This window comes from Triticum aestivum, chromosome 2A (genome assembly GCF_018294505.1).
Source record: "Triticum aestivum cultivar Chinese Spring chromosome 2A, IWGSC CS RefSeq v2.1, whole genome shotgun sequence".
Classification (NCBI taxonomy): Eukaryota; Viridiplantae; Streptophyta; class Magnoliopsida; order Poales; family Poaceae; genus Triticum; species Triticum aestivum.
Window position 1 is genome coordinate 45,884,472 of NC_057797.1, and position 72,089 is coordinate 45,956,560.

The following is a 72,089-nucleotide window of genomic DNA, read 5'->3' on the forward strand; positions in this document are numbered from 1 at the left end:
ATCGTCCCTCTCCTTTGATCGACTACATCGGAGGGTGAGCAACAATTCCATGACCTTGCCCACTTTTTTTCCATGTCACTAGATTAAATTTTCACATCAAGTCGCGTAACCTAGGTCTCCCATCCGAAAGGGTTGCATCAATAAATATGCATTCAATTGCATATTTATCACCGCAGCTCTTTCGGATTGTCCAGCGCTTTCCACGGACAGCCCGAGGATGTCACTAGTAGAAAAAGGGTCAAACGTGAAGCACATTAGTGCCGGTTTGTATTTGAGCCGGCACTAATGTATACATTAGTGCCGGTTCCAACAGCTAGTCGGGCCGCTTTCATTAGTACCGATTCGTGGCAAACCTTTAGCACCGGTTCGTGCCACGAACCGGTACTAATGAGAGTGGTGGCAGGATGTTGTCAGACTAGGGCCGCTCCAGCCCCTTTAGTATCGGTTCTTGGCATGAACCGGTACTAAAGGTCGTCCTACATAAACCCTTCGTCCACCCGAGCTCGCTCTGTTCTTCCCCTTTCCCCTCTCCTCTCTGTTCTTCCCCTCTTCCTCTCGAGCTCATCACACATTTTGCCCAAAATTTGTCAAGATTTGAAGGCCCCCATCCATTCAAATGATCACAAAGGTTAGCAACTTTGTCCTTTCATCTCTCATTGCTAGATTAGCTCTTGCAATGCTTTATATAGTGATTAATTTGTGAGTTTAGTAATTTGGGAGGATATATATATGTGCTAGTATTTGATTTATATGCAATTTGAGGTTAAAAATAACACTTAGTTTGCATATGTAGGTGTGGTTTACTTAGTGCCTTCTAAATCTCCGTCGTAACCACCGTCGATCGCCCGCAACGTCCCGTCGCCGGCACCACCTTGTGGTGAGCCTCTTGTTCATGAAATTTTATATAAAAATTGATGTTTGTGTGATTTGGATATATAGTTACTCGTATAATTATCTTACCCGTACGTTGTTTGTTATACATATAGTGCCATGGTTTTGATATCCGTCCCCGTCGGCCCTCGTCCTTGTTATGATTCGGATGTGGTATATATATTCTCTTTTAAAACTAGTTGCATTTCGTGTTTATGACAAATTATGCCCATCAAGTTGACATAGAAATTTTTTCTAGGAGGTATGTGAACCGGAAATTCCAACCGACCCTATTGTCGAGAGGTTAAATTTAGTTGAAAGAGAAAACGAGTACTTGAAAGAAAAATTGAAAAGAATTGAGGGGGAGAAGATGGAATTGGAGTTGCATGTTGTCGATGTCGTCGATGGTCACAAGATCAAGATGGAGAAAATGCGCTTGAAGATTAGAAAGATTAGAAAATATGCTATCGATAGTGAGGCTTGTTATCATTATGTTGTTGGATCCATTGTTACCTTAGTTGCGATCTTGATCGTATTTGTTGTTGCATTTAAATGCTTTAGCTAGAGAGTTATTTGTTTGTTCCATTTAAGTGTTGTATGAACTTTATGTATGAACTTGTATTAATTTGGTCTATTCGGTGTTGTGTAACGAAGATGAGCCGGCAATGGATGTACGATGACCGATGCTCTCCCCAGTTCGTTGAGGGCGTGCATACTTTTCTGCTTGCGGCTGAGGCAAACAAGCGGGCAGATGGTTTTATGCCTTGTCCATGTGCTCACTGTAAGAATGGTCACAATTACTCTACGTCAAGAACCATTCATGTCCACCTGTTTAAGTCCGGTTTCATGCCCCACTATAATGTTTGGACCAAGCATGGAGAAAGAGGGGTTATGATGGAAGACAATGAAGAAGAAGAGGACAACGACAACGGCCATGGGTTCCCTGAATACGATGATACAACAATGGGGGAAGAAGCTGAGCCGGTAATGCGGGAAGAAGCTGAGCCGGCAATGCGGGAAGAAGCTAAAGAAGAGGCATCAGATGAGCCCGTTGATGATCTAGGTCGGGCCATTGCCGATGCAAAGAGAAACTGCGCAAGTGATTTGGAGAAGAAGAAGTTACAGCGCATGTTAGAGGATCACAAAAAATTGTTGTACCTGAATTGCGTAGGTGACAAGAAAAAGCTGGGCACCACACTGGAATTGCTGCAATGGAAGGCAGAGAATGGTGTATCTGACAAGGGATTTGGAAAGTTGCTGGTAATGATAAAGGATATGCTTCCAAAGGACAACGAATTGCCCGAGAGTACGTACGAAGCAAAGAAGGTTGTCTGCCCTCTAGGGTTAGAGGTGCAGAAGATACATGCATGCCCTAATGATTGCATCCTCTACCGCGTTGAGTACGAGGATTTGAACGCTTGCCCGGTATGTGGTGCATTGCACTATAAGATCAGCCGCGATGACCCTGGTGATGTCGAGGGCGAGCGCCCCAGGAAGAAGATTCCTGCCAAGGTGATGTGGTATGCTCCTATAATACCACGGTTGAAACGTTTGTTCCAAAACAAAGAGCATGCCAAGGCGATGCGATGGCACAGAGAAGACTGTAAGAAAGACGGAAAGTTGAGAGTACCCGCTGACGGGTCGCAGTGGAGAAAAATCGAAAGAAAGTATGGGAAGGAGTTTGCAGATGACGCAAGGAGCGTATGGTTTGGTCTAAGCGCAGATGGCATTAATCCTTTTGGGGAGCAGAGCAGCAACCATAGCACCTGGCCTGTGACTCTATGTTTGTATAACCTTCCTCCTTGGTTGTGCATGAAGCGGAAGTTCATTATGATGCCAGTGCTCATCCAAGGCCCTAAGCAACCCGGCAACGACATTGATGTGTACCTAAGGCCATTAGTTGAAGAACTCTTACAACTGTGGAATGGAACAGGTGTACGTGCGTGGGATGAGCACATGGGGGAAGAATTTGACCTAAAGGCGTTGCTGTTCGTGACCATCCAATGATTGGCCTGCTCTCAGTAACCTTTCAGGACAGACAAACAAGGGATACCGCGCATGCACGCACTGTTTGGACGATACCGACAGTATATATTTGGCTAATTGTAAGAAGAATGTGTACCTGGGACACCGTCAATTTCTTCCGAGCAGGCATCTCGTAAGAAAGAAAGGCAAGCATTTCAAAGGTGAGGCGGATCACCTGACGAAGCCTCGCCACTGTACTGGTGCTGATGTACATGATATGGTCAAGGATTTGAAGGTGGTCTTTGGAAAGGGTCCTGGTGGACAACCTGTTCTGAATGACGCTGACGGACGCGCACCCATGTGGAAGAAGAAATCTATATTTTGGGACCTGCCCTATTGGAAAGACCTAGAGGTCCGCTCCGCAATTGACGTGATGCACGTGACGAAGAATCTTTGTGTGACCCTGCTTGGCTTCTTGGGTGTGTATGGGAAGACAAAAGATACACCTGAGGCATGAGAGGACCAGCAACGTATGCACGGAAAAGATGGCATACATCAGGGTCATTCAAGCTACGCTCTTACCAAAGAAGAGAAGGAAATCTTCTTTGAATGCCTGCTCAGTATTAAGGTACCGTCTGGCTTCTCGTCGAATATAAAGGGAATAATAAACATGGCAGAGAAAAAATTCCAGAACCTAAAGTCTCATGACTGCCACGTGATTATGACGCAACTGCTTCCGGTTGCATTGAGGGGGCTTCTACCGGAAAACGTTCGATTAGTCATTGTGAAGCTATGTGCATTTCTCAATGCAATCTCTCAGAAGGTAATCGATCCAAAAATCATACCAAGGTTAGAGAATGATTTGTTGCAATGTCTTGTCAGTTTCGAGTTGGTGTTCCCACCATCCTTCTTCAACATCATGACGCACGTCCTAGTTCACCTATGCGAAGAGATTAACGTTTTGGGTCCTGTATTTCTACACAATATGTTCCCCTTTGAGAGGTTCATGGGAGTCTTAAAGAAATATGTTCATAACCGTGCTAGGCCAGAAGGAAGCATCTCCAAGGGCCGTCAAAATGAGGAGGTCATTGAGTTTTGTATTGGCTTTATTCCTGACCTTAAGCCGATTGGTGTTCCTGAATCGCGGCATAAGGGTAGACTGGATGGAAAAGGCACGCTAGGAGGGGAACAAATAATATGTATGGACGGACATTCTCTCACTGAAGCACACTACACAGTTCTACAGAATTCTGCCTTGGTGGCTCCGTATATGGATGAACACAAGAATTTGCTACGCTCCAAACACCCAGAGCGGTCTGATGACTGGATTACACGTGAACAAACCAGGAGTTTCGCCAGCTGGTTGCAGACACGTACCATGCATGACACCTCTATTGAAGATGACCTATACTTGCTGTCCCAGTTACCATCTTCGAATATAATGACTTTCAAAGGGTACGAGATAAATGGTAATACATTTTACACAATCGCCCAAGATAAGAAGAGCACCAACCAAAATAGTGGTGTCCGCTTTGATGCAGAAACCAAGACGGAAAAGGAAACATATTATGGTTATATACATGACATATGGGAACTTGACTATCGACGTGGTTTGAAGGTCCCTTTGTTTCGGTGCAAATGGGTCAATATGACACGAGGTGGGGTAACGGAAGACCCGCAGTACAGAATGACAACAGTGGATCTCAACAATCTTGTGTATGCAGACGAACCATTCGTCCTAGCCAATGATGTGGCACAGGTTTTCTATATGAAGGACATGTCTACCAAGCCAAGAAAAAGAAAAGATAAGGAAGCGAATGCATCGTACGATGAGCCAAAGCGGCACATAGTTCTTTCTGGGAAGAGAAACATCGTGGGAGTGGATGACAAGACAGACAAGTCAGAAGATTATGAAAAGTTTGATGAAACTGCGAAGATTTTCCATGGTTAAATGATGAAGATTTTCCATGGTTACGGTGCAAAGGGACACACGCGAAGAAAAAGTTTCACACTCAAAGATCTGGGATGTGATCGGCTTCACTATCATCACTTTCTTCTGTGTTTCACACCCAGAAGGGAATCTCTGTAATAGTTAGGGTAGTTAACTATGTGTTTTGGCATTTGAAACGCGAAGAAATTTTATGTGCAAACAAATTATTTCATGCCTTTACTGATTTTTAAAGTTAAGTTATTCACAAACTAGTGATTCACACTAATTTCAAATAATTCAAAATTTAAACTATTCAAATTTGAAAACTACGGGCACTAACAGAAAGTTTGTAATTTTTTGTACCTAAAGCAAAAATATTCACAAAGAAACTCTAAATACACAAAAAACAACTCAAAAATAAATAAAGCAAAAAAATAAAAAAAAGCCCGCCTACTAGGCCAGAGCGGCCTGCATACGACTAGAAACCCAACCTGTTGTTGGGCCAGGATGCAGGCCCGCAAAGGCCCAGTAGGCCAACAGGGCAGCACAGAACATGTAGGCCCAGTAGGCCTGCTTTGGAGAGGAGCTCGAGAGAGCTACCGTACGGGGGTTTATAAACCAGTGCGGTCGCCCCTCGGCTAGCGAGGTGGGACTAAACTTGCGCACCGCACCTGCGCCAGCGCACCCCCTTTAGTACCGGTTCGTGGCACCAACCGGTACTAAAGGGGGGCCTTTAGTACCGGTTGGAGCCACCAACCGGTACTATAGGGGGTGCGGTTCCCGCCGCTTGGCCTGGCCAAAACAGGCCTTTAGTGGTTGGTGGCTCCAACCGGTACTAAAGGTGCCTTCTATATATACAACACTTACAAAAATTTCATTCTCCCTCTGTTTCTTCCTCTGTTTCCCCATTGAAGCACCGCCCGCGCGCCCCGATCGATCGACGCCGTCGTCGTCGCCGCCCCCGTCCCCGTCGCCGCCCTCGTCTCCGTCGCCGCCCCGGGCCCGTCCCCGCGTCACGCCCCGACCCGTCGCCCCACCCGGCCTTCGCCTCGCCGTCGCCGTCGCCCTGCTGTGAGCTCTCCCCCTCTAACCCCTCTCCCTCGCCCCCGGCGGCCACCATGGGCGCCGCCCCTCCCCGAGCCCATACACACACACAAGCATGATGAACACACACACACACACATACATATGTATGAATTAATGCATGTATATATTAGTATATACATATTTTGTATGTTTAATTAGTTTAGATTTTTTAGATTATTATTTTTTCACTAGTATATATGTATGAATGCATGTTAGATGGATATAATTAGTGTTTAATTATTATGGAAATTTTTTCACTAGTATATATGTATGAATGCATGTATGATTGCGGACAAGTTCGTTCGTCAGTGCGGAGTTCTTGTGAAGGACCAACTCCCGATCTCCCTTCAAGAATGGAGAGAGCCAGCAAAGCCACGTCCAGATCTTACTTTTGTCGACGACAGACAAAAAAGTCTGCTTTGGGATACTCTCATGGAACATTTCACCCTACCAGATCATTTCACAGAAGCAGATGTGCAGAAAGTCAAGGACGCTGCTCTTAGGAAGATGGCGGTTGCATTCAAGAACCACAAGAATCGTGAATGGGACAAGTACGTCAAGGGATGAAGGAAGACTCCAGTATTCGAGGGAACACTAGAGAATCAAAGTGCTCATTGGGACGATTTCATGAATTTCAAGGATTCAGAATTATCTAAGGAACGGTCAAGAATAAACAAGGCCAATGCCGCAAAAAAGGATAAGTTCCATAAGTTGGGGCCAGGTGGCTATGCGGTGGGAATGCCTAAGTGGGATAAGTCTGAGAAAGAGATGCTGGATGCAAGTGTCACTCCAGAAACATTGAGCTGGCCCCCCAGGTGCAGGACTTGGTTCTATGCGCATGGGAGGAGTTGGACCCGAAGACAGGCAAAGTTTCCAAGAAGGCATGTCTGGACGGAGCCGAAGATAAGCTACTTGTTGCAATAGAAGAGGCTCGATCCGGGTTGTTCGAGCCCAACAGAGAGAACGACGAGCTTACGCGTGCCCTGGGAAATCCTGAACACCTGGGAAGAACACGAGGCATGGGTGCTATTCCGTGGTATGAGGGGTTTTCGGACTGGAACGCCGACTACAGAACCCGTGCGAGAAAGAAGATTGCGGAGGAGAAGAAGAGGAAGATGGAGGAGGAGCAGAGGAAGCTCGACTATGAACGCCTTCAAGGCCTAGAATCAGCGCACGCAGACTTGGCAATCAAATTCCAGCGGCAGCAGGAGCAGATCGACTCACTTAGCCAGCAAAGGGGGTCTCAGCAGTTGCAGCAGCTAGCGGATGATCCAGCATTGGATACCACCGCCCCATCCATGCCGAGAAGCAGCGTGGGTTCCGCCCCGTTTGACGCAATGCTGGATAGATACCCCGTGGATGACATCACGGAGAACACTAATTGCGAGCTACACTTCAAAATTAAGAACATATCCTTGAAGGTGGCGGACGGCGTTGCTTATACAAATTCCCCCGATGCAACCTTCCATTGCAACCCGATTCCAGCAGGCTATGCTTGTGTCGTGGTTGATGAGGTGGTGGACCAATATTCAGGGCTAGAGCTTGACATTCCTGGAGGTGACGAGGAGCACACACTTGGAGATGCCAAACATCGTATCATCCTATGGAGAAAGGATTGCATCATCTTTCGAAGGCCACCGACACCGCGTCACCCGACTCCTCGTCGAAGTCCGCCATCGAGTCAGCAGACTCCCACTCCTCCAAGTCCACCAACGCGTGAGGCCACTCCTCCTCCTCCAAGTCCGGCAAAGTGTCAGGCCACTCCTCCTCCAAGTCCGACACAGCGTCAGACGTCCACTCCTCCTCCAAGTCCGGCACAACCTCAGGCCACTGCAGGTCCGGCACAGCTTCAGGCCACTCCTCCTCGTCCAACTCAGCCCCGTCAGCCATCTCCGCCGCCTCAGCAATCGCAGAAGAGACACCCCGCAGCTATGGTGCGTAGCGGTACGAGTCGAGGTCATAGTACAGGAAGTACAGGCGGAGGCAAGCGATATAAATATGGTCCAAACCTCACTACTCCTCTTCCTGAGAGGGCTTACGACAGGACCGAGGAGCAAACCAATGCCATAGTGCGGGCAGAAGTCGACGCCCATTTTGGACCGAAACCGCCACCGCCGCCAAGGGAGAAAGTGCCTATGGAAGTAGTTGACCACTTCATTCGTATGGTTCAACCACCAGCTCCTAAGCCTGTTGACACAGACTATGATCGCCACATCTGGAAGTTACATCGACAACGTCTACAGAAGGAGGTGAGCTCGAGCTCGAGCAAACAACAAGCAGCTGTCAAAAAATGTGGGAAAGCCGTTGCCCAGCTGGGAGAACAGGCGGCGCAATTGATCCCCCCGCTTGTTGTGCCGCGAACAACACGTGACAGTACGCGTGCCCAATATTATTGTGGGCAAACAGTTTACGTTCCCGAGGTGGGCGATGTGGTAATAACCTAGGAGCATATAATGCAGGCTGAGATCGAGGACATGCCTGTGCTTATAGAGGAGGAAATAAAATGGAAATATGCTCGGGGCCAACCTTTGGTCAAGCCAAAAGAGGTCAAGAAGCTCCCAACGAGAATGTATGAATTGCATCAATGGTACATGGACATTACCAAGAGATCCGATCGAGAGTCCCTCATGGTGCAAGTCAAGAAGGATCATTACTACCATGAGAAACCTGTGACCGTTGAGTATTCTGAACTGTTTCAGTTATACAATCAAGACTCACTCGACAAATCTATCGTCGGTTGCTATTATCTGTAAGTGATTTCTTTCTGTAATTTAAGTCTCAAGCTAGTTGTAGTGATCCTTTTGATCAATCATTACCTGTAATTATCCTCACTGTATTCTTTTCTGTGGTATTATGCATGATGAAGATGTATGAAATGAGAAAAGGTGGACGCTATGGCATTGGGTTCATTGACCCAAACACCGTTATTGAATACACATGGAAAATAAACAAGCATCATGAAAAGCAGGTAGAGGACAGCATGCTAGAGTTCTTGAAGTGCCTCAAATACAATGAAGATATACTACTTCCTTACAACTTCCAGTGAGTCACACTTTCTTGTACTACAAATTCTCTGTTTTTGCCTACTAGCTAGCTACATGTTTTTGCTTACATATGCCCGCTTAATTAAGACATGCAAACATGTGTGCATGCAGATTTTACTGGATTTTGTGTATCATTAAAGTTGACGCCGGAACAGTTCAAATACTGGACTCACTACTCAAAGCAAATAGTGACTATAACATCTTGTTTGGGATAGTCAACAGGTAATTTCAATCATTATTAACTATATATCTCAGCCTATTTAGTTCGTCATTTCATGATATGAACTATTTAATAACCCCTTTATTCATTTTCTTTCTCGGCGGGCAGGGCTTGGGCAAGGTTCATCAGCGTCACGGAAGGCGAATGGAAATGACAGCTGAAATGGTTTCGATCCAAGGTAAGTAATTAAGTAGTACTAGCTAGCTAGCTAGCTGCCATCTCTTTAATTATCATGCTTGATTAATTATTATCTGATCAAATAAAATTTCATTCTCGTAATAAAGGCCCTGGAGCAGGCGCAGGGGACTGATCTGTATGCATTCTGCATTTGCGAGAACATTTGCATGATGGCGTACGAAAGGAGCAGATCTCAGAGACAGGAATGGGTACGCTTGTCAGAACACTATTCACAATTTTTACACCATTATCGATATCTAGTCACACAAGTAATACACATGCATATTGATCTCCTTCTTAACAGTTCAAAGAGGTGAGGGACAAGCTCCTAGAAACGGAGCACGTAGAAGCACTTCAAGAGGAAATAGCAGGATTTTTGCTCGACCAGGTCATAAATCCGAAGGGAGAATACTATTACCTGCTACCGCCCCCATCAACCAGGTCATGAACCACTTCCAATTGTCATCGTGCTCCGAAGTCACCAATTAGGCTAATGCCACTGGCTCCGAAGGCAACATGCATATGTAGGAGAAATTGTATATAGCTATACATGTGTGTATGTGTGAATTAATATGGTGGTTTGTGAGACATTGATGATATATATATATATATATATATATATATATATATATATATATATATGATTGGTTCTACTAGAAATTCTATTTATATATATATGCATAACATGTACAATGTGTAGTATCGTAAAATACCAGCAAACGAAAAAGAATTAAAATGGAAAACACAAAATTAAATGAAAAAGAAATCATAAAACCAAAAAAAACCCAAACATTTTAGTACCGGTTGGTGTTACAAACCGGTACTAAAGGGCTCCCGGCCCCCGGAGCTGGCTCGTGCCACGTGGTTGCCCTTTAGCACCGGTTCGTGCTGAACTGGTACTAAAGGGGGGGGGGCCTTTAGTGACCACACTTTAGTGCCGGTTATGGAACTGGCACTAAAGGGCCTTACGAACCGGTGCTATTGCCCGGTTCTGCACTAGTGTGTGTAGATTGGGTACGTTGTTCATGCTCTACCCCGTTCCGAGACAGGATTTCAGCGGCGCCTCCCTGTTGTTCTCCGGATGCACATTCTCTCGGCATTTTGCTGAGACGTGTATTTGGAGAACAGCGGGGAGGTGCTGCCGAAATTTTGTCTCGGAATGGGGTAGAGCATGGACAACGTACTCAATCTACACATTCTCGGGTGGGATTAGGACCCATCTTTACCTATTAGAGATGTAGGTGGATTAAATGTCGTTTCTTGTCAAGCTTGTAAAAAATAAAATATTGATGTGAGTAATTTAAATGAATCCTTAATTTTGTTGTGTGGCTTCCAATAAAGCAGATATGGCAGATAATCAGTGGATGTATAGTGGGTTTTTTCGTCGGAATCAAGTAACAACAGAGTGGGTCGAGAAATCTGATGTGTTTTTGAAAGAGATATTCCGCAGTCCAATGAGGGTGGTGCCAGAATGCCCATGTGCCAAATGTAAGAGACGTATCCACAGAGATAAGAGTGAGATGACTAAGCACCTTCGCACACATGGATTTATGCCCAACTTTAATATGCCGATAAACTTTGCCCAGCGGGACCATGGTAGAGAGGATGTGATACGAGAACGCGTCGCTGGTTATGAGGACGATGGGGTTAGAGACATGCTAGATGATGTCTTTGCTGCACAGCCGACACCTCCGTCACATTCAGCCAATGAACCGGAGGAGCCGGAGGAAACCGCAAAGGCCTTCCTGGAAATCTTGGCCTCGTCAAAGAAACCTCTCTATGAGGGTGCCAAGCTGTCTGTGCTGGATGCCATCTCGCAACTGATGGCAGTCAAGGCTAAGTACGGCTATAGCCGAGGTTGCTTCGAAGCATTTCTGGGAGTATGGGCTAACAGCCTGCCTGAGGGCCATGAACTGCCGAAAACCGTGTACGCTACGAAGAAAATCATGAAGGCGCTCTCCATGGACTATGAGAAAATACATGTTTTTCCAAAGAATTGCCTTTTGTTTAGGCATGAGTATGCGGATGACAAGTACCGTAGGAAGTGCGGTTCCTCTCGGTATATTGAGGTGGTCGATAAGCATGGTCAGAAGCAGCAGCTAAAAATCCCTGTGAAGTTTCTTCGGTATCTTGATTTTATAAAAAGACTGCAGCGCCTTTTCGTCACCGAGGAGTTTGCCAAAATGATGAAGTGGCACAAGGAAGGGAAAAGGTACAATCCAAAAAAAATTGTACATCCATCAGAAGGTGAAGCATGAAAGTCATTCGATATAGAGTAACCGGAGGAAGCAGCCGAGGCTGGGAATGTCAGAATTGCTAAAACAGGTGATGGATTCAATCGATATGGTATGTCGTCTAATCCATACAGCTGCTGGCCCGTATTTGTTATTCCACTCAATCTCCCTCCCGGCGCCATAATGCAACGCAAGACCATGTTCCTGTCGCTTATAATTCCGGGGCCTGAATATCCGTGGAAGAATTTGAGTGTGTTTATGCAGCCGTTGGTGGATGATTTGCACCATTCTTGGTACTTCCCGAGGTTGACATACGACCGGCATCTGCAGAAAAATTTCTTGATGAAAGTTTGGCTACAATATTGCATGCATGACTTTCCCGGCTATGCCCTGTTCTGCGGATGGTGTACAAATGGAAAGATGTCTTGCCCAGTGTGCATGCAGACCTTGATTTTCATTTGGCTGAAGAAGGGTGGCAAGTATGTTGCCTTTGACCTGCATCAACAGTTCCTCCCTCCAGACCATCTTGATAGGGAAGACAAGAAGAACTTCACAAAAGGCAAAGTTGTCCATGAAGTAAACGAGATTCCAACTTTTGTGGTGCGGATGTGCTTGCTTAGCTGAAAGCTCTTAAGCCTGCCGGTGAAGGGAAAGGCAAAGGCAAAGCCACATGCGAAGATGAGGGCGAGGGCAAAGGAAAAGGTAAAAGGAAAAAATGTTTTGAAGGATATGGTGAGACACACAACTGGACTCACATTACCCCCTTCACGCAGCTTCCCTATTTTAAGGACCTCAAACTTCCATACAACATCGATGTGATGCACACCGAAAAGAATGTCGCAGAGTCCCTTTTTCACATGATCCTCAACATTCCTGATAAGACAAAGGATAATGTTAATGCTAGAGTCGATCAACAGAATATTTGTGATAGACCACGTCTACACATGCAGCCTCCCACAGGCAGTCGAAAATCTTGGTTCAAGCCAGATGCTGACTTCGTACTTAAAAAGGATCATAAGATGGAGGCATTCAAGTGGCTGAAATACGTCGTGAAGTTCACTGATGGTTATGCGTCGAATATAAGTAAGGGGGTCAATCTTTCAACGGGCAGAGTGACCGGGCTCAAGAGTCATGACTATCATGTATGGATTGAGCGGATTATGCCGGTGATGGTTCGGGGCTATGTTCCCGAGCGTGTCTGGCGTGTGCTTGCGGAGTTAAGCCATTTCTTCCGCATGCTTTGTGCTAAAGAAGTATGTCCTAAGAAGATAAAAGAAATGCATAAGAATGCGCCAGAGTTGATATGCAAACTAGAGAAGATCTTCCCGCCAGGCTTCTTTACTCCGATGACACATCTCATTTTGCACCTCGTGAACGAGGTATTGTTGGGGGGCCCTGTGCAGAATCGTTGGCAGTACGGCCCTGAGAGACAGAACAAGCATCTGAGATAGAAATGTGGAAACAATGCTAAGATTGAAGCTTCCATAGCTGAGGCGATTATCCTAGAGGAGGTGGCAGACCTCAGGACAACCTACTATCTGGATCATGTTCCCACGTTGCACAATAAGGTGTCTCGATACAATACAGAAGAACCCAAGTATAAACCCAAGTTGCCTCTATTCATTGAGCAAGGTGGCAGGGCTGGATGCTCGACACCTTATCTCATGCCACGAGATGAGTGGGAGGATGTCATGTTCTATATCTTGCACAACATCAAGGAAGTTGAGGATGAGTGGATGAGGTAATACCTTTGCACCATTCTTTTAGTGAATTTGTTATGTTCACTTTGCCTAGTTCTTATACCGCTTTTCTTATTGTAGTCGATTCATTGAAGAAGAGTGGACGGGAATGCTGCCTCCGACTGAAGCGGAGGCACTTGCTCTTCTCCGAAAGGGTGCTGATGGAAGGAAAAAATTCATTGTGTGGTTCATGGAGAAAGTAATTTTTCACACTTCACTATTACCTATTTAAATTAAACTCATGCACCCTATAATTTCAATTAAACTCATGCACCCTATAATTTCAATTAAACTTGTAGGGAAATGATCCGACCGAATCAATGGATGAAGAATTGAGATGGGTTTCCATGGGTTTTGACCCTGCCGTCATGACATGCCAAAAGTATGATGTGAATGGGTATCGCTTCCATACAGAGGAGCACCAGAACAGTCGGCCTGATCCCAAAACCATAAATACCGGAGTCTTCACTGAAGGAGATAATAAAGTAGATTACTACGGAAGGGTAGGAAAAACATACGAGCTTACATTCAAACGTGGCCGCGAACACCTAAGTCTCACTGTGTTCAAATGCCGATGGTTCGACCCCAAAAAGGGTCCGAGACATACGCCTTCTATTGGTTTAGTTGAAGTTAAACCATCAACCATCTATGCCGGAGCTGATATCTTTATCGCCGCTACCCAGGCCACACAAGTATATTATCTGCCTTACCCATGTCAGAAAGAGTACCTAAAGGGTTGGGAAGTTGTGTTCAAGGTGTCGCCACATGGTAAGCTACCGGACCCGAACGATGATGATTACTACAACATAAACCCCATGACATACGAGGGAGTGTTCTATCAAGAGGAACATGATGACGTGGTCGGAAACAATGAGGATGATGACTTGGGTTATGTTGACCTGGACCCAAACGACGACGACACACGGATTGATCGTGAGGCAGTTGTGAATCAAAGAGACATAATTATGCTTGAAAAGTTAAATGAAGACACTGACGATGAGGAAGAGCCTCCACCTCCGCCAGACAATGAAGAAGATATGCGTGATAGTGATGATGAGACCGGTTCACAAATAGATTACAATAGTGATGATTCATATGGGTTCTAGAAAATGTAAGTTCTTTTAATGATCATTACAATAGTATGCTTATTGTGCTCTTCTGTTATTAATGTTTTTCCTGTATGCTTGTTTATTTGATATCCTTACTAATTCTTTATTCTCTTCTCAATGCAGGTTTGCTAATCATGGGCAAGTCCAGCGGCGCCAGTTTCCTCAATAAATTCAAAGGACTTACTCGGAGTGGACGAGCCCACAAGGTTCCCTCTCGACTATGCGAGGATGACACCTCACAGGGAGGTGGAGGGGTCGGGGGAGGAGACCCTAGAGGAGGAGGAGGTGGGGGGAGATCCCCTAGAGGAGGAGGTAGTGGGGGGATAGGCAACCGGAGCAAAAAACTCCGGGCTGTGTCCGAAATAGGAGGGTCTTCTTCGATGCCCTCCTATACAGAGGCACCTTCTGAGTCTGAGGAGGAGGAGTATGTTCCTGATGGTGAGGAGGAGGAGGGCGAGGAGGAGGAGGTCGAGGAGGAGGGTGAGGAGGAGGGCGAGGAGGGTGGTGGAGGGGAGGTTGATCCCGAGTTGTGGGGTGACTTGCCACCTGGTGCTCCGCAGGGGTGGCTGCGTGGTAATGCCGGACTACCTACACCACATTCTATCGAGGCGCACAATTGGCTCATTGAACCTGCGGGGATAGAGTAAGTGCCTCTCAATCATATTTTCAACACATGACAACATTTTCTTATTGTACACATGGCAATCCTTTGATTCTTTTGCAGAAACTGGATCCTTCGCGGAAAGGGCCGTAAACCGAACGGCCTTATCACTATCCTGTTGAAGGAGTTTTGGCCTGGCCTATTCTGCCCGCGGCCAGACAGGGACCCACAGCTGCGGGTTTTGGCCACGAGCTGGGCCCACTACGAGGCTTGCAGCAACGCGGAGTACGGGACGGCCGCTAAGGCCGTGGTCACCAAATTTTGGGTAAGTTCTCTTCTGAATCACTTGTCTTCAGTTTCGTTCATAGTTTATCATTGAATCACTCAACTCATGCCTTGTTTGCTTCTGGTTTATGCATGATTGCAGCAACTCTATAGAGTTCTTGACGAGCACAAGGCCAGAGCCGACGTAGTCTTGCTTGCGGCTGCAAAGAAGAAAGCTCGTCAGTTGCAGTACGAGGTGCGCTGGGTTGCCGTCTCGCAGTACTACCACATCTACCTGCAACAAAATATGACCAAAACTCAAGCGCAGAGGCAACGACTTACCTTGAACAGGGAGCAGTTCATGATGGTAACTATTACTAACTTATCATTGTTTCAAGCAGTCAACTATATGTTTCGTGCTCACATGTCATGCTTCCAAAATTTGCATAGGTTGTTCCTTGTTGGTGCTATGGAAGGCATGACGGATGGGCGAGTTTGGTGGATAGGTGGCTCGGCGACGATGCAGAGTTTGCTGCCAAGAGCATCAAGGCCCGGGCTAACCGTGGAAAAGATGGGACACACGGCCAAGGAAACAGGAACCACTGGGGCTTCAAGGCCATGAAGGTATATCTATATGCATGATGCATTTTTGTTCTTCTTTACCGTCATGTTCTTATGTATGGCTAACTTCTGTTTGACGTTGCAGGAGGACAAGTTGAAGAGGCCGCTCTCAGACATTGAGTCGTGGAAGCTGGCCCGCAAGCGGAGTCATCCCAAGGAGGGCGAGAGCCAGTACTACGGCAAGACCGAGGAGCACCTAGAGTCTTACACTCAGTACTATCAGAAGTTGCATCCGGATGTTCCTGTTCCTAAGGTCACCCAGTCTCAGATCGACAACACGGCGGTGGTGGCCATCCAGGGAAAGTCACATGGTCGGTATCCGTGTTTCCATGGCTTGATAACCCCTTCGATCCCGTACACATGGCTTCGGTCTACCAACCCGAGCCAGTTAGAGAGTATGGGGCGTTCACAGACTCCCTTAGCACGCCGGCATGCTGTAAGTACTTCCCTTTATCTTTTTCTCTCTAGCATTCTCAGTTCATTTTCAGAATTGCTCACTTAGAAACAACCTAAATTATGTAGGCATATAAGGCCTTTGTCGAGCATAGGAATCTCGAGGTGCGAGAGTACTTGCAACGAGTGAAGGCAAATGATGATTACAACCGTCAGATGATGGCGGTTAGTTTTGCCCTCTTAAAACCAAGCTAAATTTTTGCACTTTCATTCCTTCTGACCTTCTAGTTTGCTTGTTTAACTAACATCCAGGCTATGTTGGCATCTTGGAGTAACCGCACGGATCCACCACAAATGGGACCCCCACCACCACCTGCGGGAGAACCCCCACACGTGCCCACGTTCGATGAATGGGTGGCACTAGGAAGTGATAGTACGGTTAGTACATTTTCCTAACTACTGACAAACTAGTTCTCGTCCATTCAACACTATCATATCATATTTAGCGTTAGAATCTTCTCTCAAACATGTAGGGGACCGGTGGCTCGACTCCTGCTCCGTCGACCCCAGTCACTCCGATCTTCCAGAGTGATGGTGGTCGCGGTGGCGGTTTTGGCGGAGGTGGTCTTGGTGGTGGTGCTTTTGGCGGAGGTGGTCTTGGTGGTGGTGGTTTTGGCGGAGGTGGTCTTGTTTGATGTCATGATGATTCCGTGCATGTGGCCGTCGTGCCATGCCTTTCATGTTGCTACTTTTATTATGTTCCATGTCTTGCACTAGTTTTATGTTCATGAACTTTCGCCGGTGATGATCTTTAGATGATGATGATGAATTTGAGTATGTTTAGATGATGATAATGAACTTGAGTATGTTTAGATGATAAACTTTCATATTTCTGCATAATTCTATATTATTCTGCTTTGAAATGCTGTCAAATGAATTGAAAAAGAGAAAACAGAGAAAATAAAAAAATAAAAAAACTATGCCGTCGGCATATATAAGCCCAGGAGATACCAGGACGCACCAAGTGGCAGAGATATGCCGACGACAAAGCTGTCGGCATAGTTTTCGGTCTATGCCGACGGCTTTGCCGTAGGCATATCTCTGCCGCCAGGAGAAACCAGGGGCCGACACGTGGCAGAACTATGCCTACGGCAAAGCCGTCGGCATAGACGGAGTCTATGCCGACGGCTTTGCCGTAGGCATAGACCTGCCACCAGGAGGCACCAACGGGTGCCACGTGCCATTCCACGATTCGCCCGCGCTTTTGACGGCGTCGTCCGTTGCCGTCAGACGGAAAACAGTGCCGACGGCTGACGCCGGGCCGTCGGCATAGGCGCCTATGCCAACGGCTATACTACGCCGACGGTCTAACAAGACTACGCTGACGTGATCTACGCCGACGGGTCTATGCCGACGGCAGCCGTAGGCATAGATCTATGCCGACGGCATAGGACCTATGCCGACGGCCCTGGGCCGTAGGCATAGTCCGCGAGTCAGGTAGTGAAACTCGGACATGAATAGTAAATTAAAAAATTGAAAATTTTTAGGCATCCAAGATGCTCGTGTGCGCAAGGTTCGTGCAAATATTCGTGGTGTTTGGACATCTAAGAAGCTCATGCTAAAAAAAATTTAGGCGTGTGAGAAACTTTGAAAAAAAATTGAAGCCGATGTTCCCTTCGCGCAACCACGGCGTCCAAATCAGATGCCACGTGAAGGAGGAGCCGGCATCGCCGTCATGCCATGTCTGGCGCGGCAAGGCAGTGAAGGACTAAGTGCCCTCGGCGATCGTGAAGTCATGCGGGCCCCTCCTCTACTCGGTGGTATCAGCGATGGCGGCCCCTTGTCGCGGAGCATCATCTCGGTGTTGAAGAAGGCAGTCAGGAAGGTGGCGCGTAGGAAGCAGCGCAATGCGGCGCACCGAGCAGCATTGACGAAGTCTGACGTCGTGACGGCCTCAGTCCTCACGGAGGCCTAGGGCCGCGATCAATCGTTGACCACCGCGGAGACATCTAAGTGGCGACAGTGCCACCTCAACGGAAATCTTTTCGGAATCGGGAGGAGTGGTCACTCAACGATACCCCTGCTGCCACCGGCGGGGGCAAGGGCATGGCTCTCCCCGGCCAGGGTCAGTGTTGGCCGAGGCAGCCCTCCGCACGGCGCAAGACGTAGCAAAACGGCTCCTCTGCAAGCATTTGGCGGCGGCCGGGTAGGCTGCCATGCCCATGCGACATTCCGCCGCTGGAAGGACCACTCCGACGACGATGATGACACGGCCTACGATGGAGGTGCCATCAGCCATGGGCCATCATGGTCAGACGTACAAGGTCACCGTCCGCTACAAGTTAATTTAGACTCTTTTATTAGGTTTTATAATTGAAAGCACAAAATATCGGCTGATTTATGTGAAATATATCAAACTTTTGTCTCCTTTGCATGAATTATGTTTGAATATATTTTTATTGTGGGTGGAGGTTTACTGTAAGTATTGAATAGCCGGATGTGTCAGCAGATAAATATATATCAAACTTTTGCCGGCTTTGCATGAATTAAGTTCGACCTACTCGAATTCTACCTAGGTAGAGGCAGAGTCATACGTATATTATACAAGCCGGTTCCGATTCTACGTAGAGGCAGGGTCATACCCCAGAAGTTTCAGTGCATGCATATATAAATCTTCCAAACCCAGGTAGAGTCTCGTCGCATCCATCATAAGATACGTTGGCCGCCGTCGAGTGCGTCTCCATCATCAATCTAGCCGGAGAGATGTCGTCGTGTCCGCCCTACTACGCGCCCGTGTCCTCTGATGAACCTGAGGAGTCCTCCGTGTCCACCGTCGTCGCCACGGCGGTCGGCGCCGGGCACCACATGCTCAAGGTCCAGGGCTACTCGCGACTCAAGACCATGCACGGCGGCAACGGCACCTACGTGGAGTCCAGCGCGTTCAAGGCAGCAGGCCACACCTGGAGGATCTGTTGCTACCTCGATGGGAAGCGCCCGGAGGACGCCGGCTTCGTCTCGCTGTTCCTCAAGCTTGCCTCCACCGACAACGCCCCCGTCGCCGATGCCACCACCGGCAACGTCCCCGCCCCCGATGCCTCCACCGACAACGCCCCCGCCCCCGCCGCCGCTGCTGAGAGCGTCGTCCACGCCGAGTATGAGTTCGCCCTGGTGCACCACCGAGGCACGCTGATAAAGTGGCCGTCGCGCAGCGTGCGCGGGAGCGCCTCCGCCTTTTGCTCGAGCAAGATGTGGGGCTTCCGGCGGTTCATCAGCAAGGAGGACCTGGAGGGCTCCAGGTTCCTCAAGCACGACTGCTTCGCCGTCCGGTGCAAGGTCACCGTCCTCCAGGAGTTGGCCATCAAGGAAGAGGACGCGAGGCCCCTTGGCCCTGGGAAGGCGTTTGCTAGGTTTCTATGTAGTTCCATCCGTGGATAGATGCGCTTCTCGCAATATTTTTGGCTCTTGCGTGTTCGGAGAAACTTGTTATACGTTTACTATTTCTTCTTCTCGTTTCATGTGTACCCGTATCTTTTTTTTTAGGAAGTATGCTTGTATTCAAGTCATAAATTAATACAAAGTTCTTGATCCATACAAGCACACAACCCATGCATAAATAACCAAATAACAAAGAGCACCCTAAAACAACGAGTAAAACACGAAGATCTCCGAAGCTTTGTGTCATCATCCCTAAACGTCGCGACAAGACTCCTGCAACACAAGCATCTGCAATCAGACCTAAGCAGGTAATAAACTTCAACCACGGTATAATTGTCGCCACTGTTGGGATTCGCCTTCCAGGATCGATCACATCAAATCACGATGACAACAATCCTAACCGGACTAGACTCCAAGCGCTCACACGGGCCAAGAACTATGACGACTCGGCATGCAAGCTAATTACAAGCCGGACACGATCTAGTACACAACCCCCACGTACGTCAAGGTTGACTCCAATACGTACTACTACACGGCAACCAGCAAAGTAGCATCTAACTAGCACTAACTAATTAAGCTATAATAAAGATTATGCTAACAATCTCCCCCTAATCTTGACTTTGTCATTTTCCTCGTGCTTTTTCTCATCTTGACTTGTTGCAGGAAGCCAAGCTAGCTAAGATGGAGGCGGATAACTGGGAGGAGTTACAGTTGAAAGTAGCCAGGACTATACGGTTGTGTTTGTCGGACCAAGTTATTTATCATGTGATGGATGAGAATTTGCCGAAGAAGATCTAGGAGAAGCTGAAAAGTCAGTTTATGTCCAAGACTGCGACGACCAAGGTGTATCTGAAGCAAAAGTTGTATGGGATGAGGATGCAGGAGGGGTTAGATCTTGTGGAGTATATGAACGCCTTTAATTAAGTCGTGACGGATCTAGCACGCTTGGGTGCGACGGTTGACGACGAGGATAGGGAAATTTTGCTTCTTTGTTCATTGCCATCATCATATGACCATTTGATCACTACTTTGACGCATGGCAAGGAGATCATCAAGAATGAGGATATTACTGCGGCATTGCTATCTTATGATATGAGAAAGAAGAACGCGGTGGAAGTATCTCATGGTGAAGGTTTGCTAGTCAAGGGTGAGGAAGGGATATGAGGCTGGGAAGAAAAAGAAAAAGAAAAGAATATACAGTATCACAAGTGTAAGAGTGGGGACATATGAGAAAGGACTGTCCAGAACTCAATGGTGGGCAAGTGCTAATAAGGCAACTCATGGTGATGACTTAAACAGCAGTAGTGATGTCCTCATAGTATCATACAGGCAGTCAACCAAAAGTGAAGCGTGGATGTTGGATTCATCTTGCTCTTTTCATGCGACACCCAGCAGGGAGTGCTTCTCTTCGTACAAGTCTGGTGAGTTTGTTTTAGCCTATGTGGGCGATGACATGGGTTATCGTGTTGCTGGAGTAGGTGACATCAAAATCAAGATGTTTGACGGAGTTGAGCGGATGCTTCGGGGAGTCAGGCATGTGCCAGTGCTAAGGAGGAATCTAATTTCGCTTGGTGTTCTTCATGATGGTGGTATGGTATTTCATTGTGATCGGGATAAGAAGACCATGAGAATCATGAAAGATGAGGTGACCATGATGATTGGAGGGAGGACAGCTTCGCATCTTTACAAGTTGCAAGGGAGCACTATTGCAGGTGGAGTCACGGAGACTGGAGTTGCGGGAGTAGCAGCGGGGTCTCACGGCGGCGGCGGGTCTGGGGCAGACTCGTCGAGTAGCTCTCAGTAAGCTACGAAGAAGACAACACAAGTCCGGAGTACATGGAAGTTTGACGCATGGACAAATTCAAGGTGGTGAAGAATATTCGCCAAGGTGGACTTTGTTGTGTTTGTGTCGAATATTTTGTACTAGTTGGGTTACGTTTGGACTTGGTGTTGTAGTGTGGGTAGAATACTTGTAGTGCGGAGTCGGACACGTTGTACCCTTGGCCTCTTATATATGAGGAGGCACCCCACGTTGTAACCCATGACAGCTAGATAGCGACAGGCTCGCAAGGGGGTGCCGGCGTCTTGTGCCGGTGTTGCGGTATCTTGGGGAGGAGCGCTCGTAGTCATTGCCCTGGGGAGTAGGCGAGTTCGCCGAACCTCGTTAACAAATCTCGGTCCGTCATTGTCCTGTTATTGCTTGTTCTTCGGTGGATCGACTACGTATCTCGGATTAATTCTAACAGCCACACTGCTCTCCTTTTTCTTCACTCTCGCGTCGAAAACACAAGAACACACATATGCATCCAACACGCCTGCACCAGCCTTGTGGCTTTGAGTATCGATGTATGTGCCCCAGCCAGTTGGAAGAGAACTAGGATCCGGTCTGGCGCTGCGGTCGGGCCAACTACCCGAGCAAAGCAGGATATCCATCCAGGAACAGCACAAACAAGAAGGAAGAAACACAGCAGGAAATCATAGTTTCCATCAAATTCAGAAAACTAAGTGACGTTTAGATCAATATGGCATGATACAAAATGTAATGTAATTAACATGCAAACTCACTTCAAAATCATCGAGATGCTTTGTAGCATCAGTGGAGATGTTTGCCACAATTGTATTTGAAGCTTTCCTCAACCACTTAAGTATTCGACTCTCAGTTGATGCTGGATAAGAAGTTCAGGGAATAAGATATCATCATGAATATTTAGTAACTTGACTTCAATAAATCCTGCATTTCTCATTTATTAATCCAATTAATGCATACAATATACATGTTGGTGAATTGTTTTGATTGCTAAAAGAAGTATCGCATATATCTCCGAATCAGTAATATAAATTGTACTATTACTAAATTAGCGCAGCTAAAAAATAGATTAAATTATATGCATGAAAATGCTAATGGTTTAAATTCTCTAGCTTCTGTTGTTGAGATAATAGCTCTGTTCTCTTTACTGTTGAAGCTTCTTCATGATACACGAGATAAACCTGTATCTAAAGAAACTGAGTTGGGATCTCTTTTGGTCTGGCATCGATTGGAGGGAATGACTGGAGCATGAATTAGTTGAGGAGATAGCAACCCTTTTTGCGAGGGAGGGGACAGAAAACCTTGACACAACAAGGATCTCATGATTGTTATTGGCTAACTTCAAAGTTCAAAGAAAGTGCCGAGAGCTTCAGATTCTCCAATCATAATTAAGAAGCATTGTTACTATACACACATATACCCTTGTCACAGACATGCCACCCTTATTCCTTCAATACCACATTATGCCATGATATCAAGCATCTGACTTAAAATCAGTAAACTCATGTGGGAGTTATTTCGCAAACAGTGTGAGATTTGAGTTTTACTCAGAGATGAAAACATTCTGGATTGATTGGAGGCCTATTGATGACACCGACTGCTCCTTTTACCGCGGCATCAACAAAATCGCATATCACTTTATAAGTGCTCTGCCTCGCAATATCCTAAAATATCCCGTCTATAGCTGACAAAGAGTGAATGCCATACACCAACAACCATGATCAGGAAGGTAAACAGAAGCAACAACAATCAAAAATCCTGACATTACCTACTGCCCCAACAATTTAACTTCATGTTGGATCCATAACAGAGAGGAGAGACGAGCGTCGAGTTGTACATGAGGCGTGCATGCGACCAAGGGCACACACAAATGGATCAACTGGCGACACCTCTGCTGCTCATGCGGCATGTGTCCATTGCAGCATCCATCTTCTTCACGGCATCAAAGACGAGAACGAGAGAGGTGGCCGCTTGGCCAGCGAGCCAGCCCCCGCACCCTTCACCGACCTGGCTCGACCTCGTCTTCCACCACATCCTCATCAGCAGCGCCTTCCCCTCCCTGACCCAACACCAGCATCCCCCGCCGACCCGTCCCTAGACGGCGACGGTGACTCCGGCGGCTCTTAGTACATCTGTTCCACCCAAAATGGGAATGGGCGCTAGGGTTATACACTTATAATCATGGCATGTGTGCCCCGTTGGCACCGGATCTCCTCCATCGAACTTCCTTCCGGTGGCAGCTGCAAGCCACATGCTCCTTCTTCTTCAGAGGAGAAGAAGAGTGGACGATGCATGGTTTGAGCTCGGCTAGGAGAGGGGAACGGGTAGGAGAATGTGCCGGAGAAGTAGCGGAGGCAGAGGCGGCGGCGCAGAAATGCGAGAGATCAATGCGGATGCGGATGCGGATGCGGACGTGGCGATGGTTGCATGATAGAGGCGAAATAGGAAGAGATGAGGTTTGCTTCTTGTGGAAGGGAAAGCAGGGGAGGTGTTATCTGGACACCAACGAATTTTTTTCCTCCTCTGGCGTGGATGTAGCGACAACGAATCAGAACAACCAATCAAAACACGCACTACACAACAGCCAAAGGACCAATTGCAACTCGAGCCGGATAAATTGTTCCTAAGCCAACGTGTCTAGCACGAGAAGACGACCATATCACACATCTTATTGTGTTTGATTGCAATGCGTTACTAATTCTTCTTGTTTCATGTTTACTGGTGTTTCTTACAATGCGTTTTGCTCCTCTTCAGAGAAAAATATTATGTGTTTACTAGCTCTTCTTGTTTTTTTACTGAAATGTCTACATTAAATATGGTAAGGAAATAACCTCATACATCTATAAAAGGGACAGACGTTAACAAGCCCCTCTCGTTGCTCCTCCCAGGTGACACCAAAGGGAAACCAAACCGGAAACCCTAGTGCGGCCGCTGCCGTTAGCGTCTTCGCCACGGTGGTGATAGTCCCCCCACCAATGGTGCCAGGGATCATGTTCCCTCTGTCATTCACGATCGACCGGTCATTGGGAGTGGCAGCAGTCGACTCATCAGCGGGGCGCATATCCAGCACCCCTACATAATCTTGTAACATTAGTCTAAGAGTGGAGTGGGATATACAACTAGCTAGTGAGATACAAATGCAATTAAAAAGTCATTTACTTTCAGAATATTCCATACCAAGATGACCTCATTTACACTCGGGCATGAACAGCAAATTATAAAAAAGAAAATGAAAACTTTAGGCATCCAAGATGCTCATGTGCGCAAGGTTCATGCAAATTTTTGTGGTGTTTGGACATCTGAGAAGCTCATGCCAAAAAAACAAATTTTGGGTGTGTGAGAAACTTTGAAAAAACTATTGAAGCCGATATTTCCTCCGCGCAACTGTGTATCGGACGCCGCATGGAGGAGGAGTTGGTGCCGCCACCGTGCAGCATCTAGCGCGGCAAGGTATTGAAGGACTAGGTGCCCCCGGCGATCTGTGGAGGAGAAAGCAGCCAAGGAGGTAGCGTGTAGGGAGTGGCGCACCGAGCAGCATTCAAGAAGTCCGTTGTCGTGCTGGCCTCGGTCCTCACGGAGGCCTAGGTCCACGATTAATCGGTGACCACCACGGAGACGTCTCCGCGGTGACAGTGCCACCTCGACGGAGAGCTCGCTAGGATTGAAGGAGTTGTCGCTCAACGATACCTCTGCTGCCACCGACAAGGGCAAGGGCATGGCTCCCTGGCCAGATTCGGCGTTGGCCGAGGCAGCCCTCCGCACGGTGCAAAATGTAGCAAAGCGGCTCCTCCACGAGCGTCTCGCAGCGGCTGGGACCACTCCGATGACAACGACGACGACACGACCAACGACGGAGGTGCCACCGGCCATCCCAGCCAGATGTACAAGGCCACCGTCCGCTACAAGTTAATTTAGCCTCTATTAGTCCGATTTATGTGAAATATATCAGACCTTCGTTACGTTTGCATGAATTATGTTTGAATATATTTTTATTTTAGATGGATGTTTACTTTAAGTGTTGAATAGCCGGACGTGTCAGCAGAAGTGTTGAAATGTCTCGACAACAAAAAGAGCAGAAGTGTTGAATAGCCGGACGTGTCAGCAGACAAATATTATTATGTCCGTTTTGGGGCCGTGACTGAGTAGGGGCCGCGACCCACGATGTAGCAATTGGAGTCTACTAGCACAAATGCCCGTGCGTTGCAACGGGGATTTTTTTTTTAAACTTAGTGAAAATTGTATATGCAAACAACATTCGTCAAACAGACAAGATGCTTAGTTGTTGCTGAAGTTGATCCCCGTCCTCGGGTGATGCATTTGTCCCAGCAAGTTATAGTCAGCTTGACTATAATTTCTTCTATATAGACAAAATGTATGTGATGATTACATTTCTGTTGAACCACATGTTGAATTAGAGATTGATTTGTAAAATAGAAGCTAAATGTACAAATCTTAGTCACAAATGATATAGAAGATGCAAGGACTATACTTCAACAGATTACGAGATATTGGTTAATTGTCTAAACCTTTTGAGGGAGAGGGAAAGAAGATGCAAGTGAAGTAACACAATTTCTTGAGCAAATATCCAAAGCAAATCAATATCAGAAAGTCGTGATGAGGGTCTTCGCAGCATGCTAGATGAAAATACTTGCATCACTATAATTGTTCCCTATAAATTCAACCACGCGGCCCACTATGTTTCCTCTTAAATTAGTTGCAACTATGAGACGTGTCATTTGATGGGACGCAGAGTTTGTCAACCCCAACTCAAATGAGCTCGGGTGAACAGTACAATAATAATAAAAAAACTGAATTTTTTCTATGATAAAGATTGACAAATGTTTTGAGTATTCGTCATGGAATCACATTCCAGGAAGGCGCGGAAAAAACCGATACTCCAAAAATGCTACTTTCGAAAACATTTTGGAGCAATGATTTTTTTTTTGCCACGACTTCAACAAATCTGATTTCATGATGAAATATTGCAAGCTCTTAGAACATTTTTCAAAATTTCCTATAAAAAAATTATATTTTCTTGAACTTCTTTTCAATATATTTTTATTTACTGCTCATGCCGAGCTCATTTGAGCTCGGGTGTAGAAGAGGAATTTCACATTTGATGTTATTTCTAAGCAAACAAATCGCCTACGCATAATTGACCAGATATAGATGCTTGTGAGATACGACATCAAGTTGCATGTGTTACCTTTATTTCCATGTAAGGACAGTTTCTTATAGGCCTTGTATAACAGAAGCTTGTGAAATACCACTAAGTGTTGCATCTGCTACCTTTTTTTTGCATTAGGTCATGTACTGCAAAGTCCTATTCTATTCTAAATCTTGCGAGTTACAAAGGTACCATCCTAAAACCATCAGCAAGCTCTGGACCTGAATCACTTGAAGTTAAGTGTTATAATCTCCCAGAAGAAAATATGCATAAATATTTTGCATAAAACAAAAAAGATAGCTCCATTAAATAATAATTACATACGCACTTGGTGTTCAGAGCTATAAGCCTCCTTTGTGTCTGAAACCCTCGACAACCTTCCGTGCAATAGGATTTGGGTTCTTTTGAAAATCACTTGGGAAGTTGAGGTTCAGTCTCAATACAACCTGCAACACAAATCACTTGGAGAGTTGAGGTTCAGTCTCAACACAACCTGCAGCACAAATTTAAACCCCAAATTCAGAAGCACTATTCCTCCAATTTTTATTTTTATTTTGGCTTTCTATGTCATGAAATTATAGTACACAGATGAATTTGCATAACAATGAGAATAATCAGCATGGATTTCACATCTCTGACTAATCTGTAAAACAACTGAGCACATAATATACAACACAAAGAGATGAAAGGAACGCCATATCATCAGTTCTCTCCACTCCAATGAAAAGATAACACAAAAGTACTGAAAAAGCATAGCAGAAACGCTGCAATGCAAACGGAGGTGAGGTGCTGATGTGCTGACGAGAACTAATAACAGGAATCAAGAACAGAGGGTTCCGCTGTTACCCCGACCATGGTGTGCGTTAGTTGGTTTACCTCTAAGAGTGCATGCAGTCGTTGGTTGTCGACGGCTGAAGCATCACTGGACGGCGGGGAACCGAGATGAGAAACAATAGGAGAAGGTGGCCGCACGACCTGAGAGTGCGTCCTCCTGCTTCGCGTTGGCGAAGCCTCCACCAAGTCCACCTCCTCGCCCAGGAGATGAGGACGACCCCGTGGTCCTTTCCCCTCTCTCGTGGCTCTGTTTTCCCCTCTGCCTCGCTCGATCTCGAGCTTCTCCGAGAGCACCAGTGCACGCCTCACACCATTAGCGTAGCCACCGCCAGCATCTCGGTGCACCGACGTGTCCACGAGCTCCGCCACGACTCGCGCGCCCTCTCCGAGGAAGATCATGAGCCGGGACAACGCAAGACGACCGAATCGACCGCGTCTTCAACCTCGGACCCGCCGGCCGCCATGGTCGATTTCATCACCTTTCGAGCACCTCCGACCCCGCTGACCTGCTCTTCCACATCCCCGTGAGCTGCTCTTCCTCTACCCTCATCCCTACGGCTTGCGTCCCGCTCAGCAGTGGCTTTGACGCCGGCGAAGTCCTCGCTCCCGGCGCCTCCATTTTCTCGTCCTTCGTCTCCGCGCGCACCTCCCGCCTCGCTGCCGCCGCCTGATGCGGCCCCCGAGCGCAGCGCGGCCTCTCCGCCACGGCCTCCGCCCCCGCCTCTCCACTTTCTTCTTCTTCATTCCATTCGCGCCTCCCGCCTCGCTACCGCCGCCTGATGCGGTGCCCGAGCGCAGTGGCGCCTCCCCGCCATGGCCGCCGCCCCTTGCAAGCCTGCGCCGCCGTGGCCGCCGCGTCGAGCGTCGCCAGCGGTGGAAGGCCGCGGGTGTTGGGGAACATGGGGTAGGGCGCACCGGCCGGGTGGGCGGCGGCGACCAGCGGCACACGGTGGCGGACGGCGGCGCGCCTTGAGGCGGGGCGAGGCGCGATGGAGGTGGAGATCTGATCGGAGGAGGCAGGATCCCCTTTTTATTTTTTTTATCTCACGTAACGCTTCGGGTTGTTTTAGCACAAGGACCGCGGGTTGAATACTAAGAAATAGAGAGGCTTTTTTGCAAAAGTGCCAACGACGTACGGGCAGAAGCACTCCGTGCTTTATATAGGGAAAAGAGGGAAAGATATATCCAATTCTACCCAGAGGCGGAGCCATACATACAACCCGGTTCCGATTCTACCTAGAGGCAGGGTCGATCATACCCCAGAAGTCTCAGCGCATATATAAATCTTCCAAACCCAGAGCCTCCTCGCACCGATCGCACAGAAGATACATTCGCCGCCGTCGAGTGCGTCTCCATCATCAATCTAGCCGGAGAGATGACGTCGTGTCCGCCCTACTACGCGCCCATGTCCTCTGATGAACCTGAGGAGTCCTCCGTGTCCACCGTCGTCGCCACGGCGGTCGGCACCGGGCACCACACGCTCAGGATCCAGGGCTACTCGCGACTCAAGACCATGCACGGCGGCAACGGCACCTACGTGGAGTCCAGCGCGTTCAAGGCAGCAGGCCACACCTGGAGGATCTGTTGCTACCTCGACGGGGAGCGCCCGGAGGACGCCGGCTTCGTCTCGCTGTTCCTCAAGCTTGCCTCCACCGACAACGCCCCCGCCGCCGATGCCACCACCGGCAACGTCCCCGCCCCCGATGCCTCCACCGACAACGCCCCCGCCCCCGCCGCCGCCGCTGAGAGCGTCGTCCACGCCGAGTATGAGTTCGCCCTGGTGCACCACCGAGGCACGCTGATAAAGTGGCCGTCGCGCAGCGTGCGCGGGAGCGCCTCCGCCTTTTGCTCGAGCAAGATGTGGGGCTTCCGGCGGTTCATCAGCAAGGAGGACCTGGAGGGCTCCAGGTTCCTCAAGCACGACTGCTTCGCCGTCCGGTGCAAGGTCACCGTCCTCCAGGAGTTGGCCATCAAGGAAGAGGACGCGAGGCCCCTTGGCCCTGGGAAGGCGTTTGCTAGGTTTCTATGTAGTTCCATCCGTGGATAGATGCGCTTCTCGCAATATTTTTGGCTCTTGCGTGTTCGGAGAAACTTGTTATACGTTTACTATTTCTTCTTCTCGTTTCATGTGTACCCGTATCTTTTTTTTTTAGGAAGTATGCTTGTATTCAAGTCATAAATTAATACAAAGTTCTTGATCCATACAAGCACACAACCCATGCATAAATAACCGAATAACAAAGAGCACTCTAAAACAACGAGTAAAACACGAAGATCTCCAAAGCTTTGTGTCATCATCCCTAAACGTTGCGACAAGACTCCTGCAACACAAGCATTTGCAATCAGACCTAAGCAGGTAATAAACTTCAACCACGGTATAATTGTCGCCACTGTTGGGATTCGCCTTCCAGGATCGATCACATCAAATCACGATGACAACAATCCTAACCGGACTAGACTCCAAGCGCTCACACGGGCCAAGAACTATGACGACTCGGCATGCAAGCTAATTACAAGCCGGACACGATCTAGTACACAACCCCCACGTACGTCAAGGTTGACTCCAATACGTACTACTACACGGCAACCAGCAAAGTAGCATCTAACTAGCACTAACTAATTAAGCTATAATAAAGATTATGCTAACAATCTCCCCCTAATCTTGACTTTGTCATCTTCCTCGTGCTTTTTCTCATCTTGACTTGTTGCAGGAAGCCAAGCTAGCTAAGATGGAGGCGGATAACTAGGAGGAGTTACAGTTGAAAGTAGCCAGGACTATACGGTTGTGTTTGTCGGACCAAGTTATTTATCATGTGATGGATGAGAATTTGCCGAAGAAGATCTAGGAGAAGCTGAAAAGTCAGTTTATGTCCAAGACTGCGCCGACCAAGGTGTATCTGAAGCAAAAGTTGTATGGGATGAGGATGCATGAGGGGTTAGATCTTGTGGAGTATATGAACGCCTTTAATTAAGTCGTGACGGATCTAGCACGCTTGGGTGCAACGGTTGACGACGAGGATAGGGAAATTTTGCTTCTTTGTTCATTGCCATCATCCTATGACCATTTGATCACTACTTTGACGCATGGCAAGGAGATCATCAAGAATGAGGATATTACTGCGGCATTGCTATCTTATGATATGAGAAAGAAGAACGCGGTGGAAGTATCTCATGGTGAAGGTTTGCTAGTCAAGGGTGAGGAAGGGATATGAGGCTGGGAAGAAAAAGAAAAAGAAAAGAATATACAGTATCACAAGTGTAAGCAGTGGGGACATATGAGAAAGGACTGTCCAGAATTCAATGGTGGGCAAGTGCTAATAAGGCAACTCATGGTGATGACTTAAACAGCAGTAGTGATGTCCTCATAGTATCATACAGGCAGTCAACCAAAAGTGAAGCGTGGATGTTGGATTCATCTTGCTCTTTTCATGCGACACCCAGCAGGGAGTGCTTCTCTTCGTACAAGTCTGGTGAGTTTGGTTTAGCCTATGTGGGCGATGACATGGGTTATCGTGTTGCTGGAGTAGGTGACATCAAAATCAAGATGTTTGACGGAGTTGAGCGGATGCTTCGGGGAGTCAGGCATGTGCCAGTGCTAAGGAGGAATCTAATTTCGCTTGGTGTTCTTCATGATGGTGGTATGGTATTCCATTGTGATCGGGATAAGAAGACCGTGAGAATCATGAAAGATGAGGTGACCATGATGATTGGAGGGAGGACAGCTTCGCATCTTTACAAGTTGCAAGGGAGCACTATTGCAGGTGGAGTCACGGAGACTGGAGTTGTGGGAGTAGCAGCGGGGTCTCACGGCGGCGGCGGGTCTGGGGCAGACTCGTCGAGTAGCTCTCAGTAAGCTACGAAGAAGACAACACAAGTCCGGAGTACATGGAAGTTTGACTCATGGACAAATTCAAGGTGGTGAAGAATATTCGCCAAGGTGGACTTTGTTGTGTTTGTGTCGAATATTTTGTACTAGTTGGGTTACGGTTTGGACTTGGTGTTGTAGTGTGGGTAGAATACTTGTAGTGCGGAGTCGGACACGTTGTACCCTTGGCCTCTTATATATGAGGAGGCACCCCACGTTGTAACCCATGACAGCTAGATAGCGTCAGGCTCGCAAGGGGGTGCCGGCGTCTTGTGCCGGTGTTGCGGTATCTTGGAGAGGAGCGCCCGTAAGCGTTGCCCTGGGGAGTAGGCGAGTTCGCCGAACCTCGTTAACAAATCTCGGTGTCGTCATTGTCCTGTTATTGCTTGTTCTTCGGTGGATCGACTACGTATCTCGGATTAATTCTAACTGCCACGCTGCTCTCCTTTTTCTTCACTCCCGCGTCGAAAAGACAAGAACACACATATGCATCCAACACGCCTGCACCAGCCTTGTGGCTTTGAGTATCAATGTATGTGCCCATCCAGTTGGAAGAGAACTAGGATCCAGCCTGGCGCCGCGGTCGGGCCAACTACCCAAGCAAAGCAGGATATCCATCCAGCAACAACACAAAGAAGATGGAAGAAACACAGCAGGAAATCATAGTTTTCATCAAATTCAGAAAACTAAGTGACGTTTAGATCAATAGGGCATGATACAAAATGTAATGTAATTAACATGCAAACTCACTTCAAAATCATCGAGATGCTTTGTAGCATCAATGGAGATGTTTGCCACAATTGTATTTGAAGCTTTCCTCAACCACTTAAGTATTCGACTCTCAGTTGATGCTGGATAAGAAGTTCAGGGAATAAGATATCATCATGAATATTTAGTAACTTGACTTCAATAAATCCTGCATTTCTCATTTAGTAATCCAATTAGTGCATACAATATACATGTTGGTGAATTGTTTTGATTGCTAAAAGAAGTATCGCATATATCTCCGAATCAGTAATATAAATTGTACTATTACTAAATTAGCGCAGCTAAAAAATAGATTAAATTATATGCATGAAAATGCTAATGGTTTAAATTCTCTAGCTTCCGTTGTTGAGATAATAGCTCTGTTCTCTTTACTGTTGAAGCTTCTTCATGATACACGAGATAAACCTGTATCTAAAGAAACTGAGTTGGGATCTCTTTTGGTCTGGCATCGATTGGAGGGAATGACTGGAGCATGAATTAGTTGAGGAGATAGCAACCCTTTTTGCAAGGGAGGGGACAGAAAACCTTGACACAACAAGGATCTCATGATTGTTATTGGCTAACTTCAAAGTTCAAAGAAAGTGCCGAGACCTTCAGATTCTCCAATCATAATTAAGAAGCATTGTTACTATACACACATATACCCTTGTCACAGACATGCCACCCTTATTCCTTCAATACCACATTATGCCATGATATCAAGCATCTGACTTAAAATCAGTAAACTCATGTGGGAGTTATTTCGAAAAGAGAAAAATATATTTTTCGTCCCTCAACTTTTGGTGAAGTCTAGATTTGGTCCCTCAACTACAAACTGGATAACTTGCACCCCGAACTCTTAAAACCAGACAAGTTTCGTCCCTTGTTTTCTGCTGTCCCGGTATAGGTGCTGACTCAGCGTGTTTTTCACCTGTCTTCATCCACATGGCACTATTTTTCTCTCCTATGTTGCTCTTCTTCCTCCTTACTACCCGGGCATTCCATCGAACATTTGGCGCGCCCCTGCTCCCATGCTCAAGGCCGTCGGTGGTCTCGTTTGGCTCTTATACTGCTAGCCGGAACCATGCTATGCTTCGAAATCCACATCACCAGCATAACCGTTGCCGCTCTCGGTGCTCCATCTGGACACGGTCTCGCCGCTGCTAGTCGCCCTCTTGCCGCTGGTCCGCACATAGTCGTGGGGCCTTCTCTTACTTCAGCAAACGCGCCGGCAGACTCACGGTCCTGCGTTATGTACTCGAGTACATTGCACGAAACGTCGGCGACAATGACCGTGACCATGCTGCTTTCGCCACCGTCTGTAGGCTGCACCGCCGCGCGTCGAGCGCTACTGGCGTGTTAGCCATAATCTTGATGCAAGTTTGTTGGTTGACTGCCTAGTTAGTAGGGAAGGATTGAGTCACACGCATGCATGGATAAGTTGTTAGTGGCCGAGTCATGGATGCATGCATGTAGTACCTTAGCTAGTGCGTGATTTGCGGTGTGGCTGGGTTGTGCGTGCGTGTGTGGCTTTTGGGGTGTGTGTGTGCGCACCGTGTATAAATCCCCCGCCTGGGTACTCTTGTAGGCTGAGCCGAGTGTAAGCCATGTAGCCATTGTAAAAAAGAAAAGATTGGGGTGTTTGAGCGCCCGTGGCGGCGTTCGTGCGCCGGCCGGAAAATCTCTCGTGTCCACTGTTCTTCTTCTTCCACCTCCGTTCGAGTGAGAGGAGAGGTAGCTAGAGGGCTGCGGTTCCAATAATTGGTATCATGAGCTGGTTCATCTTGGGTGTCGTCCCCTTGCCGGAGGCGTGCCGGCGGTGGTGGCGTTCGCCGGCGGCTGCGCGGTGAAGCTCCGGGCCGTGTGTCGATCTATGGAGGTGCGCGGCGTGGCGAGGAGGCCGCGGTGGCTGCGGCGGCACGGTGAGGAGGCCGCGGAGGCGCTACGTGGTGGCGCGGTGGCGCAGCACGGCGTGGCGGCGTGGAGGCACTGCATGGCTGCATGGAGGCCGCGGCGACGAGCCGGGCGCGACCGGTGCGTGTTATGGGTGCACACTGGATGCGTCGGGCGCGTCGGGACCACGGTCGCGCGTACTAGCGTGCGGTTGACGTTGGGAGGAGGTGTATGTCGCCGTTGTGCTCGAGTCTGTGCTCGAGTTCGGCAGCATCCTTCCGGCATTTGTCGCTGTCGGCTGCCATGGCGGACGCGGAGGCGGCACGCGGTGAGCGTTTGGTGCAGTCGGGCTCGTCGGGCGCGTTGGATGCGCGCGGGACGTGCGGGACGCACTGGTGCGGTCGGGCGCGTCGGGTGCGCACGGGACGTGCGGGACGCAGAGGGACGCCAGGCATGTGTCGCCGGCGGAGAAGGAGCTCGGTGTATGTCGCCGGGGTCGTGACGGCGCACGGTGCAACCGGCGTCGGTGCGCCAAGTCAAGTCTGTGGCGGTGCGACCGGCGTCGTTGCGCCAGGTCGGATCCGCGGGCTGGGTCACGGTCATGACGACGACAACGAAGCGAGCTACATCAACTCCGTCGACGGCGGGCTCACGACACGTCGCAGCAGGCGCGGAGGCGCGTGATGACGTTGAGCGTAGGCGTTCAAGACGATGGTCGATGGCAAGGCGTGTCAAGATTAGGAGGGGAATTGTTAGCCATAATCTTGATGCAAGTTTGTTGGTTGACTGCCTAGTTAGTAGGGAAGGATTGAGTCACACGCATGCATGGATAAGTTGTTAGTGGCCGAGTCATGGATGCATGCATGTAGTATCTTAGCTAGTGCGTGACTTGCGGTGTGGCTGGGTTGTGCGTGCGTGTGTGGCTTTTGGGGTGTGTGTGTGCGCACCGTATATAAATCCCCTGCCTGGGTACTTTTGTAGGCTGAGCCGAGTGTAAGCCATGTAGCCATTGTAAAAAAGAAAAGATTAGGATGTTTGAGCGCCCGTGGCGGCGTTCGTGCGCCGGCCGGAAAATCTCTCGTGTCCATTGTTTTCCTTCTTCCACCTCCGTTCGAGTGAAAGGAAAGGTAGCTAGAGGGCTGCAGTTCCAACATGGCGCACGGCTCAATCGCCACTCCCTTCAACATGAACATGGACGACACGTTTTTGCGGGCATGCATCAACTCGTGCAACCGGTGACATGCGTACGTGTGCTACTCGTGTGTTCTGGCCAGAATGGATCGAGCGATAAAGGTCATGTACGTGCGTGTCTATGGCGGATGGGTGAATCAATCAGCTAGAGGTGAGCAATCATCCAGAGCAACGCGCGACCGAGCCTGGTTGGTGAGCACCAGCACCCGTCGTTGATGACCGTGCCATGCTCGCTCACGCCATGCTCACCGTACGTCGCACGCTTGTGTAGCCCCGCCATGGCCAATCTGCAAGCAAACGCCATCTGCTGGCCACCATGCCGTTGGCTGCTCCCCTGAACACCGGCGCGCCGAGCCTACCACCTCAACGCTACCGTGGTCTCGCCGCAGCTCGCGTGCCGCCACAGACCGCCCATGCCACGAGGTGCCCCAGGCCGGCAAACTGATCACAAAGGCAACGTGGTCCATCCCGGTAACGAGCAGGTCGAGCAGCGGAGATCTCCCATCTCCTGGCGCCGCGCTCAATCTGTTGAGATCACCACCACCGATAGCTTGCTCCTCGCTGCGCTCCCTGCCCGCAGACGCCGCGTGAGAGAGCGGTGGAGTAGAGAGAGAGACAGGAACCGGGACAGGTCAATTTTGGGGTCTTCTTTGCCAGGTTGGCATGGACAGGTCAAAACCGGGGTGAGTCATCATCAAAACGGGTCAAAATCAAGATTAGGGACAAAACTTGCCCGGTTTAAAAAATTAGGGGTGCAAGTTATCCGGTTACGTAACTGAGGGACTAAATCTAAATTTCGTCCAGAGTTGAGGGACAAAAAGTATACTTGTCTCTTTCGCAAACAGTGTGAGATTTGAATTTCACTCAGAAATGAATACATTCTTGATCAATTGGATTGATTGGAGGCCTATTGATGACACTCCTTTTACCGCGGCATCAACAAAATCGCATGTCACTTTATAAGTGCTCTGCCTCGCAATATCCTAAAATATCCTGTCTATAGCTGACAAAGAGTGAATGCCATACACCAACAACCATGATCAGGAAGGTAAACAGAAGCAACAACAATAAAAAAATCCTGTCATTATCTACTTCCCCAACAATTTATCTTCATGTTGGATCCATGACAGAGAGGAGAGACGAGCGGCGAGTTGTACATGAGGCGTGCATGCGACCCAGGACACACACAAACGGATCGAGTGACGACACCTCTGCTGCTCATACAGCATGTGTCCATTTCAGCATCCATCTTCTTCACGGCATCAAAGACGAGAGCGAGAGAGGTGGCCGCTTGGCCAGCGAGCCAGCCACCGCACCCTTCACCGACCTGGCTTGACCTCGTCCTCCACCACATCCTCATCAGCGGCGCCTTCCCCGTGTTGACCCAACACCAGCATCCCCCGCCGACCCGTCCCTAGACGGTGACGGTGACTCTGGCGGCTCTTAGTACATCTGTTCCACCCAAAATGGGAATGGGCGCTAGGGTTATACACTTATAATCATGGCATGTGTGCCCCGTTGGCACCGAATCTCCTCCACCCAACTTCCTTCCAGTGGCAGCTGCAAGCCACGTGCTCCTTCAGAGGAGGAGAAGAAGAGTGGACGATGCAGGGTTGGAGCTCGGCTAGGAGAGGGGAACGAGCAGGAGAATATGCTGAAAAAGTAGCGGAGGCAGAGGCGGCGGCGCAGAAACGCGAGACATCGATGCGTATGCGGAAGCGGCGATGGTTGCATGATAGAGGCGAAATAGGAAGAGATGAGGTTTGCTTCGTGTGGAAGGGAAGGCAGGGGAGGTGTTATCTGGACAGCAACGAATTGTTTCCTTCTCTGGCGTGGATGTAGCGACAACGAATCGGAACAACCAATCAAAACACGCACTACACAACAGCCAAAGGACCAATCGCAACTCGAGCCGGATAAACTATTCCTAAGCCAACGTGGCTAGCACGAGAAGACGGCCATATCACGCATGTTATTGTGTTTGATCGCAATGCGTTACTAATTCTTCTTGTTTCATGTTTACCGGTGTTTCTTACAATGCTTTTTGCTCCTCTTCAGAGAAAAATATTATGTGTTTACTAGCTCTTCTTGTTTTTTTACTGAAATGTCTACATTAAACATGGTAAGGAAATAACCTCATACATCTACAAAAGGGACAGACGTTAACAACCCCGCTCGTTGCTCCTCCCAGGTGACACCAAGGGGGGACCGAACCGGAAACCCTAGTGCGGCCGCTGCCGTTAGCGTCTTCGCCACGGTGGTGACAGTCCCCCCACCAATGGTGCCAGGGATCATGTACCCTCTGTCATTCACGGTCTACCGGTCATTGGGAGTGGCAGCAGTCGACTCATCAGCGGGGCGCGTATCCAGCACCCCTACATAATCTTGTAATTTTAGTCTAAGAGTGGAGTGGGATATACAACTAGCTAGTGAGATATGAATGCAATTAAAAAAATCATTTACTTTCAGAATATTCCATACTAAGATGACCTCATTTACACTCGGACATGAACAGTAAATTGTAAAAAAGAAAATGAAAACTTTAGGCATCCAAGATGCTCATGTACGCAAGGTTCATGCAAATTTTTATGGTGTTTGGACATCTGAGAAGCTCATGCCAAAAAAAAAAATTTTGGATGTGTGAGAAACTTTGAAAAAACTATTTGAAGCCGATGTTTCCTCCATGCAACTGCGTATCGGACGCCGCGTGGAGGAGGAGTTGGTGTCGCCACTGCGCCGCATCTAGCGTGGCAAGGTAGGAGGACTAGGTGCCCCTGGCGATCTGTGGAGGAGAAAGCAGCCAGGGAGGTAGCGTGTAGGGAGTGGTGCACCGAGCAGCATTCACGAAGTCCGTTGTCGTGCTGGCCTTGGTCCTCACGGAGGCCTGGGTCCACGATTAATCAGGACCACCACGGAGCCGTCTCCGCGGCGACAGTGCCGCCTGGACAGAGAGCTCGCCGGGATCGAAGGAGTTGTCGCTCAACGACACCTCTGCTGACACCGGCAGGGGCAATGGCATGGCTCCCTGGCCAGAGTTGGTGTTGGCCGAGGCAGCCCTCCGCACGGTGCAAGACGTAGCAAAGCGGCTCCTCCGTGAGCGTCTTGCAGCGGCTGGGACCACTCCGATGACAACGACAATGACATGGCCGACGACGGAGGTGGAGCCGATTCTACCCAGAGGCGGAGCCATACATACAACCCGGTTCCGATTCTACCTAGAGGCAGGGTCGATCATACCCCAGAAGTCTCAGCGCATATATAAATCTTCCAAACCCAGAGCCTCCTCGCACCGATCGCACAGAAGATACATTCGCCGCCGTCGAGTGCGTCTCCATCATCAATCTAGCCGGAGAGATGACGTCGTGTCCGCCCTACTACGCGCCCATGTCCTCTGATGAACCTGAGGAGTCCTCCGTGTCCACCGTCGTCGCCACGGCGGTCGGCACCGGGCACCACACGCTCAGGATCCAGGGCTACTCGCGACTCGAGACCATGCACGGCGGCAACGGCAGCTACGTGGAGTCCAACGCGTTCAAGGCAGCGGGCCACACCTGGAGGATCCGTTGCTACCTCGACGGGGAGCGCCCGGAGGACGCCGGCTTCGTCTCGCTGTTCCTCAGGCGCGACCCCGCCGATGCCGGCGCCGCTGAGAGCGTCGTCCACGCCGAGTGCGAGTTCGCACTGGTGCACCACCAAGGGACGCTGGTGAAGTGGCCGTCGCACTACCAACGCTTGAGCGCCTCGGCCTTTTCCTCCAGCCACATGTGGGGCATCCCGCAGTTCATCAGCAAGGAGGACCTCGAGGGCTCCAGGTTCCTCAAGGACGACTGCTTCGCCGTCCGGTGCAAGGTCACCGCCATCAAGCAGCGGTCCGCCAAAGAGGAAGAGGACGCGAGCCCCCCGGCCCTGGGAAGGCGTTTGCTAGGTTTCTGTAGTTCCATCTGTGGATAGATGCGCTCGTCGCAATAGTTTTTGGCTCTTGCATGTTGGGACAAAATTGTTACGCGTTTACTCGAGTACTGTACTTGTTTACGTATATATATAGTGTATTACTTGTTTCATGTGTACCAGTGTTCCGGAGAAAAATATTGCAGTATGCTTTTACTTTAAATTATTGCTTCCAGAAATATCTAGATTAAATAGAGTAAGGAAGCAAACCCAGCCTCTTAGTCACTTGGTCCGACCAGTGGTTTACAAGAAAAAGGACCCCTTCTTTTTGTGGCCAGGCGCGCGCGGATCCGGCACCCCTACAAAGTTTTGTACCATTTTTTATATGGCGGATCTTTTTAAAAGATCTGTCGCCTAGCGAGTCGTTGATCTGGTGATTGAGCAGCCTGGGGTCACCTTCCATCATTGCTACACATGTCGCGTTGCGAAAATTTTCTGTAACATGGGTTATGTTGCGGAAATTTTTGTAACATATGTGAAGTTGCAAATTATTCTTGTAACGGATGTTTTGTTGTGGTTTTTTTGTAATAGAGGTTTTGTTGCAATTAAAAAAATTGCAACTAAGGTCTTGTTGTAATTTTTTGCAGCAGGGGTCTATTACAGTTTTTCTGCGACAGGGACCTTGTTGCAGAAACTCGCTGAGCAACGACCACGTCGACCGAAATAAAGGCCGGTGCTCCCTCGGGATGGTGGGCGACGGTGTATGCAGCTCCTCGCGGTGGACACGGATGCCGGTGCTCCCCCGAGACGGAGGGGTGCAGCATGAGTTTAGGCACACCGCGGCGGCCGACGCTCATGGTGAAGGTGGGCTGCAGCGGCGGCGCCCACGCCCGCGACCTTGTCGGCGTGCTACCGGTGGCCGCTGTCGAAGTAGTGCGAGAAGGAGTTGGTTTGCCGGGGAGCTTGGGAGGAGCACGAGTCATGGCTGCTCTCGTGGGGGTCCAGATTCAGATCCCGCAACATACCAGTTGTCGTGGTGGGAGAGATTGCAACAACGATTCAGTTGCGAAAACTAGTCTAGATAATATGTTGCTTCTAGCCATCTGATTAAAATTTGATCCAACGGTCACGAAGACGGCGGACGCACGTGTGATCATCCGTTGGATGATCTCAATCATTTCTCAAAAGACATTATCAAAAGTACAAAGCACCTTAAGTATACTCCCTCTGTTCCGAAATAATTGTCGTTGGGCAACCCCAGTGCAAATTCCGTCACGTTATATTTTTTTCACTTTCCTATTTTGCCCTCCCACTCGCTCGCACTAGCTCGCTCGCCGCTTTCCCAATCCTCCCCGTCGCTGCTCTCCCAATCCCTCTTCCCTCTGTCGCCGGCCTCTCCCTCTCCTCGTCGCCGCCCCCTTCCTCTCCTCGACGCCGGCCTCTCCCTCTCCCCGTCGCCGGCTTGTTCCATCACCCCTTTCTCCCCACCACCCAGCCTCCACTCATACCCCGAAGGGCAACAAAAAAGTGAATCTTTTTGTGCCGGCGACAAGCTTCTAGGCGACGGACGTGTGGATGTGTAGCGGCGCCAGAGCAGGATTTGGGCAACGGAGGCGTGGACGTGGAGCCGCGGCCGAGCGGCGGATCTGGAGAGGCGCCGGAGCAGCGGAGCGGCAGGCCTGGAGCGGGGCCAGAGCAGCGGTGGGAGATGGAGTTCCCTCTCGACCCAGTCGACAGGTACGGATGCGGTGGAGGACCAGCTAGCTGGCGGCGGCGATGGGATGAGCAGCTGGAGCAGTTGTTCGCGGGATGAGCAGCTGGAGCCGGTGGCGGGGCAAGCAGCTGGAGTAGGAGGGCGACGCCGAGCTCAACGGCGACTCCTACGACAACTGCAGCAGGAGAGCGCCTACAACCGTTGTGGCAGGAGTACCTCGGTGAGCCCGTCACTCAGTCTGCAACTCTGATTCAGTAGAGTAGTTCTTGCAATAGTCGGATTCAGAAACAAATCAAAATCGTGAGCGAGGTGGGACTAATCAGGCAACAAGTCCTTCCTTGTTTCCCCAAAATCCGTTGGCATGGAGTACTTGTTTGATTTAGCCAGGGCGTCTATTTTGTTTCTGTTACATTGCGACTGTGGTATGTTTACTTATCAAGTTGCACCCATTGGTGCTCTGCTATGGACTTGTGAGAAAGCAGATTTTCCTATGTGGAGTAGCCATTGAACAACGAGTAGGAGTAGTTCTTTGATTCAGTATTTGCACATTCAAATACAGAAGCTCATATTCTTGCAATACTGTACAAGTAGTTTGTCAATGTTAACCTCGACGTATCTGCAGTTTCAGTCACTGCTTGCTACTCCTCCTTATTACTTCGACGTGTCTGGGGTATTTTGAGTAGTTAAATAAGTGCAGTTCAGTTGCTTCAGTCGCTGCTTATTTCTTCAGTAGCTAAATAAGTTTAGTTTAGTTTAGTTGAAGTGAGCTACGTTCTCGCTGCGGCCTTGCGTATTTCAGAGATCGAAAATGTAGATCAAAACATAGTTGAGCATTACGCAAATCAAAATCTACTCCGGCCCCGCTCGCTGCGGCCCGGTTACAGAGATTGAGAGTAAGAGTTTGTACTGGTAAACTCCATTTTCTAAATCAAGCATGGCAAGTTTTGTACTCATGGAGTACTTGTTGGGGATCGTAGTAGAAATTTAAAATTTTCTACGCATCACCAAGATCAATCTATGGAGTAATCTAGCAACGAGGGGAAGGGGAGTGCATCTACATACCCTTGTAGATCGCTAAACGGAAGCGTTGCAAGAACGCGGATGAGGTAGTCGTACTCGTGGCGATTCAGATCGCGGTCGATTCCGATCTAAGCGCCGAACAACGGCGCCTCCGCGTTCAACATACGTGCAGCCCGATGACGTCTCCCATGCCTTGATCCAGCAAGGAGAGAGGGAGAGGTTGGGGAAGACTCCGTCCAGCAGCAGCACGACGGCGTGGTGGTGGTAGAGGAGCGCGGGACTCTAGCAGGGCTTCGCCAAGAACTAGGTGCATCGAAGAACTAGGTGATCAAATGATAAGCATCGAAGATACCAATCATGAGGTGTTGTGCGTAAATGAGAAGTAAAACAAAAAGGTAAAAGTTTCGAGCCGGATGACCGGCCGAACTTTCGGCCGGCTTGCGCACCATGATGGCCCCAGCGTCCACAAAACACCCCTCGCGCAAAACACAATGGCACAACGATAGCAACACCTTCTCATAGACGAACCCCCCATGTATGGCCCACCGTCCTAGCAAAATTTGCCTTGATTTTTTGCTGGGACGATGGTCTTTTTTGCTGCAACGGGCAGTGAGTTTTGCTGGAAGCGGCTATTAATTTTGCTCGAACCAGGTTTCGGAGGTAATGGGACGGACGCATGGCGACGCAAAAAAAGAAGCTGCAATCAGAGATGGTGCATGCAGCAACCGGCTAAGAGCGACATGCTCCGCCGCCGATGCTGCAACCCACCGACAGGGACAACTAACGCGGCAGCGCGAGGTGACTACCCACCGGCTAAGCGTGAAGGGAAGGAAAAGATGCTACCCAGCAAAGGGCGAGGAAGATGGAATCAGGGGGAATCAACGGTGCAAAGGGCTCCAATCTGACGGATGCACGGCGACCTGCCCAAAATGCGCCTACCAGTGCCCTGATGAAAAACGAGTCTCGGAACAATTCATTATCACAATAATATTGTTCTCGCACAAACAATTACATTCACCAACTCTGACAACCTCTTCTCATGTAAAGTCAGCCGCCTGGGAAGTAAAACCTCTGCCAACCAGAAGACTAGCCCAATCAACCCCCAGCAGATAACAAAAAGATTTGCAGAAAAATAGCCCGCAATAATGTCCATGAAAACTCCAACCGCCTCTTTAGAGTGGTCAAACCCACACGAAAGACCTAACACGTAGAAGAATATGACCGTCAACCAATAACCCAGGGTGGGGGATGAAAAAGCTGCTCGATCACAACTCTTGCTATTCACACGTTAGTCGGCACTCTACACCTACACGATGAACTGCCCTCATCTTCGACAGTACATCACAGGACCGAAAAAGGCAGCGCATCAAATGGCAGCACCTGAAAAGAAAAGGGAGCGTTAAATCCATTGAAGCTTACAGCTTATTGAACGAGTGTCGGGTGATATGGTGAGTTACATGGTGCATGGGGATCACCATGCGCTCCAAGAAATGGTGGCTCGTGATGCGCCGGATGTTCTTCAATGTATTCAAAAGAACATCAAAGAATCAGTTAGGAAATATGCGCATCTCATGCACTATTCAGGGCCTGCTGCAACTGAGCAAATGATGATGGATGGATCCTGCTAATGGCAGCATTGAAAGTCGAATCCCCGTGGTGAGCTGCACATGCCTTCAAGTTCTCCCTTAGTATGTTCTCTAGCGAAGCTTGTTTGATCGGATCTAAATCCTTTGCCTGATCAAGGGAATTGTCAGAATATGTGCCTAATAATCTAATTATTCAGAAAAGAGATGTTCAAAGAAACACAGCTCACTTGTCGCTTTTTCAAGAATTTGCTGGAGTAACCTGAATTATCATTTCCAAGCCAAGAAGAGCTTGTAATATCGCCACTGCAAATATTGTACCAATAATTAATTACGCATAGAATTGAGAGAGGCCTTAAATATTTATAATTGAAATAGACAAGCTAAAGTCATAGTAATATATCAGTACAATACTACACCTAGAATCATCCTCGGTCTTTACTTCACGGCCCCCAATAATAACAGTCGTGCAAACACTGCATAAAATCATATAACTTATGAGCAACAAACTACCAGCCAACAACAGAGTCTTAATTTCAATTATGATCACCAGAAATGTCCTACCTTAATATATCATCAAGTTTGTCGATGACTTGAGGTATCTGCAAGGTCAAAACTACAGAGAGAGCCATTGCGTATTCCTTCTGCTGTATAGCAGATGCATTGTCCACCTGTCCAATGATATAGCGCTTGTTAAACAGCAACGCATAAACAAGTGGGACTTCAAGAATTTAAAAGTGCATTCCAACGTCTAAAACATATTAAGACTTATCTAATTGGACATGCTAATCCTGTCAGTAAACACAAAGACATATTAAGACTTATCTAATTGGACATGCTAATCCTGTCAGTAAACACAAACTGCGCACATTATCTGAACAGTAGACGCAACGTTTCGTTGACAATGCAAGCATGTTGACAATATCTGCTTGCCAATGTTTAAGCATTGGACCAACAGATTTACTGATTTCATGAGTTTGATCATATGCACAGCATATTTTTGTAAAAAAACATGTCCAAGGCAGTATCACCTGGTAAGGTTTAGCACTGAAGCAACGAACATATTTACTGGTTTAGCGAGTTTGATCATACACATAATATTTTCGTAAACACATGCGTAAATCAAATGGTGGCAGTAAAAGAACCTACTTCATTACCCACTTGGAGAGAAAGCATTAATTGACACATCAATCTCAGTCCAATAAACAGGGAAATGCTGCAACATGTACCTTATCAATCCACATATCAACCAAAGAGAGTAGCAGATTATCCTTTAGAGATATCCCTGACTGTTGAATGTTTGCCAAAAGGGTAGGCTCTGATAATAGCTGTGCCGAAAAGTTTGTATTCATCACCAAAAGCCTAGCAAGAATTGCTCCAGAGGATGCACGTACAGTTGTCCTAGAAGGGTTATGCTCATCATCTCGACTCAAAGATATGAAGATAAGTTTCTAAGAGGTTGGCATGAATAAACAAGTCAGAATGATGAAGTATCATTTGAACATTCCAGACTTGAGACCAAGTAACCAACCACATAAGTACCTGAAGAGCACTGGATATCAAAGGTGGAGCTTCCTGAGGAAAGAGCTGCACCCAAAAGCTCCAATTAGATAGATACAAAAAAAGTGAGGAAAAAAGAAAGATAACTCCTAATTGTAATGTGTTGACGTAAAAAGAAACAGGCACCTGCAGTTTCATCACATGGTATTACGACCTAACTTCCACAAATAAAATGGCCATTAATTAGTTCCCAGAGCATTTATTCCTTAACCCTGATGCAAACAGGGAGAACAGTGTTCATGGTAGTAAGAAACTTAGGTTCCCCGGCATTCTGCTAAGATGATGGTCAAGATTGCTATAAGACCATGTGTAATGTTTCAAAAAACTTGGTGCTAAGAACAGCCTTAGACCCAAGCTCAGCTGTTGCATCATTCCGATGCTAAGAGAGTTTCCTTGGAGTTGTTGAATCCTGAACTACAGCCGAGCCCAGGGATTGAAATAATCTTTCCTTCCAGCACACTGTGCTCTCTCACATATCATTGCTCTTTCATATCCCAGTTAAAGTAGACAAAATTTGAGCTTCTTTATCTATCTAATGGGTTCCATGAAGAGAAGCTATACGTTTGACAGGTTTTCCTTTTCTTAGACCTAGCTCATGTTGTTTGCTATCCTTGACTCAGCATTAAATGAATCATAGATAGGTAAAGTTCTGCAGAAAGTCAGGTTGCTTCAAAATGGAAAATAAATAATAACCTGAATAAGAAGATCAATGACTGGAAGTGTGGTGAGAAGTCCCTTGTCATTTACATTTCCAACAATAGTATCAAGAACATTCGCCAAACTTGTACCGTGGCTTTTTAAAAATTCTGATCCACCAAAAATTGTGTAATCCTCAATTATGTTGACCGCGACCTGCATCATTCAAAAGGTCAAGAAAACAAAACCCTCCAAATCATTAATCGTGGCATGCAATATAAGGAAACAATCCAAATGACACGGAGTAGGTTTACTTTGTGCTGCTACAACAACAACTAAGCCTTTAGTCCCAAACAAGTTGGGGTAGGCTAGAGCTGAAACCCATAAGGTTTCAGACTGTACTGCTACCTATGACAAAAATCAAACTGTACTTACGAACAAATTTTTCCAGTAAAAAAGTAAGTGCCATCCTAGAAGGCCAAACTATTTCAGCTTTAAGTAGCAAGTATTATTAATGTTCAGGAAATCTTTAGCTGGTAACTGCTCGGTTAGCTGGCGATAAGGGAATAATCGGCTGATTTAATCAGCCTATAATCAGTTAACCGTCTGATAAATCAGTTAATCGGCTGATAAATCAGTTAATCGGCCGATAAATCAGTTAACCGTCCTATAAATCAGATAATCAGTTACTCAGTGACCCACGGAGTAGGGATTAACCATCCGGTTAACTAATTTATTGACCAATATTTTGAACAATGAATTCATTATGAATAACTATATAATTATATCGAAATACAGTAGTTTTGTCTCAGAATATTTCCATAATACTCCCTCCGTCCCAAAATTCTTGTCTTAGATTTGTCTAAATACGGATGTATCAAGTCACGTTTTAGTATTGGATACATCCGTATCTAGACTAATCTAAGACAAGAATTTTGGGACGGAGGGAGTAGTATTAATATTCTGCATGTTTTGAACATGTATGTTTCGGAGTGCATCAGTGCCTAAAATTTTATGTGACCAAGGATGTTTGCCTCTTCTGTTTTTTGGGGTGGGCAGGTGTGTATTCTAACCTCCAGATGGTCGAAGCTTCTATTCACAATGCCCACAAGATAAGGGAATAAATCCATCAGTTGAGGTACAATAGATGGGGCATTCGAAAGGGTTGCTTCCCACAACTGCATTATTAATCTCAATGTTAGATAATTTGCGCAAGTGCATGCAAGCTCATCGGTATGGACTTGGTTAAGAACTACTTACCAGAACACTGTCCTCGAGAAGATTAAGAGCGTCAGGGCTATCAACATTTACACCACTTTGCAGTATAGGCATAAGCATGTGATAAGAAAGAGGCGACTGGTACCCAAGAGAAGAAACAAAAGTTCGAAGTGCTGTTAGCAGTTGAATCTGTAACAAGCTTTCACCAGCAGATTCATCCCAGATCTGGAAAAACACACTCAAATTAGAATAACTAATTAATTCGTACAGCAGGAACAAAATCTGCATTGTCATTTAACAACTGATAAACTCTTTCAATAAGTTAGTTAAAAGCTGATACTATTACTTTTAAAAGTTGATAGCCAGTTGAAATTGTGAAGGTAAACTGAAGAAATCTCATTGCTTGAAAAGGCTAATTTCTCTCTTCTCTCTTCTGAATTTCCGAATTCAACAAATGGTACAATTTGAATCATAAAATGCATAAACAGCTGAGCTCAAAATAAGTATGCTTTGTCATCAGTCCATGAATAGAGTACAGCCAAAATGATAATTGTCTTTCTAGCACATATTCAGAACAAAATGCCTGAGCTATACCTTCTGGAAAAATTGTGATAACTGACTTGCAAATGGAATAACCTTGTCTCCGACATGTTCAAGAAGAACTGAGATGAAATTCAACACTTGCACCTACATAAAAATAAAAGGAAAATATTTAGGTAAGATAATGTTTGCCAGGCATGGGTTGACAAGTAACATAAAGATGACGTTCAAAATGGTACAGTGGGTCAATGATCCACTTAGAACCCTTGCATAAACGACAGGTGAAGGAAACAAAAGATGTACTATGGGAATCCAAACCTTAGAATCAAATTCTTGGACATCTTCTGTCAACTTGAAACACATTGTCCAACATGTTGGAAGACATTCAAACAAATCAAGTTCTGAAAAGCTAGATTCTTGGAAAAGATAACACAGAGAAGAGCATGCTGCTAGCTGAAAGTAGAACAGCGTGAACCAAGTTATTAAACAAAGTAGATGAATATATGGAAATGACTCGTATTCAAGGAATCGTAAACGCAAAGCATACCCTGACAGCTATGTCATTATCCTGCAGCAATGCAACCAAAGCACGGTAGACCAATTTCCGTGTGTCACCCTTGATCTGCAAAACTACAATTATCAGAAGCTGAAGATGCGAGGAACCTACAGACCGTCAACTAAAACTCTGACATTAGTAATGTTTAGCTTTTCTAATACAATGATAGAAGAGTGAACCTCAGAAATCCATTGCCCAAGTAGCAATGCAACTTTTCGACGAATGATGCGCATATTGGGATGACCATTTGAAATTTCTATGGATAGAGATCCATGGAACCTGTAGAAATAAAATAAAATAAAAACTAAGGAAAGGCAGTGAAGCAGGATTCGCTCTAGCTATTGATCTTGCAACAAACTTAGCTGTCCCATCAAAAGGAAATCAATGCATAGTCCTTAATGCATATGAACATACAAATGCAACATCCAGAAGCATATGCAAACAGCTGTATAAAGCCTGATCAAATTTTACTAAATAATTTAAACAATTACAAAGATCAGCATGGATTAAATGAGCACCATACATCCAACCTTTTTGCAAGTAAATACAGATACATTGTTGCTATTTAACTTACCATTCATTAAAACTGAGGTAATTTGAAAGTTCATAATACACATGCCCGGCAGCTGTATAAGCAGCATCCTTCAGAAGCATTCCAGATGTAACATCTGTTTCGAGTGGTGGAGAAACAGACATGGCTTCTTGAAGAATTGAAACAACAACTGGAGCTAGTAGCTGGAAACAAATGATTATGTAAGCATCGCAACATTCAGCAGACTCGCAGGACAGTTAAAAAGAATGTTATAATGTGCATGCCTCTCGGTAGTTCTCAAAGATGACAATGAAGAGGGCTTCAGCACATGGCCGTTGTTTCTCAGTCCACTGGACCAAATTCTGCTCATGATGAAAGGATTCAGGATTCTCTGACCATTCCTCCAGATCTTTTGCTGTATAAATAAAGTATCTGCACAAGAATTGGTAAGTTCCTGAATCCAAGAAGGCTGTCAAAATCCCAAGCAAAAACGTGAAGGCACAAATACTAGAAAACAATCCCCTAATCTCAGGAATTTGTGTATACATGTAGCGTGCATGCAAAAAAATTTACAAAAAAACCAATAATAATATATTCTATTGTTTTATATACTGCAGTAGTCCACAATCCTTAAGGCGATTAATCAAGAATGTTACATTATATGCTTTTGGTGCAGAAATAAAGTGTGCTCTGTAGCTCACAGCAGCGTTTTTGTGTACCATTATATGTTTTAATGTTTATAGCATTTCTGAAGACTAACTAGCATAAAAAATGCACTTACATGTTATTTGCCATATATGGAACTGTCATAAGGAAGTTTACTTCAGCAGGTCATAGCTTAATATGCTTTAATAATCACAAAAGAGCAACAGCTCCTAGCTAATCTATTTTTGCAATTCTTAAATTCAAGGTTTCATCATAAGGACTTTAAATCATTTCACTCCTGCAGAATATAACATGGTTGGCCAAATGATGTCCTCGTCCAGCATTAATGCATCACAAAAGACCAACAGCTCCTGGCTAATCTATTTTTGCAATTCTTCCATTCAAGGTTCATCATAAGGAAGGGGAGCCTTGACGCAGCGGTAAAGCTGTTGCCTTGTGACCATGAGGTGGTCATGGGTTCGAGTCCTAGAAACAGCCTCTTGCAGAAATGCAGGGAAAGGGTGCGTACAAAGACCCAAAGTGGTCGGACCGAGCTAAGTGCACCAGGCTGCCCTTTTTTTTAAGGTTCATCATAAGGATTTTTACTATTTTCTTCTGCGGAATACAAAATGGTCGGTGGTTGTGTACAAAAAGACCCAAAGTGATCGGACCCTTCCCCGGACCCTGCAAAAGCGGGAGCTACATGCACCGGGCTGCCCTTTTTTTTAAGGTTCATAAGGATTTTGAATTATTTTCTTCTGTGGAATATAAAATGGCAGGCTAAAAGATGTCCTCGTCCAGCATTAATGCATCTGTTTAGTTAAAAGGAGGTCTAGTCATATACTAACTTACACAAACTTGAGCTGTTTATGTTGATGCTTGCCAAAGATAAAAAAACATGCAAACTAGTAGTATTGCAATAATCTTCCCATAAAAAATAATATAAACATGCTATTTTTACTCAGAACATTACCTCCTTATTAAAATGTTGCAAAGCAACACAACTCGATCACCAGGCAAAACAACCTTCAGCATGTCACTAGCCACTGCTGCAAAGTTTTTTTTCTTTTGCTCCAAGCTTAAAGGTTGTGCACTTTCATTGATGACGCGACCTGTGGCACTTGGTTTGTACTCTTTGCATTCTGATACGGTTTTAACCAAAACCATGCATTGTATAAGAAACTCCTCAAAGGATGCGCCAGCCTGTTCGGGATTTGTGATTATATTCAAACAGAAGTCAACTGTAGCAGGAAGCACAGTTTGGTGTACGAAAGAATATGGATGTCTGCCTTGTAAGGTGACAAGGACTTTCATCAACTTAGTGCATGCCCTTTTTGCAAATTCCCATAGTTTAGCTTGCTTATCTTTAAAGGACGAGTCTGTAAGTAGAATACAATAAGGAACAATTTACTCGTGAGAACTGAACTGAAATCAATCAGCACGCCACACTTGACATGTCAGACAAACTAACATCGGAGAGGAACGTCCAAACAAAGGTTTAACTTCATGAGCAGATATAAACAAGGGCCATTTATATAAATAAGACTGTTATGTTCTTCAAGTTTTCTGGAGAGCAAAAGGAATGATTCAATCACAGATTCAGTTTCTTGCATGTTCCGCAAACAAAAAACAGTTTTCGTTTCTTGAATGTTCTCAAAAAAAGTTTCAGTTTCTTGCTGTGAGATTTAATGACCAGGTCAAATAAAAATGCAGGACAACAAGATACTAGAACCGTAACAGTTAATACTTGAAATGCTAGATATAGATTATGATGGATTATTATTTGGTGAAGCCAGAGCAGTTTCTGTCTATTAGATCAAGACTACAAAAGAAGAGAGAATAATTCACTTAAAATTACAAGAGAAAAACATAACTTACAATAAGGAAGAAGGGATTGAATGGCACTCAAAACTGTTGGACATACTTCCCTGACCTGCCAGACTTCCTGCAAATTAAAATAACTATTTACGACTTTTGTTTCCTCGACCAGCTGATGAAGATCATATAACAGTCTGTCTAAGTATGAGCAACAAAATAACAGCAAATATGACTACCTGCGCTGTTGTTGAATCACTTGCATAACCTGAAAAAATTAGTTGCCGGATGATCTTTAAACAAAGCAACCAACGGTCGCATATCAAGATTAGATCGTTTGATTGCTCCAAAATGGAATCTAAGTCATTCCTCTGAGAGAGCATAGAAAGATTTTGCAATATAGTCTGCACGTCACTCTTCCAAAGGTTCCAGGTATACTCGAACAAGTGGCTAGTAATCTGCATATGAAAAAAATATGAATTAGAACATAAGACCGACATCATGGTCAGAATTTTAGGTCATTACTGTTTTATGCTCAACAAAATTTGCAAAAAAAAAAATCAAAAGCAAGCTGCATGAATTCATGCTTTGAGAAAACAGTAACACAAATGCTATGGATGGCATGTCTCTTGCCATGCTTTGAGAAAACAGTAACATAGATGATGTGGATAGCATGTCTCTTGATCAATTCAGGAACTACTCCCTCCGTCCCAAAATAAGTGACTCGACTTTAGACTAACTTTGAAGTTAGTGTAAAGTTGAGTCACTTATTTTGGGGCGGAAGGAGTATTTGATAGCAAAGAAAGGTTCAACTTATAATAATCCTCTGGCTTAGCACTTAAGATGACTTAACATGCTTGAATTCAAAAGAAATAGTGGAGTTAATACACATCTGCTAATGTTGTGTGCCTGTGTGCGACGATGCACATTACGGGCCAACTAGCTGGTACTATGCCAAACTAATAATTTGAAACCCGGAAAATCAAGAGTGATACTACTTATAGATGGATATGTGATTTTTGCAAAATCAAATACCTCAGCATAATTCCTCTGATCAACAGCAAGCCGTTTAGTTGACAGCTCCTTTAAAGTTCGAAATAAGACCATAAACACACGATGTGAAGCAAGAACATCAGCAGATTGCAGTTGTTGTGCCAATATAGAGAAAAGGTCCCGCCTGAATGATATGACCGTGAGCAACACCTCAATTCATGTGGAAGATAGTTGACAAGAATTGTGCTAAAAACGCTTACCATTCTCTTGGGTAATCCAAGCGTGCAATCTTCGAGATTAGTACAGCTAGCTGAAGTGCAATCTACATTACAACATTAAGATAACATACTCGCATTAATAAACATGATGTCCGTTTGATATCATAAGATCATGTATAATACATGTTATCTAGTCTGCACCTGGTTATTCTCCTCTCGTATGTTTAGCAAAAGATTTTTACGAAGGTGGTCCTTCTCCTCGTTGCTAATTCCACTACAACAGATAATGCAAATTGGTAGTGACATGTCAGAGTTCGTTAACAAGGTACCAAGTGTTATCGAAATAAAAGTAACAGCATAAATTCTACTTCGGATGTGCAGAGTTAGGCTTATACAAAAAATCTCCAGTTGTATTACTCCATGGAGAGGTGATCTATAACAAAATTAATATGGTAGTGGATCAGCTACTGCTCTTTCCTGTTGGACACCATCAGCCACAATTCGATAGTTTAAGTTAGGACTCAGGATTATCAGACTAAGGCAAGGACATTTGACAATAAAGCAATACAATTATTCTAACACCGCCGTATAGACAATAAGAAGCATAGGCAGAGCCACAGGGTCTCGATCACAGTATGATGCTCTGACACACATTGCCATTTCTGGCAGCAAAAACACTCAAGGATTCACAATTAACCAATGGAACTAAACATAGGCTCACTAGGAATCCCGGCAGGCCCACCATAGTGGTTGATGGCCTGATGCTACTCTTAACAAATTTACTCCATAGAGAGGTTATCTAGAACACATTTGATTTACAGTGGATCAGCTATTATTCCTTCCTGCTGGAAACCATCAGCTATTTTGCTCCAGAGTATTATGTCAGAACTATCAACGAGACGACGACTCAAAGAAAACAGCATCAAACATTAAAGCAACACCAAGTATATATACAAGTATTCTAGCACCGCCGTGTTGACAGTAGGAAGCTTAGGCAGAGAGCCTAAATTCACAGCATGATGAGATTCTAGCGCACATTGTCACTACTGTCAGCAAAAACACTTGGAGAAAACACTGAATGAATCATAATTAACCAGCGGAGCTGAACAGAAAGGCTCACTAGGAATCCCGGCGAGTCCGCCAGTAGCGGTTGATGCTGTTCTTGAAATAAACCGTGGCGAGCAGGCGCACGTCCTCGCGGCAGGACGAGCCCCTGGCGGAGATGATCTCCTGCAGAAGCACCAGATCAGCAAGTCAGCACGCTCGGACCCCATGGCACCGCTCCCCAATCGCCCGCAGATCGGGGCGCGCCCCGGAGGAGGAAAAGCCCTAGGACCCGTCCCCCCGCGAGGCGAATGAGCGGAGGGGCGGGAGGCGCGGGAATGGGGCGGCTTACCAGGAGGCAGGAGCAGAAGCCGGGGCGGGGCTCGCACTGCGCGAGGGCCGACTCGGCGGGGTGCCGCGTCGCCTCGTCGGCGCTGAGCGAGTTGGCGAGGACCGCGTACATGGTCGGCACGTCGCCGGCGGAGAGGGCCATGCTGTCCCCCGACCAGCGGCGGCCACGGACGGGGAGGACGGCGGCGGCGGCGGCGGCGACTGGGAAGGAATGATCGGAGAGGAAGGAAGGTCGCGTGGGGTTGCGAGCGGAAGAAGGGAAGAAAGGGTGCGGAAGAAGGCTGAGGAGGTCCACCTCCTGGACGGCCGAAGACGTCTACTCTTCCGTAATACGTATTCCAAGGTTTACGTTTTCGTTCCGGAAATACGCCTCCTGCTGCTCACCGTCCGTGGCCGCATGACGTACGCTCTGATTCACGCCAATTCCCGTCAAAAGAAAGAAAATTTTGGCACATAATAAACCAATACATGTGTTTAATTCCCGTGATTACGAAAATAACCATATTATGAAATAAAAATAAATAGAGTGCCTCAAAGTAACTCAAGAACAAAAAAAAAGTGAGGTGTATTCATCAATTAGCTCAATGTCACCCGGAAAGAAAAATTCAACTAGCTCAATGTGCATCCCTATTACAATAAAAGGTCTTTGTTGTCGTGTACAAGCCCACATGTTAAACCACCAACTTTGAAGGAAAGACCCATGTTTCAAATGTAATACTGGCTTTCCATCTTACCGGGCTACAAGTGTTGAACTTCATATTGAACACTTCGCCGGTGTTGACAAAATAAATGATATCCTTCTCGACATCACCACAAGATGCGGGAACCGACTTCGAGAAACACATGCTGACAAAGAGCGCCTGGTCACCACCGAGTCCAACGGTCATCGGAACCCATGCGCCTGCACTCGCCTTGAAAACCTCTACTTGGCAAGTGAAACGTGTTGGCAAACCATTAGGTGCGGTTAATTGCATATAGTGTTTCACCATGAGCAATTTTCCGCAAGACTCCACAAGGTAGCGGAAAATGCTGGTAAGAGCCTTGGAGAGCGCATCATCGTACACATAGTCAAAACCATCGTTTAAAGAATTCTCATCCCTTACCCATGGTTCAATATCCTCCTCACCCTCCTCCTCGTATGCGACATTCATGGTTTCTGATGATGTCACGTCCCATTCTTCGTCAAGATCATCGTTTAATGGCCATGTTAGCTCCACGTTTGATGTTCCCCCTACCACCTTTTCATCCTCATTTGATATCTTTGTTGCCTCCTCGTCTAATGTTTCGACTACCTCCTGATTATCGAAGTCATCTAATGGCACGGTTGCATCTTTGTCTGTTGTCCGTGATGCCTCTTCATCTAGTGTTTCACCATCATACTCATCGAATGCCCCCACCGTCTTCTCCTTTGATGCTCGCACCGCCTCCTCATCTGAAGTTCCAGCTACCCCAACATTGAATGTCTCAGTTGCCTCCTCGTCTGATGCTCCTGCTGCCTCCTCCTCCTCCTCGAACTCGGACTCGGACTCGGACTCGCTCCATGCATTATAGCCATAATGACTTCTTGGTTGCCTCACGACGCGCCTGCCATCGGCAACCATGAGCTTACCGTCACCATCCATTGCCTATATCAATCGGAAAGAGGTTCTCGTCCTGGGTGATCGCGTAGAGTTTGTCTCCCACGAAGGCGATGTCGACGATAAAGTTATAAAGAAGGTCCCACGACCCGGGCAACCAGACGTCCTTGCCTCCACGACTCAAGATGAACGGACGTCTTGTATTGTTCGTTAGGACGGCCACGATCAGGTCACCAGCCGCGGTAGACCACACAAGCACCTTGCGGACTTTGGTAGCCTTGGCGATGACCGCGTCGAGTTCAAGCGGAACGCTTGTGTTCGTGAAAGGATTGTGTAAGAGGAAGTTGCGTCCGTCAGGGTGGTCGTGGTGGCGAAGGGCAATCCAGTCGTCGGTGGAGCCGATGCAGATTGTGTTGTCTGGAAAGGAAGGCAGGGGATATGAGCGGCCGTCGGACGGAGTCATGAAGCTGCCTCCTGGTCGAACAATTAGCTGCCGTGCCTGGTGACCGTGGTAGCGCAGAGCCGAGCGCCACGAGCGGCACACCGCCCGGAAGCGAGCGCGGTCGTTGGGGAACGGGAGGCGGGCGATGAGGAGTCCCAAGAGCTCATGTGGGGAGTTCGGACCATGACGACGCCATGGGCGAGGATCGTTGGTGTGTCTGGCGCGTGTAGCTAGCTATAGCACTTCGCGCTGATCAATTCCAGGAGACTGAATCGTACGAGTTTGCGTGCCGGGGACGCGATTATATATATACACGGATGCAAGCCCCACAGCGACTCGGGGACGGAAAGCCCCACAGCGAAACCAACACGTATTCGATCAGCAATTTTTTATGGAAGAAGAAAACCTCCCACGCGGGTTCGATCAGTATACGTTACTGTTTTCTTTACAGCAGGTTAGAGCAACTCCAACCGAACGACCTGCACAGACGCGCAATTTTTTCGTATTTTGTCCGTTTGGGACAGCCAAGCAGATGTTTGTGTCCGGTTTTGATTTTGAGTCAGCGCATGCACCCAACACCAGCCGGGCGTATTTTTAAACATTAAAACTCCGATCAAACGCCGGTCAAAGTTCACTTAAACTTAATTAAACATAAAAAATACGCCTCCCCGCGGGCTGCCCTAGGCATCGTCGTCCTTCCCCGGGCTTGTGAGGTCGATGAGCTCCGGCGCCAGGCCAGCCCAGGGGAACGCCGTCTCCTAGGCACGGGCCACGTCGGCCCACTGCACCGGTTTCACTGCCGGCTGGGCTGCTGCAACGCGGGCACGACGCTCCTCCTCCTCCTCGCGCTCGATCTGCATGAGCCGCTCGCCGTCGGCGCGCTTGTACGCTAGCACCCGCTGCTTCCACTACTCGAGATTGGCGGCTTCTTGCCCCGGTGTCGCGTCGAGCCAGACGGGGGGCGTGCTGAGCCACTCGTGCAGCTGGCCGGTCCAGACGTAACACTCAATGGGCTCTGTCGGCGCCGGCTCGGCCTTGGGCGTCGGGAGAGTGAGCCTCGGCGGTTGCCTGCCGCAGAGAGGGCGGGGGCATCCGCCAGCCTCGCCTGGTAGTCCGCCTCCACCTTACGGCACTCCTCCTCGACGAAGGTTTGCATGGCCGCTGCAAACGCCGCCTGGTACGCATCCTCCTCCTCCTCCGGCTTGATGGCGGGGGGGGGGGGGCAGAGAGTTGATGTGGTGTTCCTGGATGTCGAGGCAGCGTTGCTCCTCGTGGTTGAGGGCAAACCACATCTCCTAGTAGGGAGAGTCCGAACCATATACGCCGGCATCTGATGTTGCTTCAGCGTGAGGAGGTACCGTCGCATGCGCACCTCCTCGGCATGCGCCCGCTGTGACGGCGGCACCGCCGACACCGAGATCCGCTGCGGATCCAGATGCCAGTCATGCGGCACCGTCACATCCGGCTACGACAGCGGCTACCTGTACTCCCGGTGCCACCGCGCCTGGTGCATCGGGATGTGCAACTGCTGCCTAGCGGGACGGGTAGGCACATGCGTCGGCATAGGAGGGAGGGCACGGGAGGAGGAGGCGCGGGAGGAGGAGGCCCCTTCTTGCCAGAGCTGCCAAAGAAGCCCATGGCAAGGGTTGCTTTGTCGCCGGCGAGGGAGCACATGGCTAGATGTGGACGGGTAGTGGAAGTGGATGAAGCCGGCCCCTGACGCCCGGATGGATTAAAGAAGGACCCTCCCAGCTTCTAGACGCTGATGCATGGGCCACAGTAGGTGGTCATGTTAAATATGACTGCGTGTGGTAGTTGGTCGACCGACATGTGGGGCCGCGGCTGAGGGAGTCCTGGATTAGGGGATCCCCGGGCGTCCGGGCTATGTGATATGGGGCGAACTAATGGGCCAAGAAGATACAAGATAGAAGACCTTCCCCCGTGTCCGGATGGGACTCTCCTTTGCGTGGATGGCAAGCTTGGCGTCCGGATGTGAAGATTCCTTTCTCTGAAAACTGACTCCGTACAACCCTAGACCCCTCCGATGTCTATATAAACCAGAGGGTTTAGTCCGTAGAGGTAATCATAATCATACAGGCTAGACATCTAGGGTTTAGCCATTACGATCTCGAGGTAGATCAACTCTTGTAACCCCTATACTCATTAAAGTCAATCAAGCAGGAAGTAGGGTATTACCTCCATTAAAAGGGCCCGAACCTGGGTAAACATCGTGTCCCCTGCCTCTTGTTACCTTCGATCCTCAGACGCACAGTTCGGGACTGTCGGTTCTATATCCGGCGTATCTCGTAGTAGGGGTCCTAAGCTAAGCGTCTTGGAGCGATGGTAACATGGACACAGGGTTTTACCCAGCTTCGGGCTCTCTCAAAGAGATAATACCCTACATGTTGCTTTTGATTGTATTCATATGGGGTGTAGAACAGAATACATGTATCTACCACGAGATTGCAATAATGAATATGAGATTGGCCATTGACTAGCCTGGCCTCGGTTTATATGTGCACTGTAGGCCTTGGGTTTAGAGGAGTCCTTGTCTTGGACGCCAAGTCTTGTGGAATCCTCCTTGTATGCGGCATGAGCTGTCCAAACTGGCCCAATAATGAACCGCCATGGGGGTCCTCGGCCCGATCCAGCTGGTCGGGAGATGACGTGGTGAGTACCCCCTAGTTCAGGACACCGTCAGTAGCCCCCTGAACTGGTCTTCAAGTTGGGGACGCTCCTCGATTCTTCTGAACTGTTCTTCATCTTCGGTCATCGGTCTTGAAAACTGGTTCAACAGATCTTCTCATCTTCGATCTTGAGGATCGCCGAGCTAAATCCGAAGAGTTCATACGTCGGGCATCCGAGGAGACCTTCAAGTTTTTGGCCTTTATCAATGCCTTGTAATTTTTTTACGCCACACCTTGGGTTTGAATTTGTTCCCGTGCAACGGTGTCCTCTTGCGTCCGAGCTCCAACGCCAGACTGCATCTGAGGTATCTTTTGTAGCCGAGCACCAATGTCGGACCGCTTTCGAGCTCCAACGCCGAAATGTATCCGAGCTCCAACGCCGGACTATATCCGAAGAGTCTTTTTATAGCCGAGCTCCAATGTCGGATTGTATCTGAGGTGTCATATATTACCTTGGTCTTAAAAAAGTTAAAAGGGTTCAACCGAGCTTAATGCCGGAGATGCCCTCTATGGATTTAATTTCAATTTGTGCAATGTGTTCTCTGTCGAGATGTATAGCCAATAGCCCTCAAGGTGTGTGTTGGCCTAATATCTGGGATGCACTTGAAGGATAAAATCAAACCGCTTTTCCCAGTAGCTCCTGAGACTCTGGTCGATCCGTGAAATCGGCCTGAGGATCAATTCCCAGCTCGGCAGCATACTTAGGAATAGAAACGCAGTGTAATATATTAGAGGAAATAGTGATCGGCGAACGGGCCCTTGAGAGAGGGTCTTGAGAAGTTGTCGTAATACATTAGCTTGATGCCGGATAAGTCCGAAGATGCGTTTGCCCGTAGTTTGGTCAAGCCGAATGATACGTCTCCAACGTATCTATAATTTTTGATTGCTCCATGCTATGCTTTATTATCCACTTTTATATTATTTTTGGGACTAACCTATTAACCGGAGGCCCAGCCCAGAATTGATGTTTTTTTGCCTATTTCAGGGTTTCGAAGAAAAGGAATATCAAACGGAGTCCAAACGGAATGAAACCTTCGGGAACGTGATTTTCTCACCGAACGTGATCCAGGGGACTTGGACCCTACGTCAAGAAACGAAAGAGGAGGCCACGAGGTAGGGGGGCGCGCCTACCCCCCCCCCCCCAGGCGCGCCCTCCACCCTCGTGGGCCCCCTATTGCTCCACCGACGTACTCCTTCCTCCTATATATACCTACGTACCCCCAAACGACCAGATACGAAGCCAAAAACCCTAATTCCACCGCCGCAACTTTCTGTATCCACGAGATCCCATCTTGGGGCCTGTTCCGGAGCTCCGCTGGAGGGGGCATCGATCACGGAGGGCTTCTACATCATCACCATAGCCCCTCAGATGAAGTGTGAGTAGTTTACCTCAGACCTACGGGTCCATAGTTAGTAGCTAGATGGCTTCTTCTCTCTTTTTGGATCTCAATACAATGTCCTCCCCCTCTCTTGTGGAGATCTATTCGATATAATCTTCTTTTTGCGGTGTGTTTGTTGAGACCGATGAATTGTGGGTTTATGATCAAGTCTATCTATGAACAATATTTGAATCTTCTCTGAATTCTTTTATGTATGATTGGTTATCTTTGCAAGTCTCTTCGAATTATCAGTTTGGTTTGGCCTACTAGATTGATCTTTCTTGCAATGGGAGAAGTGCTTAGCTTTGGGTACAATCTTGTGGTGTCCTTTCCCAGCGACAGTAGGGGCAGCAAGGCACGTATTGTATTGTTGCCATTGAGGATAACAAGATGGGGTTTTCATCATATTGCATGAGTTTATCCCTCTACATCATGTCATCTTGCTTAAGGCGTTACTTTGTTTTCATTAACTTAATACTCTAGATGCATGCTGGATAGCGGTCGATGAGTGGAGTAATAGTAGTAGATGCAGGTAGGAGTCGGTCTACTTGTCTCGGACATGATGCCTATATACATGATCATACCTAGATATTCTCATAACTATGCTCAATTCTGTCAATTGCTCAACAGTAATTTGTTCACCCACCATAGAATACTTATGCTCTCGAGAGAAGCCACTAGTGAAACCTATGGCCCCCGGGTCTATCTTCATCATATTAATCTCCCAATACTTAGTTATTTCCTTTGCTTTTTACTTTTCTTTTATTTTACTTTGCATCTTTATCACAAAAATACCAAAAAATATTATCTTATCATATCTATCAGATCTCACTCTCGTAAGTGGCCGTGTAGGGATTGACAACCCCTTATCGCGTTGGTTGCGAGGATTTATTTGTTTTGTGCAGGTATGAGGCACTGGCGCGTAGCCTCCTACTAGATTGATACCTTGGTTCTCAAAAACTGGGGGAAATACTTACGCTACTTTGCTGCATCATCCATTCCTCTTCGGGGAAAACCAACGCAGTGCTCAAGAGGTAGCACCGAACACTGAGCCCTTTGAATTTTCTACGTTGAATAGGCAATGCAGCAGCCCGTGAGACACTGGTCGGGTGGTGATAACCCACAAGTATAGGGGATCGCGACAACTTTCGAGGGTAGAGTATTCAACCCAAAGTTATTGATTCAACACATGGGGAGCCAAAGAATATTCTCAAGTATTAGCAGCTGAGTTGTCAATTCAACCACACTTTGAAACTTAGTATCTACAGCAAAGTGTTTAGTAGCAAAGTAATATGATAGTGGTGGTAGCGGCAACAAAAGTAAAGACAGCAAAAGTAATGTTTTTGATATTTTGTAGTGATTGTAATAGTAGCAACGGAAAAGTAAATAAGCGTAAACCAGTATATGGAAAACTCGTAGGCACCGGATCAGTGACGGATAATTATGCCAGATGCGGTTCATCATGTAACAGTCATAACATAGGGTGCCACAGAACTAGCTCCAATTCGTCAATGTAATGTAGGCATGTATTCCGTATATAGTCATACGTGCTTATGGAAAAGAACTTGCATGACATCTTTTGTCCTACCCTCCCATGGCAACGGGGTCCTATTAGAAACTAAGGGATATCAAGGCCTCCTTTTAATAGAGAACCAGAACAAAGCATTAGCACATAGTGAATACATGAACTCCTCAAACTATGGTCATCACCGGGAGTGGTCCCGATTATTATCACTTCGGGGTTGACGGATCATAACACATAGTAGGTGACTATAGACTTGCAAGATAGGATCTATAACTCTCATATATTGATGAAAACATAATAGGTTCAGATCTGAAATCATGGCACTCGGGCCCTAGTGACAGGCATTAAGCATAGCAAAGTCATAGCAACATCAATCTCAAAACATAATGGATACTAGAGATCAAACCCTAACAAAACTAACTCGATTACATGATAAATCTCATCCAACCCATCACCGTCCAGCAAGCCTACGATGGAATTACTCACGCACGGCGGTGAGCATCATGAAATTGGTGATGGAGGATGGTTGATGATGACATAAATCATTCAAAGGAGGATACCACCCCATCATACCACATCATAATCATCTCAATAGCATGTTGGCATACAAGGTAAATCATTATAACTCATAGCTAATCAAGCATGGCACAAGCAACTACGATCTCTAATTGTCATTGCAAACATGTTTATTCATAATAAGCTGAATCAAGAACGCGGGACTCATCATATTTACAAAAACAAAAGAGGTCGAGTTCATACCAGCTTTTCTCCTCTCAGTTAGTCCATCATATATCATCATAATTGCCTTTCACTTGCACGACCGAACGGTGTGAATAATAATAAGAGTGCACGTGCATTGGACTAAGCTGGAATCTGCGAGCATTCAATAAACAGGAGAAGACAAGGCAATATGGGCTCTTTGGTTAATTCAACAATAATGCATATAAGAGCCACTTCAACAATTTAATTATGGTCTTCTCCTACTGACCCCCAAAGAAAGAAAATAAATAAAACTATTTACACGAGAAAGCTCCCAACAAGCAAAAGAAGAACGGGAAATATTTTTGGGTTTTCTTTTTAATTATTACTACTACAGCAGAAAAATAAACTACTACTAATTTTTTTTGGTTTTTCTTAAGGTTTAACAAGCACACAAGAAGAAAGCTGGAAAAAGAAAATAAACTAGCATGTATATTACAATGAAAAAGTATGAGCACCGACATCTAGTAATGAGTGTGTGTGAACATAAATATAATGTCGGTGAGAAATACGTACTCCCCCAAGTTTAAGCTTTTGGCCTAAGTTGGTCTATGGCCACGGCTGGCCTGGCGAATATCCATAATAATAGTTGTTGGGGTCGTACTTTGATGAAGAAGAAGACTCCGATTGCCACTGGCTGGCAATCATCTCCGGATCCCACTGATAGTTAGACTGTCGTGAAGGATCAAATTGTGGTTCCGGTTCTGGCTCCTCAGCTGGTGCAGGGTTCCGGTAGGCATGAATAGCTGCCAACGGAACAAGGTACGTGCCTGCAGTCAAATCAAACAAAGAAGGAGCAGGCATGGTAATAGTCTCAGGATGATGTTTATTAAAGAACAGTTGATATCTAAGCTCCCCTGCCCTATTCTTAACAATAAAATCATGTGCCACCATACTTTTATGATCTAGATAAACACGGGGTATCACTTTTTCTTCCTTCTCAGCATGCCTAATAGGTATGTTAAAATATGCGGCTAGGCGTGTGGCATAGATGCCTCCAAAGATGGGGCCCTTAGTACGGTTCATATTTAACCGTCTAGCAATAATACTGCCCAAACTAAAAGTGTTATCACTGTATAAACCTTGAAGCAGAATAATTAAATCAGGTATACTAAGGTTTCCAGAATTTTCGCGTCCAATTAAACAACGACTAGCAAATAATGCAAAGTAACACAAAACAGGAAAATGTATGCTAGTGATTCGTGCATCGAAAACCTTCCTGGTTTCTCCTATAGTGATATTATCAATAAACCCATCCACATCATCATGATGTGGTTCTTCTGTCTTGCCCTCAAAAGGGACTAAACAAATACGACAGAAATCAAAAAGTGACATCTCCATAGGCTCATCATATAAATGAAATTCCACCATAGGTGGTGAGTTCCTAGGATGAAAATAAAAGTTTTGCACAAAGGTATTTGTGAGTAAGAGATACTGATCGCATTGGTCGTGGAGGAAAGCGGTGAGGCCTGCATTGTGAGCCAATTCATGAAAATCTTCATAGATACCGGCTGCTCTCAAGAAATCATCAGAAGGCCATTCACACGCCCGAATCTCCGTGGTGCGCGGCAAATTATACTTAGGCTTCGGTGCCTTTTCCTTCGAGCTTTGGCTCGATGAGCCCCTCAATAATCTCCTCATCATTTTTCTGAAATAATCTGAAATTTTTAGTAATTTCAAAATAAAAGTAAACCAAACTCAATAAAACTGATAGTAACTACTCCTACAAGTGCCTAGAGCCTATATCAAGCATTAGAACTACTTGGAACCATATAAATTTGACATGCAAGCTCAAGAACATGGTCACCTATGCAGCACAAATTTGCAAAGAATAAAGCACTAGAACAAAAACTAATTGGACCAATGGAGGAGTCACATACTAAGGAACAATATCCCCAAGCAGTTTTGCGAGAGGTGCTTTGAGCAAGGAGATCGAAAATCGCAACAAAAGTGGCTGGAACTCATGCTTGAGTTGGTTTTTCGGGTTTGTGTGAGACAGAGGAAGAAGATGGGTGCTGGGATAAGTGGAGGAGGGCCACCATGGGCCCACGAGGCAGGGGGCGCGTCCTATAGGGGGGGGCGCCCACCACCCTCGTGACCAGGTGGCAGCTCCTCCCGCGGTAATTTTTGCACAATAAATCCTCAAATATTCCCGAAAAAATCATATTAAATTGGCATGGCATTCTGAGGACTTTTATTTTTGGGATATTTTTATATTGCACGGATAAGTCAGGAAAGAGACAGAAAAATATTATTTTTACTTTATTTAATATAAATAACGGAAAGTAAAAGTGGGGTACAGAAGTTTGTGCTTCTAGTTTCATCCATCTCATGCTCATCAAAAAGAACCCACTAACAAGGTTGATCAAGTCTTGTTAACAAACTCATTCCGATAATCATGAAACCGGAGAAATTTCGAATAACACTAAGTTACCTCAACGGGGATATGCACATCCCCTATAATAAGTATATCATATTTCTTCTTGACAGTAGGAAGAGGAAATTCAAAACCTCCAAATATAATCGATGGAAATTTTCCAATAGAGTTGATACTATGAACTTGAGGTTGTTTCCTCGGAAAGTGTACCGTATGCTCATTACCATTAACATGAAAAGTGACATTGCCTTTGTTGCAATCAATAACAGCCCCTGCAGTATTAAGAAAAGGTCTTCCAAGAATAATAGACATACTATCATCCTCGGGAATATCAAGTATAACAAAGTCCGTTAAAATAGTAACGTTTGCAACCACAACAGGCACATCCTCACAAATACCGACAGGTATAGCAGTTAATTTATCAGCCATTTGCAAAGATATTTCAGTAGGTGTCAACTTATTCAAGTCAAGTCTACGATATAAAGAGAGAGGCATAACACTAACACCGGCTCCAAGATCACATAAAGCAGTTTTAATATAATTTCTTTTGATGGAGTAAGGTATAGTAGGTACTCCGGGGTCTCCAAGTTTCTTTGGTATTCCACCCTTAAAAGTATAATTAGCAAGCATGGTGGAAATCTCAGCTTCCGGTATCTTTCTTTTATTAGTAATGATATCTTTCATATATTTAGCATAAGGATTTGTTTTGAGGACATCAGTTAATCGCATACGCAAAAAGATAGGCCTAATCATTTCAGCAAAGCGCTCAAAATCCTCATCATCCTTTTTCTTGGATGGTTTCCGAGGAAAGGGCATGGGTTTCTGGACCCAAGGTTCCCTTTCTTTACCATGTTTCCTAGCAACAAAGTCTCCTTTATCATAACATTGATTCTTTGATTGTGGGTTATCAAGATCAACAGCAGGTTCAATTTCTACATCATTGTTATTACTAGGTTGAGCATCATCATGAACATCATCATTAATATTTTTACTAGGTTCATGTTCATTACCAGATTGTGTTTCAGCATCAGACATAGATATATCATTTGGATTATCAGGTGGTTCAGCAATAGGTTCACTAGAAGTTTGCACAGTTCTATCATTTTTCTTCTTCTTCTTTTTAGAAGAACTAGGAACATCAATATTATTTCTCTGAGAATCTTGCTCGATTCTCTTAGGGTGGCCTTCAGGATACAAAGGTTCCTGAGTCATTCTACCAGTTCTAGTAGCCACTCTAACAGCATAATCATTTTTCTTACTATTCATTTCATCAAGCACTTCTTTGTGAGCCTTAAGTACTTGTTCTACTTGAGTGGTAACCATAGAAGCATGTTTGCTAACAAGTTTAAGTTCACCTTTAATATCAGCCATATAATCACCCAAGCGTCTAATCATATAAGCATTTTCTTTTAATTGTCTACCAAAATAAGCATTGAAGTCGTCTTGCTTAAACATAAAGTTATCAAACTCATCGAAGCACTGACTAGCAATTTTAGTAGGAGGAACTTCAGCTTTATCATATCTATAGAGAGAATTTACCTTTACTACCTGTGTCGGGATATCGGGATCAGGAGGTTCTTCAGTAAATAAATAATTAAGATCATATGTTTCTTCAACAGGCGGTATATTAAGACCATGTGTTTCTTCAATAGGAGGTAAATTCTTAACGTCTTCAGCTTTAATACCTTTTTCTTTCATAGATTTCTTTGCCTCTTGCATATCTTCGGGACTGAGAAATAGAATACCTCTTTTCTTCGGAGTTGGTTTAGGAATAGGCTCAGTAATTGGAGCAGGAGTTGGCTCATGAGGTGCCCAATTACTTTCATTTGTCAACATATTATTCAATAGAATTTCAGCTTCATCCGGTGTTCTTTCCCTGAAAAGAGAACAAGCACAACTATCCAGGTAATCTCTGAAAGCATCGGTTAGTCCATTGTAAAAGATATCAAGTATTTCAGGTTTCTTAAGAGGATGATCAGGCAAAGCATTAAGTAACTTGAGAAGCCTCCCCCAAGCTTGTGGGAGACTCTCTTCTTCAATTTGCACAAAGTTGTATATTTCCCTCAAAGCAGCTTGTTTCTTATGAGCAGGGAAATATTTAGCAGAGAAGTAATAAATCATATCCTGGGGACTACGTACACAACCAGGATCAAGAGAATTAAACCATATCTTAGCATCACCCTTAAATGAGAACGGAAATATTTTGAGTAAATAGAGGTAACGTGATCTCTCATTATTAGTGAACAAGGCAGCCATATCATTTAACTTAGTAAGATGTGCCACAATAGTTTCAGATTCATAGCCATAAAATGGATCAGATTCAACCAAAGTAATTATATCAGGATCAACAGAGAATTCATAATCTTTATCAGGAACACATATAGGTGAAGTAGCAAAAGCAGGGCCAGGTCTCGTTCTATCTCTAAGTGATTCTTTGTTCCATTTAATTAATAACCTCTTAAGCTCATATCTATCCTCGCAAGCGAAAATAGCAGCAGAAGATTCCCTATCAAAAAGATAACCTTTAGGAATAACAGGCATGTTTTCATCATCACTATCATCATCGTATTCAGATTCTATAATTTCTTTTTCTCTAGCCCTAGCAATTTGTTCATCAAGAAATTCACTAAGGGGCACAGTAGTATCAGACATAGAAGCAGTTTCATCATAAGTATCATGCATAGCAGAAGTGGCATCATCAATAACATGCGACATATCAGAACGAATAGCAGAAGCAGGTGTAGGTGTCGCAAACTTACTCATAACAGAAGGTGAATCAAGTGCAGAGCTAGATGGCAGTTCCTTACCTCCCCTCGTAGTTGAGGGATATATCTTGGTTTTTGGATCTCTCAAGTTCTTCATAGTGTCCAGTAGATATAAATCCCAAGTGACTCAAAGAATAGAGCTATGCTCCCTGGCAACGGCGCCAGAAAAAGGTCTTGATAACCCACAAGTATAGGGGATCGCGACAACTTTCGAGGGTAGAGTATTCAACCCAAATTTATTGATTCGACACAAGGGGAGCCAAAGAATATTCTCAAGTATTAGCAGATGAGTTGTCAATTCAACCACACCTGGAAACTTAGTACCTACAGCAAAGTGTTTAGTAGCAAAGTAATATGATAGTGGTGGTAGCGGCAACAAAAGTAAAGATAGCAAAAGTAATGTTTTTGGTATTTTGTAGTGATTATAACAGTAGCAACGGAAAAGTAAATAAGCGTAAACCAGTATATGGAAAACTCGTAGGCACCGGATCAGTGATGGATAATTATGCCGGATGCGGTTCATCATGTAACGGTCATAACATAGGGTGACACAGAACTAGCTCTAATTCGTCAATGTAATGTAGGCATGTATTCCGTATATAGTCATACGTGCTTATGGAAAAGAACTTGCATGACATCTTTTGTCCTACCCTCCCATGGCAGCGGGGTCCTATTAGAAACTAAGGGATATTAAGGCCTCCTTTTAATAGAGAACCAGAACAAAGCATTAGCACATAGTGAATACATGAACTCCTCAAACTATGGTCATCACCGGGAGTGGTCCCGATTATTATCACTTCGGGGTTGACGGATCATAACACATAGTAGGTGACTATAGACTTGCAAGATAGGATCTAGAACTCTCATATATTGATGAAAACATAATAGGTTCAGATCTGAAATCATGGCACTCGGGCCCTAGTGACAAGCATTAAGCATAGCAAAGTCATAGCAACATCAATCTCAGAACATAATGGATACTAGGGATCAAACCCTAACAAAACTAACTCGATTACATGATAAATCTCATCCAACCCATCACCGTCTAGCAAGCCTACGATGGAATTACTCACGCACGGCGGTGAGCATCATGAAATTGGTGATGGAGGATGGTTGATGATGACGACAACGACGAATCCCCCTCTCCGGAGCCCTGAACGGACTCCAGATCAGCCCTCCCGAGAGGTTTTAGGGCTTGGCGGTGGCTCCATATCGTAAAATGCGATGATTTCTTCTCTCCTTTTTTTCTCTCCGAAAGCAAATATATAGAGTTGGAGTTGGCGTCGGAGGGTTTCCAGGGGGCCCACGAGGTAGGGGGGCGCGCCCTGGGGGGGTGCCCCCCACCCTCGTGAGAAGGGTGTGGGCCCCCTGGTCTTCATATTTGGCGAGGATTTTTTATTATTTTTTCTAAGACCTCCCGTGGAGTTTTAGGTCATTCAGAGAATATTTGTTTTCTGCACATAAAACAACACCATGGTAATTCTGCTGAAAACAGCGTCAGTCCGGGTTAGTTCCATTCAAATCATACAAGATAGAGTCCAAAACAAGGGCAAAAGTGTTTGGAAAAGTAGATACGACGGAGACGTATCAGGTGGCAACACTAGATCAGGGGATCGTTGTGCCCCTTTAATATTAGTAAACGGTAAGCCCGAAGCCCAGTAGTCCCCGAGCCTTAATGTGGGCACGGGTGGCCGAATTAAGGATTGATTATTCGAAGTAAAATCACAAAGTATATGTAATGATTCTATGTATCCAAGTACTCTACATCATTAATGCTCAGATCCGCATTGTACAAAACTTTGTTGACCGACCATCGGCTTCAACCTCCTCGGCCAGCAGCCGAGAAGTTTTTGTCCTACTTTATAAAGTCTTTATGAGGGCAAAGATTTACGGAAAACAAGGCAATCCGGCCATACGGTTTTATAAACAAAGGTACGCGGAGAGATATGTTATATTAATTTTTAACATAAAAAACATCTTACAAAGAAAATAGTCCCGCTATCGGTTCCTTTCCCTGGGTTTTCATGCTAAGCATGATCATGAAACCTCAGCTCTGATCAATGTGGGAGCAAAAATATTGAAGATTTACTTTGGGGAAAGTTCCCGAACTATGTGTTCTTTAGCGAACCTAAATTTTCACTTCCGTTGTTGCCGACCAATTATATCATGTAAGATCGCTAGCTTTCGGCTTCACCCAGTCTGAGGTACTCACTCGGATGACCTGGTAGTAACAATCACAGAGGTGCTCCCTTTACCGTTTAGCCGAACAATCGGGAATGTAGGGGTAAGCACAGAAGCCAGGCAACCCAGCTTGGCCAAAATCTTAAGTTAAATTGATGCATATTTATGGCTTTATAACGATGATTACGGAAGGCAACCCTCATATATTAAATACAAACGCTGATGATATGTTTATTTTGACTTTGTTGCGACCGTTTATCAGTTGAAAGTGGCCCATCGTCGGCTTCCACCCCCTTGTAGATGCTACACAGGGTGTTTCCGTAATAATAATACAACCCTTAGTCGACGTCTCGGTACCCGAAGGTGGTTGTGTTAGTGGAAACGAGGCAATCAGATATGTGGGCTTTATAACTTTCAGTTAGTCATAGGAGCTTAAAGTTGGGAGGCCAGCTACTACCCCCGGTTAGTGTTCGGCGACAGCCAAGGTCAAGCCGTTAACACTTCAGAGAATGTTATGAACGGCCCGTCGCCTAACACGGGGTGACCTCCATCGATCTTATAATTTAATACAGTCATCGGATCGCTTACCAGTTTACGCTTATTGTGACAGTCAGTTTTCGGCTTTCTCCACTAAGGCGCTTAACCATGCGAGCTGGAAGCACAATTGCAGTAGTTCTCCTTTTGCACACCTAGCCGAACAAAGCGGAACGTTGGAGGCAAGCACGGGAGCCGGGCAACCCAACTATTGACCGAAGACACAATTCGAAACCGATGCATATATAGCAATATCTGAGAATGTTTTTTCCGAATCTCTAAAGGTGTCCGGCGTTGCTCTGCGAGACTAATGCCGGAAACACACGAATAGTTTAAAAGTGCCATAGGCTCGAAAAGCCAAAAAACTTATTCGAAAGTTTAATGTCTGAACTAGATCAAGTGTTCGGTGCCAATCCAAAAATTGGTCTTAGAAAAAGAAAATTGTGCTTCTGTCGTGCTTTAACATGACACATCCTATATCAAGACTTCAAGCGGGTCAGCCTACGGCTTCAACCTCCTATCCCGAAGGTGGATTACTTCTCGTTAGGCCACTTTAGCATACTAAACTCTAGCGGCTTTGAGAGAGAAATTAGGCTCCTCGGCTATTGACCACACACTCGCGTCGAAAAAAGGAGTGATAGAAAAAGACTTTGCAACGACTAAGAAGAAGAACACTTATTATAAAACAGCTTACACTAATTTAAGAGCCCCCAAGTGACTTGGGTAAAAGAATTTAATGTATAATGATTGTATGTACCGAAGTACTTATATCATATCTGTGTTCACCCAAACTTTAAACGCGTCTTAACCGACCATCGGCTTCCCCCTCTTCGGTCAAGGGCCGAAAAGTGTTATGTACTCCACCTGTCGAGAATATCGATGGTGTTTCCGATAACCAGGCAATCGGGCCGTAAGGCTGTAATAGACAAAGCGCGCTCAGGGAACTTATGCTTTATTACTCACGAAGTGTAAGAAGCATCTTCAAAGAAAATATTACCCCCACCGATACCTTTCTTCGGTTGCTTATTGTTACTATGAGACTTGTGCAATAGATTTTTTGTACTCATGAGTTACGTTGTGTGCTGACCATGATTGAAAACAATAAGAGCGCTAGTTTTCGACTTCACCCAGTCTGAGATTCGAGCTCGGATGACCCGATCGTGACAATCACAGAGGTGCTCCCTTTACTCCCTAGCCGAACAATCGGGAACGTAGGGGTAAACAGGAGCAAGGCAAGCCAGCTTGCAGAACCCTTAAGTCAACATGGTGTGGCGTAATACACGAACAAGGAACGAAGTCATACAAGTATAATCATATGCAAGAGGAAAGGCTTCATAAAGGAAGCCCCCAAGTAAACGGGGTATTTGAATTTGTGTGTCACAAACAAAGTTTTGACAAGGAAGTTTTTCACATACCATTTTTTGCCAAAAAAGTATGATGCTTGGTCGAACCGAACAAAATTTAAAAATGAAAGTTTTTGAGCATGAAAGCGACTTAGCTGGTTAATGTGTTCGGCATTGATGACGTGGTCCGAGCTTGATGCGGGACAAGGTCCCAGCCCTCAAGCCGGTCCCGAGGTGGCGGAGCGAAGAGCTCAGCACTCCGAAGTGGCGATGTAGCACGACCAATGTGGCGAGGTATAACCCCTAGTCCGACTGAGGCGACGGAGCAGGCCGACAGTATGATGCCGAAGTCCTTGGCGTGGGTTAATGAAGTGTTGGCGAAGCCCTCGGTCAGCCGAGGTGACATGGTACGTCAGTATGCCGAGGTGACAGCTGTAACGCCCTCGATGCGGCTATATCTCCTACGTGTCGAAGCACGACTTAGAGGCATAACCGCATTGAAAGCAATGTCGCAAGTAAGGTAATCTTCACAACAACCCATGTAAATAGATAATAAGGGAAAAGGTACATAGTTGGCTTACACTCGCCATATCACCCAAATACATAAATAACATTACAATCATCCAATACACTCATGGTCCGACTACGTCACCAAAATAAAAGATCAACGCCAACATGCGACACGGTCCCGATCGCCCCAACTGGGCACCACTACTGATCATCTAGGAAAGACACGTAGTAACGGCGAGAGTCTTCGTCAAACTCCCACTTGAGCTCAAGCACATCATTTGGAACGGAGTCATTGGGCCCTGCATCTGGTTTGGAAGTAATCTGTGAGCCACGGGGACTCAGCAATCTCGCACCCTCGCGATCAAGACTATTTAAGCTTATAGGTAAGGCAAGGTAATATGTGGAGCTGCAGCAAGCGATTAGCATATATGGTGGCTAACCTGTTCGCAAAAGAGAGCGAGAAGAGAAAGCAAAGCACGAACGAAGAACTAGAGAACAACCTACG

General features: G+C 46.4%; 2 protein-coding genes and 1 long non-coding RNA gene across 4 annotated transcripts; 1 reads left to right on the forward strand and 2 right to left on the reverse strand.

Annotated features, from left to right (window-relative positions):
• Positions 1-26,580: 26,580 nt before the first annotated feature.
• LOC123184624 (uncharacterized) lies at positions 26,581-28,588 on the reverse strand. Of its 2 annotated transcripts, none has more exons than XM_044596715.1 (2): positions 27,539-28,588; positions 26,581-27,108 (listed from the first exon to the last, which is right to left on the reverse strand). In XM_044596715.1, the coding sequence occupies exons 1-2, from the start codon at positions 27,893-27,895 to the stop codon at positions 27,004-27,006; spliced, it is 462 nt and encodes a 153-aa protein (XP_044452650.1). In that variant the 5' UTR covers positions 27,896-28,588; the 3' UTR covers positions 26,581-27,003. The 2 variants fall into 2 exon arrangements, with proteins under 2 accessions (XP_044452650.1, XP_044452651.1); XM_044596716.1 differs by having other exon boundaries at positions 26,581-27,155.
• An 11,824-nt stretch (positions 28,589-40,412) lies between these two features.
• LOC123187349 (uncharacterized) lies at positions 40,413-42,919 on the forward strand. Its single transcript, XR_006493908.1, has 2 exons — positions 40,413-41,014; positions 42,466-42,919. It is a non-coding gene; the product is annotated as an uncharacterized lncRNA (long non-coding RNA).
• On the reverse strand, positions 42,765-53,798 carry LOC123187348 (importin-11). Its single transcript, XM_044599205.1, has 24 exons — positions 53,507-53,798; positions 53,231-53,340; positions 52,312-52,384; positions 52,153-52,214; positions 51,935-52,076; positions 51,139-51,357; positions 50,963-51,029; positions 50,058-50,463; positions 48,724-48,871; positions 48,482-48,642; positions 48,087-48,186; positions 47,899-47,973; positions 47,670-47,804; positions 47,406-47,498; positions 46,854-47,036; positions 46,667-46,771; positions 45,651-45,809; positions 44,940-44,984; positions 44,627-44,848; positions 43,962-44,068; positions 43,817-43,873; positions 43,628-43,703; positions 43,272-43,548; positions 42,765-43,194 (listed from the first exon to the last, which is right to left on the reverse strand). The coding sequence occupies exons 1-23, from the start codon at positions 53,645-53,647 to the stop codon at positions 43,384-43,386; spliced, it is 3,051 nt and encodes a 1,016-aa protein (XP_044455140.1). The 5' UTR covers positions 53,648-53,798; the 3' UTR covers positions 42,765-43,194; positions 43,272-43,383.
• Between the last annotated feature and the right edge of the window lie 18,291 nt (positions 53,799-72,089).

Bases quoted from the DNA above. Each gene is read 5' to 3' on its own strand.
- LOC123184624 (XM_044596715.1), bottom strand. From the start codon at position 27,895: ATGATCTTCCTCGGAGAGGGCGCGCGAGTCGTGGCGGAGCTCGTGGAC. The intron at 27,109-27,538 runs GTAAACCAACTA...TTTGTGTTGCAG, and splicing joins GACTGCATGCACTCTTAGAG to GTTGTATTGAGACTGAACCT.
- LOC123187348 (XM_044599205.1), bottom strand. From the start codon at position 53,647: ATGGCCCTCTCCGCCGGCGACGTGCCGACCATGTACGCGGTCCTCGCC. The intron at 51,030-51,138 runs GTAGTCATATTT...TTTAATTTGCAG, and splicing joins GTGATTCAACAACAGCGCAG to GAAGTCTGGCAGGTCAGGGA. The intron at 47,974-48,086 runs GTTCACTCTTCT...GTAGTTTTGCAG, and splicing joins TTGGGCAATGGATTTCTGAG to ATCAAGGGTGACACACGGAA.